The 71,134-nt window shown below is 44.1% G+C and overlaps 1 protein-coding gene across 12 annotated transcripts; it reads left to right on the forward strand.

Annotated features, from left to right (window-relative positions):
- Nucleotides 1–1,210: 1,210 nt before the first annotated feature.
- On the forward strand, nucleotides 1,211–43,868 carry ZNF644 (zinc finger protein 644). 12 transcript variants are annotated; one of them, XM_032446080.1, is made up of 12 exons: nucleotides 1,211–1,293; nucleotides 2,439–2,578; nucleotides 6,836–6,908; nucleotides 7,853–7,948; nucleotides 19,232–19,287; nucleotides 26,729–26,834; nucleotides 27,916–29,962; nucleotides 30,383–30,938; nucleotides 31,138–31,743; nucleotides 34,319–34,441; nucleotides 41,416–41,518; nucleotides 41,999–42,191. In XM_032446080.1, the coding sequence occupies exons 7-12, from the start codon at nucleotides 27,947–27,949 to the stop codon at nucleotides 42,189–42,191; spliced, it is 3,597 nt and encodes a 1,198-aa protein (XP_032301971.1). In that variant the 5' UTR covers nucleotides 1,211–1,293; nucleotides 2,439–2,578; nucleotides 6,836–6,908; nucleotides 7,853–7,948; nucleotides 19,232–19,287; nucleotides 26,729–26,834; nucleotides 27,916–27,946. The 12 variants fall into 12 exon arrangements, with proteins under 12 accessions (XP_032301971.1, XP_015725783.1, XP_032301976.1 ...); XM_032446081.1 differs by lacking the exon at nucleotides 1,211–1,293 and adding an exon at nucleotides 1,431–1,562; XM_032446082.1 differs by lacking the exon at nucleotides 1,211–1,293 and adding an exon at nucleotides 1,943–2,177.
- Nucleotides 43,869–71,134: the final 27,266 nt, after the last annotated feature.

The raw sequence follows: 71,134 nt of genomic DNA on the forward strand, positions 1-71,134 counted from the left end.
TTTTCCTTCTGTTCACATTTCTTTCACGTGCTCAGTTATTGAGTTCTGAGTCAGTGTCAAAAGCTTTACTAAAGTCAAGCCACAACAGACCTGCCGCTATTCCCACCTGAGGTCCATTATACTGTCATCAAACGGAATTAGTTTGGTTTTGCGTGATTTTCTTGACAAATCCACATTGGCTGTAACTTATCACTTCATTAGCTGCCAGGTACTTAAAGATGTGTGATTATCTGATGTGTGATTAGCTGCTTCAGTGCTTTTCAGGGAAGGGATGCTGAAGTGCTTGATGGTTCCTGGCTCTTCCTACACCCCCCTTGGAATTGCACATGCTATGTGTTCCCTTTTCCCCACTTCTGAAGCCCCAGTTGTCCTCATGAGCTCTGTGACAACTGCTCACGCCTCCCAAGTCGCCTTATCACCTTCTCACTCTAGCGTGAAATCCTTAGGGCCTAACAAACCTGAAGGAAATCCTATATATCAAAGCAGCCCCAATTTGTCTCACTTGAATCCTTGCCCTTTTGCACTGGCGCTTGCCATCACAGCCATCAATCTTTACGGCTGGCAGTGCACGCTGGTTTCTTAGTGCCCCATCAGAGGTGTTGCACAAGGCAGAGCTGCCACCTCCGTTCTCTGCTCTCCCGTTGCTGCTGTGCTGTTTGTGCAGTGTTTGTGCTGTTTGTGCTGTGTTTGTGCTGTTTGTGCTGTGTTTCTGCTGTTTGTGCAGTGTTTGTGCTGTTTGTGTGCTGTTTGTGCTGTTTCCTGCCCCGTCACACCGTTTCCCAGCCGCTGTTAGTGTCAGCCCTGCCTCTTTATTGCGGCTCGTTCAGCTGACCTAGTTTTCCCGTTTCCGTGGCAGACCCCGCTGAGCAGCAGCGCTCCGCCGTCCCGCTGCCCCTCACACCGGGACCCGCCTCAGGTGAGGGGAGGCCGCGCTGGGGCGGGAGGCGGCCGCGATCGGCGTTTGGCCTTTTGAGGAGCCGTGAGAAGCGTCTCAGCCCACACGAGGCATTTCCCACTTGGCTCACGGCGCTGCCGGGGTCGACACGGCCCATAACGGCCATAACGGCCCGGCTATAGAGGCGGCGAGGCGGCGACTCCGCAGCGCAATACGGGACGGGACGGGGCGGGGCGGGAGAGGAGGAGGAGGAATGAGGACTGGGCCGCGCATGCGCGCTGCGCTGCACGGGCCGCGGGGCTCCGTGTGCACTATGGGGGTGGGGGGGAATTACGCGCTGACGTCATGACGCGGCGCGCAGGACGTAACCCCGCCGTGACGCACAGCCCGGCCAGCCCGTGAGTTCCCGTTATGCTTTATTTTTTCACACCCCCCATCGCTCCGCTCCGCTCCGCGGGGCTCGGCCGGGAACAACGGGCGGGGGGGGTCGGGGCCGGGGCTGGGCAGCGGGTCGGGGCCGGGGCTGAGGCGGGCGCTGCGGGCCGGGCCGGCCGCCCTATTGGCGGTTGGCGGTTGGCCGTCGCCTCCATCCTGCCGCATCGCGAACATGGCGGCCGCCTCCGACCTGCTGCGGCTCCGCGGTTCGGCCGCTGCTGCCCTCGCGGCGGTAAGTGCCGGGCACGGGGCGGCGGCGGAGCGGCCGGGAGACAGAGGGCGGCCGCGGAACTCCCACTCGTACCCCCCCCACCAACGCCTCGCCTCCTCCTCCCGGCCTCGCCGGCGGCACCCGGCCCGTTCCCGGTCCGGAGAGCGGCCTCCCGGTGCCCCGGTCGGGCCGGACACAAAGGGCCGAGCGAGGAGGGCAACGCGCGGTCACATGAAGCGGCACAGCCAGTGAGCGCGGGGCGGGGGCAGCGGGCCGCCGCCATTGCCGGGCGCGGAGCGGCGGGGCCGGGGAGCGGGTAACGCCGGGCGGGGGGAGGCCGCGGCTCGCGGGTGGCCAGGGTCGGCCCGGGTTCTCCTGCGGGCCGTGGAGCGGCATGCAACGTCCGCGTTAAACGCTCGCTGCCCCGCCGCGCTCCGTCCGGCCCGGTGACGCGCTGCGCCCGCTCCCTTCGTTCCCGGCTCGGTCACCGTAGGATGCGGGGTTGTGCCGGTCCCGGCCCGTTGGCGGCTGACATCGGCGCGGTGCCACATCGCTGCGAGGCCGAAGTTAGCGAGCACCCAGCCGCGGGGTGGGGGCGGCTTGTGAGCAAAGTTTGTGTTCCATCAGGCTGTAGCGGTGAGCATCACACAGCTTAGCATCGTGTATCGTACAAAATCGGCAAAGTTTTCTGTCGTCGTGTTTCTGTGTACAACCTTTAGTCTACGTGAAGTACTTGCGTTGGGGTAATATGGTCGTTATAAACTGACAAGTCATGGTGGTAATGAAAAACAAACTGTCCATCCAAGCAGGCTGCCATCAGTGCTGTAGAACTCTGGCCCTTTAAGTGAGATCTCACCTACAGTCACGTTCTGATTTTTTGCCTTCCCTCCCTCCTAGCACGTAATTTCATTATGAAGGTTGTGTCATGGAACTTCGCTTTGAGACTCGTGGGGAATGAACACGCACCAGATTTTAGGAAGAAGCCATTTCGTGCTGTGTGGCTTAATGAATTTACACACGGACAAATGCTTGGAGAGGTTTGTGTTCCAGAGATAAGGATCTCTGCACTTCCATCAAGGAATGGTACCTTTTACTGAGAAGCTTATGAAATGCATTTTTTAAATAAAAGTTGCAAATTATTTTTTTCATTCAAATTAAGAAACAAGGCTTGAACTGAAGCGTTTTAACGTTTAGGAGGTACATCTGAGTTTTGACAACTTAATGTGGTTCTTCTGTATAAAATCCTTCACTGCCTGACTTGTGATTTGAGCAGGTGATTTGAGGGCAGAGCAAATGAACTGATTAGGCAATGCAGAATAGATCCTGAGGAGCTTTTAATGCGTCACTTACACGGAGAGAAAACAGCAATTTCCTTATTGGAGAGGGGTTTAAGTCGGGTGTGTGGAGGAGCAGTGCAGTGTGACAATCCCATTACACTGACTGACCATCAAAGCTGGTGATGCAGACCTGTCTAATATGACTGCAGAGGGATGCAGTGCAGGGTTATGCACGAATAACTAAAATAGGAAGAGTCTTCAAGACATTGTCTTTAAAATATTTTTCCCAACACCTAACACTAGCTCAGATAGAGGTTTCTCCTTATTACTTTGTAAATTAGATGGGAAGCATTTGGAGGGTAAGAGGGTGTTAATTTCACCAGTAAACACCTTTCTTGTTGACAGAAATCGTTTCTTTTGTTGTCTTTTGTTATGCTGCAGATAGTCCTTGGCAATGTCATTTAGCAAAATCGGGGCAGAATTGTATTACTTCGGTTTTTCTTTGCTGAAATCTTGTGGAATCCAGCATCTCTCCTGCAATAACACTCAGAAGTAGTGCCAAAACCAAGGGAAATGCCTATGAAAGATTGTGAGGGAGCCTTAAAAGTGATCAGTATGGCCTTGAAATCTCAGCAGGTGACCAGAGCCGTAGGAAGAAGAAGCCCTGTTGACATGAAGCATCCTTGTGAAGCTAATTATCGGAGCAGCCATTGATTGGAGCAGGAGCATCAGCAACTGAATTAACAGGATGTTGAACAACAGTGGCAGTGCCTTCCACTTTAAAATAACAGTGCTGAGTTTCAGTATGGACACTTGGGTTTCCAGGGGAGTTTTGGATGGGATGGTTTGTGCTTACACTTGTATGTGTTTGCACAACCTACTTGTGCACAACCTTTCTATTTGTAGAGACTTCTGCAGAAAACAAGTAGAAAGAGAATAAGAATCTTCTTGATAATAAAGCATATGAATGCTTACATATCTCTGTTCACCTTGAACAATTCCAGCTTTATTACCAGCTTGCACAAGATCTCAGCAGTGAAAACTGGACCAAATGGGGTGTAGTTGTGCCACTTGCTTTGCAGTTCCCCCGAGGCTGGTTTGGCTGAAGGTTCTCTGAGATGTTGCAGACCGGCCCGATTGGTTTGGCTGGTCAGGAGCTCGCTGTCAGCATGTCTTTATATTTTATAACAGCTTTTTGAGTTCTGCAACCTTCAAATGATGCTGCTTTTAGTTGCTACCTGTTGAGGTTATTGCTTTTAATTCCCTCTGTTATTTCAATACCAAATGCCTCACTCTAATGCTCTGGCTATTTAAAGCCAAACAACTGATTCCTTATGTGCTGTGCATTTTTGTATTCTGTACTGTGTATTGAGAGATGGGTGAAAACATTTAGTAAAATGAGGTTATATCTGCAGAAAGCTGCACTCACATTGACTTGTAAACTGATTTAGGCTGGCAGAGCCTCCAAAGCACGATTCCTTCAGCTGGAATTTGTGTGCAAACAACTTGAGAGCGTGAAGAAATTCCTGTTAAAACAAAGCAAAACAAGTCTTCCTTCTCTCAAAATATGTTCATTTCTCCTCCTGAGTGCTCTGAAAAGAAGCAGATTTTTGATAGTGAGCCTTTTTCCTTGCTGCTTTTTTTGGGATGTAGATGCAAACTCCATGCAGCTGCTGGCAAAAGAGCTTGCGGTACCCAAGGAAACTGTGAATGTCAGTCATTTTGGTTGATACGCTACATGTAGATACTACTGGGCTAACTAGGTTAAAGATTCCCACATAGCTTGTGGTCAGGAAAACACCCTTTTAATGCTTAATTAAAGAAAAAGTCTTTTATGCCTGTATGCAGTGTGTCCCTTAAATCAAAACTTGTGTCAACTAATAGCAAAGAATTCACACAAGCAGGGGTGGTAACTGTCATGCCCGCATTGTTCACTGCATTGTAGAAAAGGCCTCTCTGCTGTATGAGGATGTGAAATAGGCACTGGGATTTCCCTCACAGCTGAAATCATCCGAAATGCACCCCAATATGGTGCATGTCTACAGCACAGTAATAACAGTTTCTGCACAGTTTCTGTAAGTCGCAGCTGGCTGTTTAGAAGGGGCATGTAATGAGTGTGCGCAGACTTGGAATGTGCATTTAAAGAAATGGAGAGAGCGCGATGGTCACAGGATCAGTCATGTTACCTTGTGTGCGATGCAGCGCGCCTTTAATCCTGGGGTAAAGTCTACCCGTAATTCTGCTGTATTCACTCAGAAATCTCCTGAAGGGGAACAAGCTTGCAAAAATTCCAAAGTAAGGGGGAAAAAAAAAGCAAGTAAAAGTATCTGGTTGTGCTGATTCTGTCAGTGTCCAGCCGCCCCGAGCAACTGTTAGCTTGAGAAGTTGTTGCTGCAACGCCCTGAAGTTGCCAGTGAGGTTGAAGGGGAGAAGGTGGTGAATTAGCAGTGAGTGTGATACGGCTTTTGTTACGCTAAACATTAACTGGCTGTTTCTTATCAAGCTTGGGCCTACAGAGTGCGCTTCCTCCGGCAGGGCTGATTGCTGTTGGTAGGGAATTGCTGTTGTTAGAGGTGGCTAAGTCCAGCTACTGCAAAAGGTAGATCTCTCGCTGGTGTTATCACTGATTGACACTGAGTGCTTAGTCTTACATGGAATTGATTAGTTGAAGAAGGATGGCTTGTTTAGGAATTTAGTATTTCTTGAAGCTTAATCCAGAGGGTACAGAGTCTGCCTAAATCAGAACAAAGGTCAGATTGCTGGGCTTGGGAGCATTGCAGGCCTCTTGTCAGTGTGTAGTAATGGTTTTGTATGACTAACATTGCAAGTCAGATACATTCCGTACTTGCACAAACTTTGGAGTTGAAGATGCATTGCATTTTGAGGGAATTCCAGGTGCTTTAGTGTAAGAATGCATTTGCCAACAGAGTGATAGAACACAAGCAAAGCAAGATGCAAAGTATAGGTCTTGTATTGCCTTAAATACTTTATTTACAACCTTTTACCTGATCTTTCCTTTGTTAACTTCTGAAGAGCCAGGAATTCTTTACTATGTGATCATTGTAACGTTTCAGAGTAGCAACTGAATGCTTCCTGCCTGTCTGCTGAATAGTGAGCTGTGCTTCGTCCCATCTACCTTTCCAGTTCTGTTTCTTCAGGCTGACAGCTGTGGGCATTGCACTCGAGGTTTCTTCCCAATGCAGACATCCAGCAGGAGGTCACAGGGCTGCTTTGGGAAAACTGTTGCTGATGTGTGCTTGTAAAGCATGGCAGTGCTGTAGTGGCTCTGTGCTGCTGGTAGGAAGTGGCAGGCATCTGTTTCTTGTCTGGCTACAGGCAGCAGGCCTGTGGGGGGTGGCTTGGTTTTGTTTGGTTACCTTTTGGTTTTGCCTATTCTGCTTGGTAGGTTGCTGTCTTTCTCCTTTTTTTCTCTTTTTTTTCCCCATCTTTGGCTTTATGCTTCTGGTGTCAGTCCTCTGAGTATTTCTGCTGTTTGCCTCTGTTTTACACAGCTTTTCTAGCAGCACTGTTATCCAGTTTGAAGTAATTCTTGACTTTCTCTTTTGACAAAAGCCCTTAATGTTTGTAGTGTTTGCTGCTCATATCTTTCTTCTTCTTCATACCCAGGCATAAGCAGCAGCTTCAAGGCTGCAGAGGTTCAAACACTATCTCTACTATTATCTTTGTATTAAAAATAAATAGTTTTTCAGTCAAAAGCAGCAGGAAAGTTATAAAATGTTAATCCTTTAGCTAGGTTTCCATGCACCAAAACAGTGCTTGTAGTTTATAGAAGAGTTTACAGTATTTATGATTATTTCATTTGCATAGTAACTGTAACTGCTCTTCAGGAGTCTCCAGTGAAGACTTTGGTTTCCGTGCCCCTCTAATAACTATCATGGAGGAAAGAGGGAGTATTTGCTCTAAGTTGAGTTGTTATTAGATGTATATTTTCATATATATTTTTATACGTTTTTGCTCGAAAAGTTCTGGTGTAAATAACTTTGTCTCTTCCCACAGGAGGGCTGGGGTTTGTGCAGTAGTTGTTGTGAACGTATCTTCTGTGGGAAAGCCCGGAGTGTTTGTGCTGTGGGTGAGTGGGAAGCGCCAGCTCTGCAGCGGGTACTCAGCCTTCCTGCTGACTTCCTTTTTGTTTGTGTTTTTTCTAGATCTTCCTAGATTTTCATGTACGTGTAGGCACCAGTGAAGTCAGTCTTGTCTTGAGCAATGCTGTAAAAACCAAAAACCTGTTGCATGTAGTGAAAGCAACTGCAGTGCATAAAACTTCTACCAAAGGTTAGCGCTCTGAAAGTGCTGCAAAAGCAGTTCTTTGTTTTCTGTTATCTTGCAAACAAAACACCAGTTATTGCCTCCTTCTCGGGTACTTACTAACAGATAGAGAGAGGTGCTGGGAGATGAGCTGTGAGCAGCAGCCTCAGACGCCTTGGAGCAATTACAGAGTGGGTAAGAGTGCTCTTTGCCTCATATGCAAACTGCTGCACAGGTGAATCTGAGGTGGAGTGATTGCTTGTGTGGTACATAAACCAAAGAAGACACTAAAGGTCGCATATTGGAAATTCCTACATCTTTGTTCTGGAGAAGCCTCAGAAGGCTATTTTGTCTGGCTTGTTAAGGACTTTGGGCTAGCGTTTGTGTCCGTGTCCTTATAAAGCCTTGAATGTGCTGGATGATAGTGACACTCATAGTGATGGGAAATGTTTACATGAGCTGCTTCAGCAATGATTTTCATGGACCTTTCCTGTGTGTTCCTGTAAGATACCATCCTCTGTTCCCAGACTTTTTGGGTGGTGAGACTTAGCACCGTGATTCTGACTGCTGTGTGTGTGACAGAAACTGTGGATTAGAGGGTCCCTTTCCTTTCCCGGTGTGTATAAGGTTTGGAGAGGAGGGCAATTTGCCCATAAAAATCTTCTTTCCCAGTTTTACCACTCTGCTGTGATTGAGAGAGTGCTTTTGCCGCTTGCTATTGTACCAGTAGAAGTGTGTGTTAACAGGCATTATTTATTTCTTCTGCAGAAGGAGGGGAGCCAAAAATAGAAGAGCTCCTTGGGAGAAACCATTTGAGTTACTGTATAACAGAAGTGTCCTACTGTTTCCAAAAATACCACACAGGTACAGCGATAACTCATTTTTAGAAGTGTCTAAAAGAGGAAAAGCTCTCCCATCTTGATCCTCAAGAGAAAAAATGGTTGCAGCCTTCTTGAAAGAGATCTTTCAACACAGATGGTTCTTTAAATGTTGAAATGGGTCGTGGGAATTGAGAAGTGTAGCACCGCTCTTGTTTTCTGCATCTCTGCTCTTGATTCATAATTCTGTAAGGTTTGTTTGTCTTGAGATGGCTTGATTTCATTGTTCAGTTATATAAAATTTCATTAATTTTGTATTTCTGAGCCGACTGGAGGCCTAAAGTGGGTGAACAGAGGAGGAGGTGTGCAGGCCGTACTATAGCAAGGTGTTGTTTAAAAACAAAAATAAAATTAAGGTGTTGTTTTTTATGATCATTTCAGGAGCTGTGTGTCTGTGTGCCTCTTATCTATCCACGTAGATCTTTATAAACATTCATATAGAGACAAGCAATTTAAATGCTGTTATTTTCCAACATAAGAGCAAGATGCAAAGTTAGTATCGTGTCTAGGATTATTTATTGGCATTTAGAAAAACTGGGAGGATGTGCAAGTTCTGTGCTCTCAGAAATCCAGCAAAAGGCTTTAGAGTTTTAGAAGGATGGGTTTGTACTGCAGTGTTCCAGCTGAATGTTTCCTAATAGTATTTGGAGTGTTAATGGGGAATTGTTTGGTTTTGGCTTGTTAGACTGTTTAGAGAAAAGTGGTTTTGTTCAATTTCTGTGCCATGATCTTTCTGATATTTAGGATGTTGGGCACTGCTTTAGTTGAAATAGTATTTTATGTATTTCAACTAAACTTAGCTTTAGGTTCACCTAATAAGCTGATTGCAAGCCATGCTGTTGCCTACCATTTTCAGGAGATGTAAAAATACCAAAGAGGAAGAATTGGAAGTGGTCCTTTGTATTGCGGTTTCTACAATCTTAAAACAAAATTTGCCAGCTTAGTAATATTTATTTTAGGGACCAGGGTAATTTTATTCAAAATTATCTCCCTACAACTTCGCTTTTATTCCTCCAAATAGTTTTCTTTCTTATTTTTCTCTCTCTTTTTTTTTTTTCTACAGTAAGTCATCTGGAATGCCATTTCCAGCAGGAAGAGGCTTAATGTTGTCCTTTTTCTTCATGACTTCTGTCACTATTAATTCATTAGCATTTCTTCTTCATCTTGAAGGAGATTTTTGTTATTCAGATGTGAAAATCAAAGGTGTATGATCTTAATCAACAACTTAGAAAGAATGCATAAATATTAAAGTACCTCTATGAAGCATAACCTTTTGTTACCACTGCTTTAATGCAGAATTCACACTTTGTTTTTAATAGGGCAGCGCTTCCAGTTGAGTAAAAAAACCAAAGAATGCCAAAGTCAAACCCCCCTCTCCTTCAGTCTTGTCCTCAGTATGAATCTGAGTGGTTTATGACAACATATATGTCATTAAAAAAAAAAAAAGACACAAATATCATATTGTTTTCCTCTGAAAACAACTTTGTGAGTCCCTGGCAACTTTGTGATAGGCAAATGTAGTCAAGGAATAGGTTTGGGTAGGGTATTCCCAAGTCTAGTTTTTGGAGGGATTTCACTCTTCTTTGCTGTAATTTCCTTGATTTTCTGCTTTAGTTGTCCTTTGAATTTGCTTTTGCAAATCTAGGAGAAAGATGCAATTTCTCAAATGGAGTCTTAGTAATACCTTGTGTATTTCTGCACTTCTGACAAAATTCTGGAGTGTATTTAATTCTTGGCTCTTATTTTCTTTGTTGCTTAAAGTTGAGTGAATAGGAAGCGATCCAGTTCTAAGCATTTTTGTTAGAATTGCTCTGGTGAAGTCTGCTCCTCTGTGCTGTATGTAATATTAAGGCAGAGTTCCTCTCTGATGCGTTTAAACCAGAATAATTCACATTTCATAGAATGGTTTGGGTTGGAAGGGACCTTTAAGACTGGCTGTTTCCAACCCCCTGCTACAAGCAGGGATTTGTAGATATTCTCTAAGCATTTAGCCTTGCTTGTAGTTTCTGCAGTGTTCTAGATGAAAACAAATATGAAACAGTGGAGCTGAGCTTGCAAATCTAAATGTGTATGTTTATAAAACTTCCAGTGATTCAGGGATGTGTTAGTTAATATGTATGAATTGTTTGCAAGAAGTATTATCAGATCTCTTTTAATTGTGGGTGTGCAAAACCACTGGCAAAGTTTCCATGGTTATCCATGTAACTTGTGCCAAATGTATTGATGTTTCGTAACGATGACTGTATGCAGCCTTAGCCACTACTAATTCAGTTCTGTGGTCTCCTGTAACCCAATGTAAAGCCTATAAAATAGGCTTACAGTGTGGTCTCGTGTCTCATTTGTTCCTTGAGCTACTGTAGGAAATTTGGTTGGAAAATCTATTTTCATTAGGAAAAGTGAAGTTAAATGTCTGTATACCAGAACAATAACAAGGAAGTGTATTTTATTATTAAGTCCCAAGCAGACCAAGTGCCTCACTGCAGCCAGCAGGCTGGCTGTGCACAGCTGAGCATAACTGATGTGGTTTGCTTTTGCCTTAGTCTTTTCTGAAAGTTTTACCACTTGAGCGTACCAGAAGGATGGATTTCTGTAGGAAAATGGAGAAATTCGTTGCTGTAATCTGTCATATGATGGAGCACTTATATCATGAGGTCAGTATTTCATATGAGTAGCGATGTTTGTCTTGTGACTGTAAAGGAATATTTAAGGAGGTGAAGAATAAGTGGCCAAACACTCAGGCTATAATGGTTTTTCTTCTCTGTGTCATGCCAGGTATGTTGTAACCTTTTGACTGTAGGCGCTGGCTCCGTACACTCAGGCTATAATGGTTTTTCTTCTCTGTGTCATGCCAGGTATGTTGTGACCTTTTGACTGTAGGCGCTGGCTCCGTTTATTGGCTGTGCACCTGTATAGTTTGGTAGTGGAAAGCAGGCCAAATGCATGCCAAAACAGCTCAGAGAATCCCAGTATTCTTAGTATATGCAAATGAAGGGAGGCAGGGCTCCACAGACATCTAAAGGGTGAGAGTTAGAAGAGAGTGACGTTTGTGTAAGTGATGGGCAGTATTGGATGCTTGAAGTGCTGCCAGACCAAGAGAAAGCATTGAGTAGCTCAATGAGGAATGGGGTTCTACTTACTTGGAAAAGCATTTGCAGCACCTGCTGTAAAATGACAGAATGGTTTGAATTGAAAGGCAGATTAGTTCACCCTCCCTGCCACAAGCAGGACACCTTCCTGCTCAAGATCTCAAGACACCCTGGTCTTGAGACGTCTCAAGATCCCAGTCACCCTGGTCTTGAACACTTGCAAGGCACAACTTGACCCTAGCACCAAGAGCAATCCTCTGTCTTCATAAAGCAGGCTCCTGTGAAATGGAAGCTTTACACTGCTCAGGTGTGACTCCTCAGAGCGGTATTTCAGGTTTAGTCATTTTTAAGACTGCAAAAGTGTTGAGAAGGATTCGGAAGTGGGTGCACACACTGCTTTTGTCTCAGGTTTTCTAAACAGAAAATTCAGGGAGATGCGAATCTGCTAAGAAACTGCTTTTGGTTGCAGTGCCTGCTTTGATTTTGTAATCTCTTCTGAGAGGGGATTTTTGGTGGTTGCTCCTGTAAGGACAGAAAGCACACTGCTACCCGAGTAACCTCATACCAGACCGTGTCCTTACAGCCCATGGGTTAAAATAATTAATTACACTGCTGGTCTTGTTTGCAGCATCATGCGAACTGTTAAGTCTCTCAAATGGAGTTGTTTGAAAAGTACACTGTTATGCTCTCTTGATTAATGTAAATCAATTTGCACAGAGTACAGTATTAGAGAACACTGTCAGATAGGTACATGTGACTAAAGAAAATAGTCTGCAGTGAGATATCGTCAAGTGTGTAGCCAGAGAGAAAACTTGAGCAATTTGCTGCCTTGGGGTTTAAACAGAGTTTGTAATAAGAGGTGTTGGTGTCAGAAAAGCACTAAAGCTGAGAAGAAAATGGCTACCCGAAATCATTGTTGCTACAGTAACAACATGGCTTGACTATTAATGTGCTGCTTTCGTGGTGTTAGGTGTGTTGTGTGAGATGCTGCTCCTAGGTAGAAAGGACTTTAGTGGGAGTAGATTTAAATCCAGTTGGAAGCCTGACAATAACCATTAATGTCTTGTTTTAGAATATGTATCTATTTATTGGAAAGACTAATTTGTAGTGAATGTTTTTTCTGGAACTTTAGACTGACACCCCGTTGCTTCATGTGCACTTCCATGTCAGACTCCATTCTGTCAGGGTGCCCCTCTGCTGCCATCTGTACGGCAGCAACACATAATGGGATATTGGTGGGGCAGTTCGGCCTCTACTGCTGTGCCTCCAATATACGCCTCTGACATCATGTGCTGACATAGTAAAATATGAGGCTCTGCTTTTGGAGAGCCCCTCATAATACTCTCATGAATTTAGTGTGCATTAATAATGTTGGAAACCTGTTTGTTTTCTCTTGTTATTTCAAGCACTTTACTATTTTGAGTTAAAATTAGGAAATTACAAAACTGACATCCTGGTTGAAGATTTAAAAATAGGGAAAGCTCTTATTTAAGTGTGATCTGTGCATCTCTGCATTATATTTTATTTCATAGGGCTCTCGACATAGGTGTTCTGTAGTGAAATTTGCACATTCTTCTCTAATTGAGAAGAGCTCTGTTACATTGGAGAATTTCAAAGATGTGTAAGGAAGAGGTCAGTCAGGAAAGAGATGTGTGAAGTGCAGTGAATGTGTGAAAACAGGTTGATGCATTGGGTCTCACAGGTGGTGGGCTGGGAGTGGGTATACATTGGTAACTGTCTGCTCTCCATCCAAGTCCAGTGTGTGTGGAATGCATTGTACAGTGTGTCAGATCCCACACGTGTGTACTTGGGTAGTGTTTGTATTGGGACAGTCTTATTCCATCCATACAAAGCAGCCTTCTGACTCGTTTCAGTGGAGTCCTGCCCCATTTACTGCATCTCAGACCTATGCTGGATATATGAATTGCAATTTTCAAGGCTGTAGAAAAATGCTTGGTATGTAGGAACAGTCATTGGGGTACTGCTTGTTGCTTTTTATTACACAGAAAAGGATGCGCCAATTTGGTATACACAAGGCTTGAACACTTTGTGGCTCTTACATACAGCTTTGCCTCTATGTTTTATTGGAATTCAGGGGGCTTGGCAGAAAAGAGAACAGTTGTTACTTTAGAAATGAACTTGGAAGTGGAACAGGGTATTTTCTTGAGTGAATGGAACATGCTGCCTCTGATATTTAAAAAATAAAAAGGCAGTGCATGCGTTCGAGTTAAGGCCCTTGTTAACTTAGAAAAGAACTTCAGCCAGTGCTTTATGCTTTGGATTTATCATTGCTTATTTCCAACTGAGAAACTAAGTGTGCAAACTTGAACTAAAATTTCACGACTGATTTCTGTACAGTAGACATGGTTTCATGTGTCTGTGTTCTGGAGTGCGTTCATGCAGTAGGAAGGCACGTCCCTGTATTTGGGTGTATATAAAGCTTGTGTGATTACATAGCAAAGGAATATGCAGTAATTCAGACTGGAGGAGCTCCACAGCTGAAGGGCTGAGGTGGTTACTGTACAGGTAATGTATTGCAGAGATTTTGCTGACAGTGTAATGATGAGAGAAGTGTTCAATGTCAAGGATGATGCCAAGGTTATGTGCAGTGTCAGTAATGTGGAGTGAATCAGAGAGATGATGTCACACTGCTTTAGGCTTTTCCTGCTTGAGAGAAGCTGTTATGTTCAAGGTATATAATGGCAGGAAATCAAAAGCTGGTTCATGTGGTCGAGGTAAATGGGCTGAAGGGTGACAGAAAACTTACAGATGTCTGCTATGCTGAGAGTATATTGATTTGTAGTTTAAACTGGCAGAGTTTTACAGAAAGAAGGGAAATTGTTGCTCTGCAGTTTATTGTATATGTTATGGTAACTATCGTTGTGAGGGGCGCCACTTGATTTAGCTGAATGTTGGCGGACTGAGTATCAACAGTATGTAGGATATTGCAGCTAACCTTAGCTGGTGGGGAAGCTGCAGTGAGAAGTAACCTTTAGCAATGATGTATTAATATTCTTTCTTAAGATCCAGAAGATCTTTAAACTGATGCTTCAGTTTGCTTCTGTGATGCTTTGTGTGTTATAATATACTTGCTTACTGGATAATGTATGTTCAAAGCAGACAGCTCTTAAATGTGTCTGCTTTTTGTTCTTTTCCTTTGCTTCTCTGCAGATACCTTTCTGTCGTGACTGTGTGCCTGTTGTATGCATCTTTAAACACCTACTTCTGTCTGTATAGAGATGAAAAGTAGCCTTTTTAACTGATAGTTGTTCCATTAGTCCAAACCCCAGTCTACCTAGAATATTTTTCCCTCTGAGAGCTTTTCCTCTTTTTTTCTTTTCCTTATTTAAGTAATAGAGATTTTTGAAATAGTAATTAAATTTGTCATTTGACTTGACTGATGATAAAACACAAGTTCTTTTTTTCTTTACTCAGGTTATTCTCTCTGACAACTTTTTTCCCACTGTGATAGTCCAATTGATGTTACATTCATCTGCTTGTAATCTGCTTGTTTGGACTGAAACAGCTTCCCTCTGAAGTATCATCAGTTGTGTTCATCTCCTGCGCTGTCATACTTCTCCTTGAAGTGCTTCACCGTCCCATATGGGGGTGTTGTCAAAAAGCAAAACTTCTTCTCAGTAGAAAAATGAGATCAACAGTTCCACGTGAACACCCCACCACAGCTTTGGGAACCGCGCGGGTGTTTTTTGCTGTGCTGGATACGACAAAGGAAGAACTGTAAGGGCTGGGGTTATTTTGAACTGTTTTTGCATATATAACTCAAAGTCTAACAGGAGATGGAAAATGCTGGAGACAGTCTTCTCTCTTTCAGTGCCTTGCTTGCTATTTCTTTCAGTCACTGAAGACTCTTTGAAGGCAGAAGCATCTCCAGTAAAAAGACTTAATTCTTTGTAGGTTGTTTAGCATTTGATTTTGACTTAATTTTACTGATGGATGATTTTTCAGATAATGGTGTCTGTACAGTTCCTGTATGCAAATATTGCTTTGCAACAACTATGGCAAGAACAGCGATTGGTAAAATTGATTGTGGCATATGTAATTCAGTTGATTAAAGCTGGAATAGCACAGGTTGAGATAACCTCTACAGATTATCAAAGGGAATGAATTTCATGGTTTTAGAGAAGAATGTGTTGAAGTTCAAGCAATTGTTTTACATACACTGTGTGGCTGTTAACATAAACTGAATGGTAGTTCTGTATGTTTGTGGGTACAGAATGTTACAACTTATATCAAAAAGCATCAAAATCTCTTCTACCAGAGAGCAGGCAACTATATTTTGTACAGACAAGGCTATTCCTAACAAAAAGGCAGTCTAAGTTCGTATTCAGTGTGTATTCAGCTGTAAAGACTGATTCAGATGAGGCTACTATCAGTGAAGGTCTTCCCTGTAACAGGCTTCTTTTAAAATTGTTTTCTTCTTGGTAGTTGTGTGTGACCATGCTAGTAGGAGTTGCTGCTGGGTTCCTTAAGCTTTTTGTTAATCACTACATCAGATCTATTAGATTTCCATGGATTTGTGGAGGACTTCTAGAGCTGCATGGAATGGTAGAAGGAAACTTCTGCCCTTTCACTGCGCCTTCTCTCTGCCTTGTGTCAATGTAACAGGTCTTAATGCGGGGACAAGGGTGTCCTGATGGATGTATCTGTCAGTCTCAACCAAATAAATACATTTCCTGAATCTCAGGAAGTGATTGAGGTAAGGACCACAGGTCCTCTTTTTTCAATTACATTCCTGACTGCAACTATTCCAGGAGAAGGTGCTGGCTGGATAGAGTTAAGGGTGTTCTCCCAGATGGATGTGGAAGTACGATTCTTGAGGATCTGTTAGAGTTTTTCTGTCAAAAATAAGGACTAAGTGGTAGGTAAGTGCATCAAAAGTCTTATCAGGATTAGTGTAAAGCTTCCTTGTACACCTCTGCAATCTGATGATCCTCGGCCTTTGCAATGTAGTGTTTCTCAAAGGTTTTCCCCAGAAAGGGGCCTGTTGTAGGAGGTACTTCATTACTGAAAACAGGACACTACTGACTTAAAGAGAAAGTGGACAGAAGTGTATTTAGTCTGAAAATAAGGTGTAATTGTAATGACCAGAGGAGACATTGGGCAAATTTTGTAAAGTAAATCAGATTTGAACTCAGGTGAATGATCTTAATATAAACTATGTACTGTGAATGACTGTGAGCTCAATGCAGAAGTCATAGGTAAAATATTTTCTGCTCTACTTGTAGATTGAAAGCTGTTACCTTAATTGTTCTTTATGAACCTGAATTTTGAAGTAGCAGCTGTAGCTGTCTGCTTCCAGAAGCAATACTAAGGAAGCTTTTGTAGCTGATCTCCAGCTAGTCATAAAGATTAGAGTTTGTTAGTGGCTGTGGTGTGGTCATCTCTAACAATTTTGTAGCTTGTCTATTTTCAGCTTATTCCTCAGGTACTTTTTGAGAACCGCCTGTCTCTCTGTAATTCACACATGCTTGAGTGATTGTGCTTGCCTGGGCAGTATCCATGTACATGTCTTGGTCGTTGTGTATGGACTGGAGAGTTTTCTGTGCCTGCTTTGCTGATTGATATAGTGTATAATGACTGATATGATTGTTATGGTGTTTGAAAAGCAGCAGCAGTGATGTGCTGTTTTTGTTGATGTTTTTTCCACTGGTTTAGGTGACCAGCCCCGACAGTGCCTCAGCCTTAGCTCATATTCACTGATCAGTGAGATCTGCTTGTGCTTTTGGACACTGAAGTCTGCCTGTTTTACTTTGGTGTTATTAGGGTGCCTGTGAGGTATTGTCTATCTCTGCCTGTGCTGGGTGCTTCTTGCTGCCCGTTCTCAGCCCTTACAGAACAGGCTGGCAGCATATCAGTGGTCAGAGGCACAGCATTCTTGCAGTGGCCCTTTCACTGCTGTGGCCCACTTCCCTCCTTGGTGAGGCCTCAAGGTGAGTACTCTATTCTCACTGGCTTCTGAGTCCCTTTGGGCCCTATCTTTGTTACCTGGTGGTGGACAGACAATTTCCTTACAGCTGCTTTCTTGATACTGAGAATTAAGACTTGAAAAATGAGAGGTAAAACATTTGTGATTTTGCCTTTCCCTCAGGAACCCTGGGGTGCTACTTCTCTTGGATCTGCTGGGAAAGAATTCCAGGTGCGCAGTTATTTCAATTGTCAACACCCTAGTAGCAGTAGAAGCAGCTGTTAAGATTGAGCTGTTTGTGCTGTAGTGAGAGGAATCCTCCTTGACAGCAGAAGGACCTTTGATGGGGAAGTGTTGTCTGGGCTGTGCAGGCAGGCAGTGAGTCTCAGTGCTGTCAGTCATCCTGGCTACAGCTGGTGAGTCCCACCACTGCAGGCTGCTTACCTGCATCAAAACATGCACATGCCGCTGCAGTGCTGCCAGCTGCGTGGCAGGGCTGGGGGTGCAGTGGTTACTGAATCCTTAACAGGATCCCGCTTTTTTCCCTGTGTACTCTAAGAGCACCCTGTGAGCCAAAAGAAGTACTTACATTCGAGAATACTTGTATTGGAGCTTTTACAGAGGGGTAGATCATCTCCAGGTAGGCAGTATAGGGGAAGGTCTGCCATACTATGTAGCAGTCCGAAGCACTTGGTCTAATGTGTTGCCATGCCAAAGCTGCAGCAGCACAGCATGGCCTGTGCCTGCTGGATTACTATGTCCAGTTGTCTGGGCTTAGTCTTGTGGTGCAGGGATGCTGTGCAGTTGAATTAGAAATGAAAACTGTGTGGAGAACAGTTTTTGCTGGTGTTAGGCCAGTTGCAGTTTTTGGAAGATTGTTGCAATGGTGAGGTGAGTTTGCAGGGTGGCTGGGTCATTATATTGAAAAATTGCTTGCTGTGGAAGATATGTTAGGCTGGGACTGGCTTTTGCCAACTGAATTGCACAGGCTTACTGAGATGTCTGTTTTAGTGCTAGTCCTGGTGCTTGGTAGTGGTAAGCTGCACAGACCTTCCCCTTTTCTGAAAGGTGTTTTGGCTCATTGCACATGGAAGGTGTGTTTTGTGAGTTTTTAAACTGTTCTTGATACTGAGCTTTCTGTTACATCTAGCAGGGCTTCACTGCTGTTTGAAAAAAATTCCTTTGCTTCTACAGGCACAGGAACTGTATCCTTACAAACTTGATTTTTTTATTATTATTATTGGGGGGAGGGAAGTATGATGTAATTGAGAAAGGAATGTAGCTTTTCAGTGACATGGCAGAAAGGTTGCAGTTTTGTGTGGTGATCAGGAAATGATCCTGTGGCTTGCGGAAGGAGCCTGGAGACTTGTCTTCTGCTGGTTTATATTGCCTACAAAGACTTGGCAGAGGTATCTTTCCTTACTCTCTGCCTTTGTATTTCAGGCAGATGGCTTTGCGATGGAGGCTGACTGGGGAACTAAGATTCGGAAAAGCTGCTGCATATGAACCAAGTTAGGAGAGGAGTCCTAGGCAGTATGTGAGGACATGTATCTCTTTCCAGATTAATTCTGGTGATGGGTTCCTGAGTTTTGTTTTGACATGAGCGTCTTGTGCTATAAAGCTGTATTCTTGTCTTCACTGGTAGTAAACCGTGTTTGCAGAGATGCTGCATTTGGTCCATTCTTGTTTTGTACAACTTCAGTAACTTTCAGTCTCTTCCAAATGCCCTGCAGTCTGATATCTCCAACCGGGAAGTGAAAAGTTTCCTTATGAAGTACTTTTGAAGATTTGTGAGCAAAACTGAAAATAGATTAGTAAATCTGGTGTTAATCAACCTACGTCCAAGCAAAGTAGGTCACGATTTTAAAATTATAGGTAACTTTTTTGAAGGAAAAATGAGGAACTGGTGAGAGCCTGTGTTTAAAACCTTCCAGCACTTAATTTCAGGTGCTTTGATGGATTTTATGGGAAAGGGCAGAAAAGTTTGATTTCTAATCATTTATTCTCTGTGGGAACATAAAGTAGCTGAGTTTGAAAGCTCTAGCTGAAAATGCAGAACTTCTCTCTTGCTATGTAACTTTTTCCCCCTATTCTTAGTTTAGTAGCATCTTAAGTGGCTTCTTGATAGGTTAGTACCAATATCTCTAATTTGAAAATCGTGTGTGTTTGAGAGAAAATGATTCAAATTTTGTTATTTCCAAGCTAGAGTACATGTAGATTTCTTACCGGTGTGTTAAATTCATGTTTTATTTTGCAGGTTTGTTTTAATGTGGAAGTGGATCTCAGAGCTTAATGCAGAAAAAACAAACAAAGGTATGTGGAATTTTTTTTCCCCGGGTTGCTTGAATCCATTAGCACTACTGAGCAATCAGGAAAGCAGTCAATGAAAAAAATGAATTGCGTTGCAACTTGAATCTTGATTGCTGAAATTTAAGTGTGCAGTGCTATGATGCTAAAAGAGGAACACCCTTCCTCCTCCCCCAGTAGTTCAACTTATGATAACAGTTGTGGTTGGGTGGTTTTTTTCCTGCAAACTGTTGTTGTCAAAAAACTATTGTGGCATTCTGTTAGCTGTTGAGAACCACAGTTATGAGTACTTAAGATGGGTTTCATTCTCTATGTATTATTTGCCTGGTATCTATTAAAAATGTACTTTGTGTTGTCAAAAGAGTATGTTAAACTTACACTCATTTTATTAATAAATAATCCTGTGGGAAATCTGGCCAGCTAGCAGAACAGTATTTCAGTTTCTTAATTATGAAATTCCTTTTCTTTCCCTGTCCTGTCCTTAGGAAGGAGCTCTTTGTGGAGCTCTTTGTAAGAGAAAATATATGAAAATGTACCGTAGAATCTGGTGTCCATTTGCAATTGCAGACTGTCAGTTTAGGAACTTCAGCATTTCTTGGCATGCCCTTCCCACCCCCTCTAATTTTGGGGGACAAAAAATGAATTTAAACACAGATTTTGTTTCTCTTCACGTTGCTTTGTGTTCTACAACAGGAATACTTTGATTAATTTATTCTCTATTAAGTTACATTAAGCACGCTTAAGAGCAGTTTGCTTTCATCTATTTTAGCTTGGTTTCTTCATGAGTGTCTGTAGGTAAGATCCCAGATTCAGTAAAGGTGCGATCTTAGAATTCGTGATGCCACTAAAATATGTGCAGCAAATGATTATCAGCCAAAACAAGTAAAATACCTCTCAGAACATGCTGGAAAGAGAAAAAGAAATATTACTTTTTTTCACTGTAATGGGAAATGAGGTCAGAATTTTTCCCAAGGTTGGAAAGTGTGTTGTATTCTAGGATGTATTTCAGTAAAATGGAGTTAAACTGCTTTAATGTCTTCTATTAAAAAAGAAAAGAAACAGGTTGCACTGTAAATCTGTATCGTTGTGCAAGTTCTTACTGCTGATCTTTAGGAGTGATACCACAGGAGTAGCTGGCACTATAGCTCACTAACAGCGTACAGTGGATGAATTTGAGAAATGTTTCCATCAAAAATAGCTGACCCTGATTTCTAGAAGCCTTCCTAGTCTGGTTGTGGTCTCTACATGCTGAGTTTTGAAAGTAAGTGATAGTAAGACCTCTGTGACTGCTCAGGTATAATCACAGGAGATATGCAGTAAGTTATGGAAAATGTTATTAGCCAGTTTGCTGGTTCCTCCTGTATTTGTACTGGAAGAAAGAGTTCTTTAGTTGCTCTTCACAAAAGGTGTCTGAACAAAAACACCTAATAGTAGGAAAAAAATTTGTTTTAATCTGAAAGTCAGTTTTGGATTGGAGTACTAAAAATACGTAGTTCTGCTTTGATTAGTTTGAAGTCCTTTTCTTAATACATCTTCAGTCTGTAGATGGCTGGTCTATGGGTGGAGTAACTATGCTTGTATACAGAATCTCACCACCACTTGGTGGCACTACTTGGCTTCAAAAGGACATTTTCTGAACAGATACATGCTTGTTCCTGTAGAGCTGCAATGTAAAAGGGAGCAGCCTTGTTTTAAATTTTCTAGAAGTTGCTGGTGAAACTTTAGATGTGAAGATATTTCTTGTTTAACCTACTGAAAGGATTTGCTTTTGTATGTCTCCATGGAAAATCTAGCTATCATATGTATGTATTTTAAGATAATTTCTCATGATAATAATATTCTCAGAAGATGTATTATTTAATGTTCCCCAGCTGAATTATCATAGCATTTAGTTCTGGTGTTTTACTTAGATTGAGTAGTATACTTCAAATGATTTTAGTATGTATGGATGACATCTGACCCCAAGTCTTCTCTATGCTAAACAGTCCCAGTGCTGTCAGCCTTTCCTCGTATAAGATGCTCCAGTCACTTACTTGTCCCAGGGGCATTTCAGGAAACTCTGTGGTAGCTCCAGGTCTCTCTTGTGCTGCAGATCCCAGAACTCCAGATGTCACCTTGCCAGGGCTGAGTTAGAGGAGAAGGATCACTGCCCTCAGCCTGCTGGCAGCGTTCCTCCAAGTGCAGCCCAGGATACCTGTGGACTTATTTGCCACAAGGGTACACTGCTTGCTCGTGTTCAACTTGCTGTCCACTGGAACCCTCAAATACTTCTCTGCAAAGCGTCTTTCCAGTATGTACTGGTGTGTGATGTTACTCATGGTACGGAACTTCATGCGTAGTTTTGTTGAATATCATAGGGTTTTTGTTAATCCCTATCTCCAGCTTGTCAAGTGGCAGTGTGACTCTAATGTATCAGCCACCTGTCCTGGTTTTGTATCAACATGAGATCTTCTTGAGATTTCTTTCCACCCCTTGACTTACAAAGGTGTCAAGTAGGGTTAGACCCAGCATTGCCCCCAAAGCACAGCACTAGTTAATGGCCACCAACTAGACTTCACACCACTCATCACAACCCTAAAATTTTAGGCAGCTTTAGGGGAGGCAGGGGAAGGGAGCAGGGAAACCCACACTACCATCTGACCACAGTAATTTGTCTGTGCACACAGAACTATAGATGGCAACAGTTCTCTGGTGATGTAGTGGGAATTACCACACCACATTAAGCCTGTATTTTTAGAAGGTCTGTGTGCACTCCTGGTATGCTGTTAGTTATTAACTCATCTGTGTCCATCTTGGAAAAATCAGTAGTTTGACTGTAGCTTTTTATCTCTAGCAGAAACGATGGGCAGCGTCACTTCCAAGTTTGTACTTCTGAAAATACAAACTAGACAAAGATGCAGGAGTGTGAGGACTTCGGTACTTGACTGTCCTGTATGGATAGGGCTGTCAGGTGCCGGGGGGAGTCTCGGAATTCTGTAGGGTTTCTGTTTGAGGTTTCCATTCAAGATTCAAAGGCTTGGTTTTGTGCAGTCCAGGCATCTTTTAGTAGTATCTATTTCACTTCGAAAAGTTTCTGCCAATGAGATCGTCTTAAATGGCTGCCTTAGCACTTAAAACTAGAAGAATATTTTTGTAAGTCATACATCTGATTCTTTTGACACTTGAATTGTATTCTCATTTATTTTATTGATTTCAGTATTGGATTTTAGTGTGATATGCTCCATTGTGACAAATTGGTATATTTTCCCAAGCAAATCAATATTGGAGTAATAAGATTAAGGGTGGTTGGTAGCAGTAACAGTGTTCTCTTTTATGATTTCTGGTTGTAAGAAAGACTTGCTTTGGCTGTGAACTGTTGTCTTGCAGATGTGGGATGTTTCAGTATCACTCGTACACGTTCTAGACCAAAAATCACGTTTATAAAATTCTGACATCTTTTTCTAACTGTCTGACACATGGCTTTCAAAGAGGCTGTTTTGTTAACTACACATTTTCTGTTTTAGATGCATTGTGTTGTCTAGGTACCCTCTAAATAAGATGGTGTGATGAGGTTACGCTTACACACCTGGCTATTTGGGAAACAAGCTTCTTGGCTTTCTCATCCCCTCCTGTTGATTTGAGTAGCATTTATACAACTTCCTCCTGTTCTGTATGAGTCTTTGTTTTCCAGATGTTAAAAACTCAGTACTTGTCAGTGGGCCATGATTAAGTTAGTAAAGGAGGAATAGACAGGGATCCTTTGCCTTAGCCTGGTGCCACGGTGTGCTTAAAGGGCATTAGTCAGCTGTCGCTCAGAAATCTGCAGCTTTGGTTCCATCAGCTGTCATTCCTGAAAGCTTTATTTCAGCAATGCTTCTGGATAAAAGTGGAGACATGTTAGTTTGTTAAGTTATAATAACAAAGTCTTGAAGGAATAACACATGTAAACATGTAAACAAGCCTGAAACACCTTTGCTATCTCTTGGATATTTGGATAATCTCAAGTACTGTGGTTATTCACATATGTGGCTTAAAGAACTTGACTTACAACTAGTTATATGGCACAGGACAAGTTCAGTTCTGCCTTTGTTGTAGCGCTGTGTAAATAGTGCGTCTCTCCAGTTAGTTTAGTGAGTAAATTCAACCCATTTAGGAGATGGTTCTGAAGTCGCTGTGATACTAAATAGTTTGTGCTTTTAGCTCACTGGTTTATATTTATGAATTCGGTGAGAAACATTGTATCAAAACACATAGAAGCGCTTCATGCTTTTCTCAATCTCAGCCATTTTTCCAACTTAGTTTTTCACCTGCAGTGTCCTTTCCAGTCCATTGTAAATGCTTGTAAAGCAGTGTTATTGTAATGGAAATGGACAAACCTCTAGCTGTACCTGCTAGTAGACAGCAGCGGAATGCACTTAGCATTGCATTGTAAGCTTTAATGAACCAGTGTTGTGGGAAGGCACTACAGTTTGGTGTGTGACACTGCGACATAGTAAAGGTTGTCATTATGAAATAGCAGCTTGGAAATGTCGTAAACCTACTTGTAATAAATACAATTAATAATGTACATAGAACAATGGAATTAAGTAGATTCCTATCAAAAAGAATTCTTAATGAACAGAAAGTGGACAGCATAGATTTGATGACAGGAAGGTTGCATCTAATCTGAATTACTGAGTGACCTGGGAAGCTTGCTGAGAGGGATTACCGAATAATTATGTTAATATGCAATTATCACCTCATTTCTTCTGTAGTAACCTCAAGATGTAGTGTAGTGAGGGTGTTATAGCAAGTGCTGATAGTTTGCAAAAATACTGATGTTCAAGATTTTTGTGACTCTAAGATTAGCTTCAGGCATTTAAATGATGATCTGTCAGCTTGAAGACAGATCTGACCTTACACTTTTTTGATGCTTAGAATATCTGGCCACGGGCATTCATATCTGCAGAACTAATTATGATTTGAAACTGATATTTTATGAATAAAAATAATATTTAGAAAGCAAAAGTGTAAATTTAAAAGTACTTAATTAAATCAGTTGGAATTGGGTTTAGTTGGCTGAATAATTGGTCGTTTTCTTCTTTTGAAAATGAAATAATGCCACTATAATAAACAGTGTATCGCCTAATTCAGGAACAACACTGTTAACCATGCTTCATTCCTTCTAGGTTTACCTACAATAATAGAAATAAATAAAAATAAATTTTATTTTAAAATAAAAAATTAGTATTTTGAAGTGTTTCCAAGGTACAAGCCTAGAATTGTTGGGCTTATGTAGGCTTTCTTTGCTCTACTGTTTCGTGTTCATCTTCTATGTATATGTTCTTAAATAAAAAATAAGCTGCATTGCCGTGGTAGAGGATCTGGCAGGCTCTGTTTGCAATATTAAATTTGAAGTTTAATCTCAGTGTTTATGTTTCAAGTACTCTAAGGATTAATTACCATATATTTTGACAGAACTAGTACAATGTGTATTTCTAATATGGTATAGAAAGCGTTACTTATAAAACTGTGCTGCCAACATGCAAAGATTATTGTATACTCCTCGTTAAGTCTTTGTTGTTTCAATGATTGATTTTCTTTTTTTTTCCAAGTTGTTTGGCATTACGTAGCATTTCAGTCTGGATATCGTGCTTCCTGAATGGCACGAGTGAAGTAATAATAATGTTCTTCTCAAAAGTAATGGCACTGTGTGGAATCATTGTTATTGAGCAAGTTCCTATGTGTGCAGTGCTGCATTTAGGCTCCCTATTATCAGAATACTCACAAAACTAAGAATGTGTTTTGTGTTTTTTTTTAAATACCCTGTTAAAAATGCTTACACTCTTGTTGTCCTGCACACCTCATAGTGGATTGTACAACCCCAATAGCTGGAAAAATGTGTTAATTAGCAGAAAATTATTAAAATGTAACAGCAATATTATCGATATGGTAAGCAGCTAAGTGTTAATTCAAAGCCTGAAATCTGTAGGGACTGTCATATTACCATAGATGTCTTCTGATCAGATCCATATGGAATAGTTCACAGTCTCCATAAATACACAGTACAGAAGGGAGTCTCTTTTGAGGTTGCATGATGTAATGTTTTGGTTGTTGTTCATGATAGCTCTGAAGTTTGAGGTGGTTTTATGGTGTGCTCTCCACCTTGTTTTAACTCAGGTTTTAACAATAATGCATGTAGTTTTTGTATATGGAGCAGCATGATTTTGTCTTCACCCTGGAAACCTGTGAGAAGTTTTCAGGAGCCATTTGATAATGAGGGCTGCAATCTCCGTGTTCTCAGTCAGCCTCCCTGCTGTTTGGGGGCTACCAGTGGGGTTGCTTTAAATGGGAAGCGTCTGTTCTTCCTCTGAACCCCTAACACCACAACAGATGGGTGGAACTTGGAACATGGAAGATTTTACCTCCGAGGTGGTAGCAGTGAAGCCACTCATTAACACTGAATTTACCACTTTGTTAGCAACATTGCTTCCTGTTGAGAAGAGCTAATGTAGGCTCTGAAATCGACTGAGAATGCACTTGTCTACATCTGCAGTAACAAAATGAAGAAAATGCACAACTTTCAGGAAAAGAATCACAGAATTGTAGGGGTTGGAAGGGACCTCCAGAAATCATCGAGTCCAGCCCCCGCTGACTTACTGTCACAAAAGCTGACTTACTGTCTTTCTTCTAAACTTTCTGGGAACATCTTATAATCTGCTGCCTAATATTAGATGGAGTTTATGCTGTTCAGCAATAAAATCATTTGAGCAGTTCTGTGTCTTTGGAGCTTTCCCCTCTTTTATTTGATTTTTGCACTACTGATTTATAGTGCATGTTTGTAGTACCCTTTTCTGACTCATGTTTATGTTGTAAAGACTCCTGCTGGGTGGTGCATTATCACCATTTAAGGATGATACTGTGAATAGGATGTTATTGGAAGTTTATGTTGTGTAGAAACTGGCTCATCTGAAAAGAGCAAAGACACTCAGAAATCTACTAAATGAAGACAGATATCAGGACCATCTACTTGAGCGTATGCATTAGGACATATAAGTAGTGTAATAAATACAGTTGTTTCTTATGCATTAGGCATTTGTTATGCAGCTGAGGTGAGTATAGCTGCATTGCTAAATGGAGTAGATCAGTAACTGGGTATCAAAGAAAACACTTCTTGAACTTCTCACTGTAAAAAGTTTTTTATTCCACTTTATTTGTACTACATATACAGTGCATTTTTCTTCAAAATGGTTAAGAAAAAAAAAACAGTATTCTGAGGTTTGTTATTGAGAAACTTTAAGGAGATTAGATTATTTTGTCATTTTGCTGATCTGAGGAGTGCAGAATTTCATGAAGCTCTGGCTAGCTTTGAATTACATAGACAGTTATCATGTTGAATTGGAAAAACTAATAGCTCTGAATTCATTTTGGTGTGCAGTACATAAAGATGGAATTGGTGCCCTTTAAACAGCTTATTTTCTGTCCTTAGGAAAAAAGGATGTCAAGCGTGGTCTTCCTAGATTTTGAAGAAGGACCACTGCAAGGAGCCATGGACATTTGTTGTGAGTTATAACACCGTAATTCAAAGAGCCTAGGTAATGACTTCACTTAGCAGGATTCTTTATTCAAAATGTTGATTAATATCTGAAACTAAGTATGTGATGGCAGACATAAATCCCCTGAAATATAAAAGTACTATTCAAGGGCAAAATAACGTGTTTTCTGTAAAACAGATAAATGTTTCCATCTCCCAGGTGGATGTTCTAATGCCTTAATGCTTACTGTGCTCTCAAGACCCATATGCAGGAAGCTTCTTTGAGCTCAGTAAGCATTGGGTAGATTACCTGGTGCGTAAAACAAAAGTTGCTTATAGAAAGGCATACTTAACACACATGAAGAATTAATACGTAATATTCTCTGTACTAATGGATACTGTCATTGTCATACACTGAATTCAACATGGTGATTTCATTAGGTAGATAAATCCTAAGTAAGTATTTTTCTAACTGCTTTTTTCCACCTTTAAGAAAATGCTGTTTTATTTGCTTACCATCCTGAATGGGCTCAGAACATCAGCAGGATCTGATTTATGTATTTGTCTAAAAGCAAGGAGAGCTGTTTTTTAAGAACATAATGGGAAAACATTTAGTTGGTGAATTTGATCTTTTGCTATGTTTGCATCGTTAATTACATGTCCAAAATTGGCCTAGTTAGTTGAAAGTATTTTCTGTTAATACCCAAGTAAAGGGTTTACATGTTTATGTGTATCATTATGTCAGCTGTATACAGGTGCTTTGAAAGAATCGTAGAATCACAGGGTTGGAAAGGACCTACAAGATCATCTAGTCCAACCGTCCTTCTATTACCATTGCTACCACAAGCCACTAAACCATATCTCATTTTGGACTCAGATAATGCTAGACAGTGCTGTATGGTTATTAATATAGCCTAGCAAAAAAAAAAAAAAATATACAGTTTTCGGTTCCTTTATTGTTTAATGTAAAACATCTTGGACTTGTTAGAATTTTTTTTTTTATTTAAAACATTCTGATTACAGTGTGAAGGAGCACAGTCCTAGAGAAAATAGTAAATTAAAATTGCCATTCTTATATTTCTGTGATTCTGATTCCTTTCTTGCTTGTTTGTTGTGTGTTTTTGTTTGTTTGTTTGTTTTAGTATAAATGTATTTAATGGACAGACCAGCAACATGGATGATTTAGTGATAAATACTGAAGTTACTGGTGCTAAAGAAGAAGAAGAGGAAATCCTATGTGATTTTGTATCTGAGGAGGAAGGTGGCATTCCTGAATCACAAGAGAGTGACGCGTTGTTTCAGAAAAACAATACATTGACTCTGCCTGAGGAGCTATCCAGGGACAGATCTGAAAAAGCCTTAAGTGGAGGCCAGACTTCTCTATTTATACACACTGGTGCTCCTACTGTTTCTAGTGAAAACTTTATCTTGTCTAGAGGAACTGCTGTTAATGGACCAGTTTCACACTCCACCTCAACAAAAACTTCCATTATGAATAAAGGCAGTGTTTCACTAACCACTGGACAGCCTGTAGGTCATCATACAGATTCCTGCTCAACTTTGACGGTGGTTCATGATCTTCAGCTGCCTGCAAAGAGTACAACAGAAAATTCAAATCAGCACCAAGTTTTATTTTTGTTACCTGATGTAGCACATGCTAAGAACATGACTCATTCCATTAAAAATGTACCTACCTCTGCTTCAGTTGGTTGTGATTCACAGAAATCAGTAGGAAATAGTGTAGACAGCACTTTAGTAGGCCAAGTAGAAGTTTGTGAGGATGATAAAAATTTACTGGTAAAAGACGATTGTGTTGATGCATTAACAGGCATTTCCTCAGGTACAGGTGGTTTCAGATCGGGATGTGAACCCAGCTGGGATCCACAAAAAGAGTTTATACAGTTTCTTATGACAAATGAAGAAACAATAGAGAAGTCTCCCATTCACTGTAAAGTAGGTTTAGAAAAAAAGAGAAAAAGAAAAATGGATGTTAGTAAAATAACACGCTATACTGAAGACTGTTTTGGTGATACTACTTATATCCCTAGTAAGTCAAAACTGCTAACTGTTGACTTCTTAGAACAGAATGAGGAGCTACAAATAGTAGAACCTCAGAAGTACTCATTAAGTAAAGTAAAGCCTGAATCCACCGATGAAGAGCTGGAAGCTGTTGATGCTATCCAGCAGCTCATTTACAGTCCCACTGGTAGCTGTGCAGAGGATGCTTCTCCTGTTCACACTAGCACTTTTCTTTCCAATACTTTAAAAAATAAATGTGAACAGAATGATTCTGAATCACCATCTACCTTCAGTACTGATGAACCATCATTTTATCCCTGTACAAAGTGCAATGTGAATTTTAGGGAGAAGAAACATCTGCATAGGCATATGATGTACCATTTAGATGGGAACAGCCATTTCCGACATCTCAATGTCCCCAGGCCATATGCTTGTAGGGAATGTGGAAGGACATTTAGAGATCGTAATTCACTTCTTAAACACATGATAATTCACCAAGAAAGAAGACAGAAACTGATGGAAGAAATCCGCGAGCTGAAAGAGCTTCAGGATGAGGGTAGGAGTGCACGATTACAGTGCCCACAGTGCGTATTTGGTACCAATTGTCCCAAAACGTTTGTACAGCATGCAAAGACCCATGAAAAAGATAAAAGATACTATTGCTGTGAGGAATGCAATTTCATGGCTGTGACAGAAAATGAACTTGAATGCCATCGAGGGATTGCTCATGGAGCAGTAGTCAAGTGTTCTGTTATTGGTAGTGACATGTCCCAGAGGAAGTCACAGAAGAAGGCATCCATGAAAGATCCATATTTAGGATCCTCAAAGAAGTCATCGACGTACATGTGTAAGATGTGTCCATTTACAACTTCAGCTAGAAGCATTTTAAAAAAACACATGGAATATTTGCATCCAGCATCTTGCATCGATCCCTTTGGTAGCCATCTTAGACTAGAAAAAAGGAAAGGCAGCATAATAGAAGAATCTTTAGATTTTGGTAGCAGGACAAAACAGTTGATCAAGCAATCTTCTACGTTTCCAAAGAACTCAGTTTTAAAACAAGATGTAAAACGATCATTTGGCTCTACTTCACAGTCCGGTAACTTCGGAAAACTCCACAAGAGACCCTACAGGATACAGAAGGCTCGGAAAAGCGTTTCACAGTCATCTGTAAGTGTGTGCAATCTAAATTCTCCAGACGAGACCCTTTTGATTAGAAATAGCAGTGGCCAGAAACTTAAAAAGTTTTCATCAAGCAGCAAAGCAGAGAGCTAGTGTCAAAGCAAGCGATAATTATTTACATAGACCTAAATATGAAAACTACAGTGGTTAAGAAATATACTAATTCTTATCCTTTACATTTAAGAGTCCATCTCTGTGAGGTTTTTTTACGTTTATTTTCTTAAAGTAGCATCTGTAATAATTTTTTGTCGTGGAGTCAAATAATCTTAATTGCAAAGGAGCGGAAGGCTATAAAGATAATAAGCAGGTAGCCGCAATGAGTGGTTAAGGAGGGATGGCACTGTTACAGGAGATGGTTTGGATTGCTGTTCAGATTTTCTGCATAAAATGGCTGTTGTTGTTTTACAGAGACTTAACTCTGCTGAAAAAAAAGACAGCTATGAAACGGAGGATGAAAGTTCATGGGATAATGCTGAACTGTGTGATTACACTACGCGGTCTGTGGAGGATGAATCTTACAGTGATATTAATCAGGAGCATGTAAGCCTATTCCCCATTTTCAAAGGTAAAATGGAAGATCATGAAGCTGGTGATAAATCTTCACTTAGTTATGAGCAGAATGATGGCTTTTATTTTGAGTATTACGAAGATGCTGAGAGTAGTAACTTCCTGCATGATTTGCATGATGCGCAGAATTTAGAAAATGTAGGATCTGCATTGCCAAAGCATAATTCAGTTTTCCATTGGACTGATTTGTCACTTGAAAAGAAGTCCTGCCCATACTGCCCAGCAACCTTTGAAACAGGTGTTGGATTGTCCAACCACGTCAGAGGACACCTTCACAGAGCTGGATTAAGTTATGAAGCCCGTCATGTTGTTTCACCAGAACAGATAGCAACAAGTGACAAAATGCAGCATTTTAAAAGAACTGGAACAGGAACTCCTGTTAAACGTGTTAGAAAAGGTATGTGCTTTTTTAATATGTTTTTTGTTGTTGTTGTTTTTTTAAGTTTTGGTGTAGAGGGGACAAAGTGCACTAAATTGAGCACTAAACGAGACTTGCTTTATTTTGTTGTAAAGCCTCTCTTCGTCCTTGTGATTTGCTATTTTAATATTTAACAGTACATAATTGTCAAAATACATGAAAATTATTTTCTTTGTAGCAATTGAGAAATCTGAAACTTCCTCTGAGCACACGTGTCAGCTTTGCGGAGGCTGGTTTGATACTAAAATTGGATTGTCAAATCATGTGAGAGGACACCTGAAGAGGCTTGGCAAAACCAAGTGGGATGCACACAAGTCTCCGATCTGTGTTTTGAATGAGATGATGCAAAATGAAGAGAAGTATGAAAAAATACTAAAGGCTTTGAATAGTCGCCGTGTTATTCCCAGACCCTTTGTTGCTCAGAAATTTGCATCAAATGATGACTTTTTATCTCAGAATGTTTTACCTCTCGAAGCATACCATAATGGCCTAAAGACTGAAGATATATCTGTGTCTGCATCAGAGGAAGAAGGGCTGAGTTTCCTAAATGAATGTGATGAAACAAAAGCAGTACTACATAATGAAAAAAAAAATCAGTCACTTACACTGATAGAACTTCTGAAAAATAAAAGGTTAGGAGAAGAAAGGAGTCCTGGTATTTCTTCTCAAAAGATTCATAATCAAACTGCGAGAAAGAGGTTTGTTCAGAAATGTGTTCTTCCATTAAATGAAGACAGTCCATTGATGTATCAGCCACAAAAAATGGACTTGACTATGCAGTCAGGTAAGAAGGTGTTTCTCGCTGTCTTGACAGCATTTCCAAACAAATGTTTTAATTCACAGAAACTGTACAAGTGCAGAGGATTTAAATTGGGAATTTGTTTATTTAATTCTTGTTTCGTTTCCAGAGGATCTTGACTGCGAGAGGTAGCACAAGAAATTTTTCTTGTGTATTTTTTCTTAAGTGAATGTTCAGTACTGAGGGCCTTTGACACAGAATGTAGTACCTGTTCTTCATATGGTTGGGCTTACAGATTCAAAGCGGGCACAAAACGAGCCTCAAAGTGGAAGAAGACAGATCCTGCAGTAACCATATGTTGAAGTGTCCGGGCATATTTGGTAGACTTAACAGTTCTGAAATGTTTGGGCTTGTGGCCCTGTTTCTGGGCTTTAAAACTACTGGTTTGAGAATCACATCATTTAAATCTTGGAGGTTTGTGCAAAGCAGCATTTGCTCGAACTGACAGAACTGTGGATGCCATTATTAGCATGTAGTATTATAAAATGGTTAATTTCTCTTGACTAATTGTAATGTTTTTAGGCAAACGTGCTCTTACACCGTAGATTGATTATTATTTGTTTTGAAATTGTGGCTGCTCTGAGAAACTGATCCTTTATTTAATAAGGTCTGTCTGTCCTGAGCGAAGATGTGTGTTAGTTGGAATACAGCTGTAGCTGGTAGGGTTCTGATACGCAGCATCTGACTGATGGGGACAAAGATGTTCCCTGCACTGAGACTTGTGCTGATGAAGCAATTCTGTAATCAACTTTCTAGTTACTCTGTACTTACAAAGCAGTTTTTTTAGAGTGATGTTTTTAACCTACTTGTCACTAAGACTTATTTCTAGTCTTGGGAAATTCTAGGAGGATTCTTTTCAGTGTGTATGTAGAACTTACATTTACCTGTTTCTTGTTGGAGCACCACCTTACGGTGCTGCAAGACTCTTCAGGCTGAGAAGGATCTTAGTTTTATACTCCTGACATTTTTGGTTCTGTTATTTTAATGGTATTCTCATTAGTACCCAGTGCAGGTTACTAAAATTGGCAGTGCTTTGTACTTTTTTTCACCTCTATTCTTGTCTGCCCTTAAAGAAATAAGAAGTCCAGTGTACTCGGAAGTTATTTTAAGGGACTATGGAAGTGTGGCGATCAGTTTCTTGAGGTGGCTTTCTAAAATGGCAGATGTGGAACAGAATGATGTTCAACGTCATGTGGATATATGTGGTTGTTGTTGAAGTAAGGAGGTTACTTTTTACAGGAAGGTGTGTCTTTGACAGGCTTAATTATTTGAGAAACCAAGCTAGAGGAGGAGCTTGCTAAAACAGGCACTGTTATTGCTGTCTGTTTAATATTTACAGCTGAGTGCTGGGTAGCAGCACCTGTTTGGTTGCAATGAACAATCAGGTTAAAATGAACACGTGCTTACATAATACTAACAGTTATGTATGGTGCCCTGTAATTATCTGCGGCTGAGGTAACAGTTTGACAACTAACGATCGCACTGTGCCAGTTGAGTTGGTGAGAAAACATTTAGCATCGAGTTGAAATTCTTCAGTTCTTCCTAAGAAGGCAAGTGTTTCTAATCTCATTTCTAGTTTTCAAAAAGTTTTGTGGTTTTTTTCTTTCTTTCTCTTGTTGTTATTTGTTTTTTAAACCAACCAGGCCTTCTTCTTTAATTTGACTGAAAAAAACTGCCCGTCTTCTGTGTGCTGCTGGAGAATAAGATTCTTTCCTACCTGCAAGCAGAGGCATTCTTTCTGAGTAGACTGGGCTTTTTTATCTGTTCTTCTAATAATTTATTAGTGGAGAACTGGAAACAGTATATCCTTAGTAAAACCAGGGGAGAACATTATGGCAAAGTTGAGCAGGGGAGAAGTAATAATGCTTTCTTTGTCTGGTAAGTGAGGGGTTCAGTATTGTTTCACTTTCTCTGTTTTCCTGTGATAAAAGCATGCTGCTTTGTTGGTTATTTAGCACAGAGATTTTAGCAAAAAACTTTGAATTGTTAACTTTCATTATTGGTGACGCATCTAAAGTAATGAACAGAAAAGGCACTCAACAAAATGTTTTGTCTAACAGCTGTTCAGTTATGTGCTTTACCACCTTTCTCTCTAAGCCTTCAACAGTAGCCTAATTTAGTATTGAGGCTTTCTATCTTATGGGTAAAACGCTTTTAATTACCGCTTTGTCAACCAGACTTTTAAAATTCTCTTTATTGGAAATGTTACAAGCTCTGAAATTTCTCAACAGTACTGTGCTATTCAAATTGCAGGATTGTGTTTTGGGAATAGAGCTTCGTGATACGGAGATCTGTAGGAATTTGTTAGTAGCCTGATGCAGAGTAGCCTAATGGGTTCAAGTTGCCTTCCTTCTGTTCTTTTCAAATAACAAGGTTTGGCTTAAAGCACTACGTGGAAAGCTAATGACGGTTAACTTCGATCCTCCTAATATACTAAACAGTTGCATCAATGCAATGAATATATTTAAAACCATCTTTATTACAGAAAACCTTTTACAACGCTTTGAGAATTTCATTTTTTGAAGAGAGAACTGGATTATAGTTTTCTTTTGAATGATAGGTATGCCTGTGAAGCTTAGAACGTGTGTGCATTGCAATACGACGTTTACAAGTGCTGTTAGCCTGTCCAACCACTTACGCGCTTATGCACGAAAGAAGAGTGCTGGACTTTTGACTGGGACAGGTATGTTTTGTTACAGATGTAAAAGCAAAGTCTGTCTATGATACATTTTCCTCATCAGACTGGACAAAAGCATATGTTAATTCAAAATAATTTTGAAGCTTCCGTTGATAAACAGTTTATTTGCCATACAACTTCAGCAACTTGTAAACAAAGATATGTTGCTGTTGTCCACTCTCATGTCTGATTTTCATTCTTACTCATTTATTTTGGATCCAACACTTAAGGTATGTGTAAGCAAAACTAAGAGATGTTCACTCAAAATTCATTCTCCCACGATATCACAATTTCCAAACCAACTAGTTGTCCATCTAACAAAGTCTTTATAAGCACCTCAAAAATTAAAAACATTAAGAAATAATTATATTACATATAGCTACTAAGAATACTGTAGCTAAAAACGGAAGAACCAAGTAATTTTCCAACTCGTATATTTCAATCAACATAGTACATATAGCTGTTTTCATTTTTTGTTTGGTTCACAAACCAGTCATGGAGTGATTGACAATAGAGTGAGTGTGGTACAGCGCTTGGCACTGCTATTAATGCATTTTTAATTAAAACACACGTATATTGAAGATCTTCTAGTATTCCATATTTTGACTCATTTCCAAAGACATGCAGTTTTCTTGGCTGTAGGCAGATTCCTGAGTTTACTTGGAGTATTGCTTAGATTAGTGGGATTTTGTATGGTCAGCAGCAAGCTGGGGAGCAAACATGGAATTTAGTGAGGGAAACGAATTTTAAACTGTGAAGTAATTCGGAAGGGCAGCAGTCAGTTTCCTGCATTGACAAGCACAGGCATTTACATAATGCTGGAAAAATATAAAATTTCATTTTTTATGTGTAGATGCGATTTGTTATGCTATGTTATTATATAACAAATAGTTTCAGGCCTTCTCTGTGACAGGCTGGAAAACATTTAAATGTATTTTACACACTGAGCCTGTGGATGCCAGGTCTTGTTATACATAATGATATAATAAGGTAGATTCAGAATGAAAACAGTTGCACCAATATCCACTGTGTAAGAGAATATGATTTTAGTGATTCTGAAAGTTTTCATGTTTACACAATGGAAACGTGGCGATAGTGGACTTCTTTTACCACTGCTGCTGTTTGATGGTGCTAGCCCTGGGCTGAGTTTTTTACTTCTGTACCTACTGGTAAATATAACTATATTTAAATTGCATGTTAAAATCTACCAGTTATTAAATGAAGGAGACACTAAGGCAAAGAAACTAGTACACAGAGCCTGGATCCTAGAGAAGCTCCTTTCACATCAGCTAAATAGGAAATGTGGATGAAGCTTTGGAAGTTTTTTGTTTTGTGGTGTTGTGTTGTGGTTGTTGGTTTTTTTGTTGGTGGTTTTTAAGGAACAGTTTGCAAGCTAATAATAGAATGCTCATCTGAGCAGTTGAAACCTTCTTTTTACGAACTTAAACCTCCTGGGCCTTGTATCCTTGGAACTAGAAGTTAGATTAAAATGAAGCTAGAAAGAAAGCTTAACAAAAAAACCAAAAACTTGCTTGTGATCTCAGAAGGTTGAGTTGATCGAGATTAATGGCCTGTGCCATACAGGTAAAGGCATTTCACTGAAAATGGTGACTTAAGGGAGACTTAAGTTATGGCTGTAATGTTATGCCCATGTGCTTATTTAGTAGTTGCCATTAAAAGCTTTGCACATTTACAGAAGTTATAAATTTGACTGTTTGCTCATTGACTCTTCATTTGAGCAAGCTCAGTGTAAATCTAATAGACCAGATAATACACTTTTAAACTGTTGGGTTTTTTTTTTCCTGCTACTCCTCTGTATATCGGAAGTTTTGCTAGGAGGATGACAGCTTTACAAGGTTTCATTGGCACACACAGATATAAAACTTTGCTGAGTGTTGTGCTTGGGCACATTGCAGTCTGTCTTTTTAAAAAATAGTTGTGGTTGTGAGCCACTTACAGACATCTTCTGCTTGGCTTCAGCTTGGAACTCTTAGGGAAACAATGACAATACATTTGTACAGGTTTCTTTTTCAGTTTTCCTGAGGTGATTTCTTACATCTTCTGAAACATAACAAACGGCCATAAAGAAATCTTACTTGTTGCATATCACAGAATGGCCTGAATTGAAAAGATCCTCAGAGATCATCTGGTTTCAGCTCCCCTGCCATGGGCAGGATTGCCGTATTTGTCTTAGTTTCTTGGTGTCATTAAATAAATGTATGCAAACATGAAAGCTCTAGTTCTTCTATGATTTTGCAGTTGTTCTGGGAGCTATGTAGGTGTTACTGTTTAGCAAAAGAAGTACAGTAAGCTGTACAAGTCACCTAAGTGAGAGCTGTCCCAAGGCTACATTAGTATGTGCGCTAGTCTGCTCAATTTTTCAGTTTGACTTGTATGTTTTCAGTAGATGGGTTATCATCTTGCTTTTCTAGCAGATGCCCTTTTTCTTCAGAATCAGCAGCTTGATTTCGTTTAGTCAATGTTACCAGTTGCATTCTTTTAATGCAACTTGACATTTTTAGTTATAACTCAGTTATAAAAGTTACATAATGGTAAATTTTGAGAATGTGCTCAGGAGAAAAACACTCAGAAGTGGAACTCTCCAGCTGTTGGCTGTTCAGAATTAGTGTTTGTTACTAAGCTTAATTTGTGCTTAGCATAGCGAATGCTTCACTGAGTTCGTTTGTATAATTACTGGCTTTTGCATTAGTGATTGCATTGATGGTCTTCTCACGTTTCTCAGAGTGTGTGTCAAACTGACTCTTATAATTATCAAACAGACCTGTGCAGAATCTTCTAAATGCATCCTGCCCTTCTTGGTGCAGTTGTATATCCAGCTTCCTTTCTTTTCTTTTTACCAGGCTTCTCTTCTTACTTGAAATCTGCTTGTTCTGTCTTACACCTTGGCTTTTCACATCTTCTCTTTTTCTTCCTCTGTCCTCCTACTCAGTCTTTTCTTAACAGCTGTCATTTTCTGGGAGTCAGTCACTCTCTTCTTCTTTGGTCTCTGCTTCTGTAGATGGTGAGTACTCTCCCAGAAGTTTGGGAGAGAACAATAATATACAGTAAGGACTTTGACTTGGAGCCAGCAGTGTGGCTGAGGTAGTGATTTCTGTGGCCACCACCTTTCCAAATAGTTTCTAATACTGCGATTGTAGCTTCAAGAAGTTTGCTGTGGAAGCGTGTGTGACCACATCAGGGATCGGAGATCTGCTGGATTTGCACATCTTTATTTGATGCTGATCAGCCAGCACAGTGGGCTAAATGTAGCACTGCATAAAATCCTTCAGAGAACCAAGTAACTGGAGAATTTCGTATATATATGTGTGTATGTGTGTAAAAAATCTGGCTTTCTTCGGCATTGTACTTGGCAATAATGAGACAAGGTAAAAAATTATTGAATTTGACAAATCAGTGAATAAATACTCAAGGGATATTTTTCTAGCTTGGCACTGTTTTTAAATGGTTAATGAGAGTCACTTATGTATGCAATTGTGTCATATTTTATGACAAGTCAGGTAATCTTCATAAAGACTGAGCTTCAGTATACTGAAAGGAAAGGTGAAAGGTGTTTCACTTTGGAGGTTATTAAGTGGAGCTGCAGGTTAGCATAGGTGTGTCTTAATTTTGAGACTCAGACCAAAGATCATGGAATTAAGAATTTCCAGTTGTGATGTTCATACTTCATATTGTCCTAGATGTACTGCTTGTAACCTCTTATCTCCATCTGCTTGTCAGTCTTTCTTGATAAACTATCACAGATGGAGTAGGTTTTTATACACAGCCTTTTGATATCACGTGTTTTTCTAAACATTATCAAATTGTACTTGAGTGCCTCAAGAAGTTTACTCCAGAGTTTGGTTATCTTCCTCTGTTTTACATGAGTTTTCTCTCTGTATCAGAGTGTTGATGAAGTGGTACAACTTGTTCACAAAAGGCTTTTGGAAGCAGCAGCTGGGAAGCAGCAGGTGGCCAAACTTGAAGGAAGGATGCTTCCTTTCGAAGAGAACTGGTCCTTTATGAAGAAAGGCCCATAATAACAAAGGTTAATAGTTTCAAGAGCTGTCTTAGCACAAAGTAGACATAATTATAGGTAGCTCCTACATCTCTTTGGCAGTTTGCTGCAAGTACGGTCTGAATTTCTGTTGCAAGGACTGCATTATCTTTGGTCTCTTCCTGAAAGTGCTAAAAACACTTTCTGCTGAAGTCATCCTTTGTTTTACAGCAAAGGTATTGGAAGAGTTTTGATCAGAACATGCTTTGTTACAGACGAAACAATAGCTTGCCTTATTTGATGCTCGCAATGCTTGTGGGCATCATACCAGCAGTGTGTAAGCAGGTGTGGCGTGTAACTTCATTTAAAGCTGTTACTCTCTTGATAGACAAAAGTGGAATTAATATGACAGTTACTGGTTTGTGTCCTTGATAACTTAGTATTTTTTGTGCTTTTAATAGCAGCTTCTTTCTGGGCATGTGTTCTATGTCCAGTCCTTGCTAAATTATTGTAAGAATGCATTGAGTGATCTGATTATTGCTTTTCTTGAAGTCTCATTATATTTTCTGCTCTTCTTTTTGTATTTTCTCTGTCTAGCATGTCTGTTGTAAATGATGCAAAGATATCCATATGTCTGTTTTGCTTTGGTTTGCTTTTTTTATTTTTGGTTGGTTGTTTTTTTTTAATTGGTCTTGGGAAAATACACCTTACAAGGAGGTAGTAGCTACTACTTCTAGTGTATTATGATTGCTTGTTTATCTGTGTTGCTGTCCATTTGATTTCATAGTAGTTCAGAGGGTTTTTTTCCTAGAAGAATATACAAATGCTTAAAACTATTTGGGAGCTCTGTTACAGAAAACCAAATAAGAAGGTGAAGACTCTGAAATACTTGGGATGTGTGTGAGTAGAATCAAATTTCTTGATGAGAATGAATGTCTTAAGTTTGCCAACATGAAGGAATCAAGCCAGTTCTTGTTTCAAATGCCTTTGGGCTTTTCTAGGTGGAGCCTGTTGTCTACTGTTTTTTCTGCTCATTTGTATCAACTGACATCATCAGCTAACTAACATCAGGTGCAGCTCCTGGATGCCTTTGCATTCAAAGCAAATAATGACTTGTAATTGTTTCCTTCCTTCACGTGGCATTTTGCAAAATCAGCAGTGGCAGAACTTGTGCTGTAACAACTGCTTGCTTGAGATAAGTCTTCCCTCATACAAATAATTCTCTTCAGAGAATCAGCCTCGAGGTTTTGGTATTTTGTCTGCTTACATTTCTGGTGATGATGTTACTGGTGTTGCAGTATGTGACATATTTATACTACTCAGTAGTTCCTAAAGCTTTAAAGATAGTGATTTTCCTTCCTAATTATGTAAAGGGTATCTTTTTGATGAGAACATAAAACAGTAAGGACCCCTTGCCTGTTCACTTTTTCAGAAGTTGTCTTGGCCATTTCTTTCTCACTGGCCTTATATTGAGACTGCTTTGCTTCCCTTGGTACTGTCAGGAAAAAAACAACACTATTGAGGCTCATCTTCATAATGATGGCTTCACCCAGAGTCTGAAAGAAGTTTCTTTAGGTTGGTGTCTCCTCCTTTTCTACTTGTCCACAGTCTGATTCGTTCTCTGGTTCCTTCAAACCTCCAAAAATCATTCATTTTTTTTTCGAGGTACTCTGAGAATCTTCAGTCTGGGGATGGAAATGGGAAGTGCTCACTGTGTCTACAAGTTTAAGGTTTAGCTACAGGGTAAAAACGATGTTTGAGAGGTGATTTTTTGGAAGACATAAGAGGAATTATGGATGCAATTGAGCCTGTTTGTATGTTCTTTAAATCAGCATGTTTTGCCTCCACAGATGACGTCTTATGCTTCAGGATACTAAGCTTTTCTGTTTTCTGTTACACAAGTCAGAACTTAGGCAAGTTTAACAGCTTTTGAATTCCATTGTTAAGATGTCTCAGTAGCATAGCATGTGCCTTTTTAGTATCAATATCACTCATTACTGACCTTCAGATTTCTGTGTAGTTTTAGTGTGAGTATCTTGTGTTTTTGGAATACAGTGTAGCTAGATAACACTTATCAGTCCCAAACTTCTTGTCTTTTTTGAGCCTTATCAGCTGTTTTCATCGTACCAGTATTAACTCAGTTTAACGCCCTCATCCTCCAACTTTGGCTACATTCTAGAATCTCCAGGTTTTGTTGTAGATTCCCGTTGCACCTGTTTATGGAAGGTGTAAACTTTTGAATGCTAATTGAACCTGCTTGCTATGTGTTTTCAGATAACACACATTTACTTTCATAAATGCTTTCAAACAGATGGAAGTAAAAAAGATGGCCTTGCCATCCATGTTGGTTGTTCTAATACCATCTACTGTAGAGGATCAATACATATTTTTTGCAAGATGCAGTACGGTTCAGACAGGAGTGAGGAGGAAGTTCCATTCGAAGTTCATCTATACTATATGAAAAGAAAAAGGTTTTGCATCATTGAAAGCGAATGACAAGTGTTGCATTCAAACTAGAAATTCTTTATTGCATTAGCTGAAAGATACAACTTTGTGAAGATGCAACCTGCTTGAACATGAATGGTCTTACAACGTTATATGAATTACAGAACAGTTTCCACATTTTGACAGTGTTTTTTGAAGGAAAGGATATTTCCAATGGTGCTTTGCTTTTGTATAATTCCAGAAGTTAGCAGGTGCCTGCTGGTACTGAAACAACAGTTTAATGCTGAATGTCGATTATTTAGTCTTTCAAACTGCTGTGCTTAAAGAAAGAGGTGGAGGTGGGGAGGAAGGCATCAGATGTTTCACCAGCACACTCTTAGAGCATGTTATGATTGTTTTGGAATGTAGTTATAACTAAACATACAATAACAAGGAGCTAGATATCTTTTCACCACTTCTATAGGGAATGCTCAGTGAATATCTCTGGTTTAACACTGTCTGAAATATCACTTTTTACATATGGAAATTTCTCTCTTCTTAGCTTTGGACTGTAAACAAAAGAAGTCAAGGTCAAGATCTGGAAGCAAGAAAAAAATGATGCCATTACCTCATAGTGCTGATGAAGTTTACATACTCAGATGCAGGTACATAGGGTTATTTTAATTGAAAGACTGTGTTCTTAAGAGCTTGCTTATTTTGGCTATAGGAATATTTAAGATTATATTCTGTAATGTTTGTGATGACACTGGATATGACTAGGGGGAAAGCAGTTGATTACTTTCATTAATTCAGACAACATAATTTGAATCAATCATACTTAGTTATTAAATTGCCAGCTCCCATTTCTATAGCTAAAATCTTATTGGCCATGTTTGAGTAATACTCTGTTCTTCAAAAGAGACCTTAAGAGGATCAGATTGTTATTCCTGGTATTACAAACATAGGAGCATAACTTGTATGAACTGCAGAGAATTGTGTTTATGGCTACTACAGATGAACTCAGTTTCTAAGCTTTTCAGCTAAACGTATGTAGAGGCAGACTTCAGTAAAATAAGGGCTTTGTTTGAATAATTTTTGAGCAGTGCTAGATATATCTTGATGGAACAATTTTAATATTTGCATAGGTTTTGTGGTCTGGTCTTTCGAGGACCTTTGTCTGTGCAAGAAGACTGGATAAAGCACTTGCAGCGACACATTGTCAACGCAAATCTTCCACGGACTGGAGCTGGCATGGTTGAAGTCACATCACTACTTAAAAAACCTGCTTCGATTACTGAAACTTCATTTTCTTTACTGATGGCAGAAGCAGCATCATAGAACAAGAAAACATTTTCAATTTGAATTGGATGTAAATTTGAAATACTTTGTCATTTTTTTAAATAAATTGTTACACTGAATTATGTTTATAAATCCTAAAAGCAAAAATAGAGGAAGTGGATTACGATAACATCAAAATAAATTGAATACTTAACAGTTACAGTAAGTAGTCTTTATATTTTATATAGGGTGGAAGATGTGTTTTTAAGGTTTATTATGTTTTTGTCAGTTACTGTGTTCACTATCAGTACAAGACCATTACATGTATGGCAGCCATTTTTAAATCATTGCACATGGGTACTTAAAAGACAGATTTTAATAAAATAAAGAAACCATGTTCTCTGCAGTGTTACCCAAATCGAGGCTCTGTTTATTCCAAAAAAAATAAAAAAAAAAATTAAAAATTAAAAAAAAAATAATTACATAGTAAAATAAGATATTATATTTTGTTTGTATGTATGTAGTGTTTTGTATGATATCAAGAACTGCTAATACAATTTACTCAGCTTTAGGGCATTAAATACCATGTTACTTCATAGTTCAAGAGACTGTTTCATTCAAATAGGGCAATTAGTACTCTTCTATCTAGGTGTGTAAGTGTTTTTTTTAAATCACATGAGGCTTTTTGTACTAAAAAGTGGAGGGAAACTTGTCTAAACAAATTTCTAAGATACGTATGTACATAATACTGGAAATTTGTGGTAAGGAAATATTCTTTACTTCAGTTGCATTTCTCACTGACAATAAAGTGGTGCATCCATGCTACCTCCTACTTGTCAACAAAGATGGTATTTACCCTTATGTTTTTGTATCATAGTAGATTCGATCCAACTTTCTTTATTACAAAGCATCTTTTTGTTAACAAGTTTGTTCTTTATGATGATTTACTTAAAGTCTGACTTGCTTACAGGAGTTTGCCTCTCTACTATTTTATTTAACACTGTAGAAATGTACTAATAAGCATTGCTCACTACACGGTTAGAGTAGCCTTTTCATTTATAATTCTGTTTAAAAGGTTGATCATTTTAGAAGATTTGAACACAGGTTGAAATGTTTCTACATATGAAGAGAATGTTTACAACTTAAATTTTAGAGCTTGTTTTGGATGTGATTATATGTATGAAAACTGTAACACTATGCTCATGCTAAGGACCTACTTACAGAATTACTGAAATAAATGTGCTGTGAGGATGGAAATATGGTGCAGGTGTCTTGGTCATGCTGAATTGTGTTTGTTCATTCAAACTGTCTTTGAAACATGATTTTTGTTTAAATCATAAGTCAGATTCCTCCACAAATCAATTTTGTATGCAAATAACATTTCATTTTACTCACATAGGGTAACAAATACTGTAGTTAAGCCAAGGATATGCATTGATATTTTCCTTATATGTAAATAAAGTTAAAAGCAGTTAAAGCAAGAGGAGTATTTTGGTAGAGTATATACATACCTCACTGCCAGTGAAATTGCTTTCCTATGGTATATCTCCTTACCAGAAAAATCTCTAAATAAAAAAGGTTTAAAGAAAATCTAAATGTCTATAATGTGAAGCATTTATTTACATTGTGTGAATTAAGTTTGTGAAATGGATTTGTCTTGCTTGAAATTGAAATATTCTCATTATCTTAAGTAAAAATAAGTTTACTTGCAATAAAATGACTTGTTCAGACACGTTACATCTGGTTGGTTGAAAATATGAACGATGTCGATCTGCCTCGTACGTGTGCAGTTAACACACCAGGTTTGTTAACCCTCAGATCAAACAGATGAACTAAAACCAAGCAGTTGTGGAGGATGGAGTCCTGAGACAAGGCCATCCTATGTCTGGCAAGGTTATAATTCAGTTAATGCTGTCAGGTGTTTTACTGTACAAGTTCCAACCGTTGACATAAACTTCATTGTCCAAATTGTATTCCTACTGCTTTGTTCTGGTTTTTAACCTGGAAAACTCCCCTCAGTCCATCAAAAGGCCAGAAATACAAATTAATTCAGAGATTTCAGGAAAGATAAGCAGAGCGTTTAAGTGTGTTGCAGACATATTGTGTGTGTACAGACTGACTAAAACATTCTGAACTTGTATATAATTAATTGTGGGATTTTTTTATATGATGTGAAAATGAAATATTTACAGCAACATGTTGAAACAGAGGGAAGCGATCGGATCATCTTGAATGTTTGTAATGCTTTAATTGAGTGGTTGTTTACTCGTGTCACCAAAAAGGGGGTGCCTTTGAGCACCAGATTCTGTTGCTGTTTAACATGAAAAATCCAATGAAGTGCAAATTATATTTATCTAGAATGTTTATAAGGGAAAGCCATACCGTGCAGAATTTAGCATCTGCAAAAACAAAAGAAAATCACTTGTCTAGATTTTTAATAGTTAATCTAGTTACGTTTATTTTGTCCCTTCAGCCGCAGTAGTGAACACCAAAAATATAAGGCTGTGTCTGAGGAGCAGGAAGCTCAATTCCTGGCTGGGTTCCGAAATGATGTTCTCTGGTTAGAAATAGCTGTTTTCATTGGCAGGCTTTGGGTGTGTGTTGGCGCTGCCCGGGTGCTTAGCTGTGTGTTTTTTGTCGATGTTCCTGCCCTGCTTACATCAGATCCTTGCTATAATATAGTTTTGAAATATAGAAAGAAGTCCTGGAAGTCCTCTGATAAGTAAATTTGTTGCATATAAAGCTGATGTGGACTGAATGATCAAACAAAAAGTGTGCAAGCTTTCTTTAGCTTATAGGTCTCAGGTGGAGCTATTTGGTTTCTGTTGCTTGGAAGTATCTTTTGTCGATGCCTACTGGGAGATAGAAGCTCACCTTTCCAGAGTTACAGAGGTTCTAATAAAATGGGTAGAATTCATTAGATCAGTCACTTTATTATTCAGATCTCATGTTTTGAGATCCATGTGGCTCGCTTAGACCTTGGCATCAGTGAGTGAATCTCACTGTGTTGGGTGTCCTGCTAGGCTAGAGGAGCTCTGTGGCACTCTGCTGAAGAGCAGGATGTCTGGAATTGCACATAGAAGCACAAGTGTTACTTGGCTCGCCCTGGCTGTATTGCTTCGGGATAAAGACTGCAGTTGTTTTGTCATATTTAGTAATGGTGGTCAGTTGGTTTTGGTTCCTCATCACAGTCTTCCATGGATCAGGAGTTGCGCTCCTCTTCCTGCACCTACCCCACCTTCTGGTAAAGCTCCTTTGAGTTGCAGCTTTTAAGTGTCAGAATACTCAAGTCAGGAAACCACAGGTTTAGCTCCACGCTTTCGACTGGCTGTGTATTCAGTCCCAGTGCTATTTCCAAGTCGTCCTTAATAATAGAATAGCTGTATTTGTAATCCTTGAAAGAGGTTTCTGCAAGACTTTGGGAATGTGCTTTTGAAATGGGTGTGGTAACCGCTGCCAGGTGGTGCTGTGGTCAGGCTGTATGTACTATGACAACTGAGTAGCAAAACATCCCTGGGCACTTAACTCCTTTTGGCCATATGCTGCTTCAAAATGGATTGTGTGGCTTGTGCTATGAGGTGGTTGGCACCTGGGAGCCAAGGCAGTCCAGCCCTGCATGCTGCTGGAACTTCTGGCTTGGGGCTCAGCTTGCCCTGGCAGTCAGGGCTGGGCTGAGGCCTCTTCTTGATGGGAGGGAAGGTGTATATGAGATAGTAGCTACCTGGGAAGGGAGGAGGGAGCAGGAAAGGTACCAAAGAGAGGGATTTTAACAGTTGGCACCTTTGTCCTGAGCCAGAGATTTCATGTTTGAAGTCCCACATTCTTAGCCGTGCTCAGGAAAATCAAGGTCTGAGGTAAGTGCTTCACAGGAAGAACATGAGTTGTGAATTGGGGCTCAGAGCTGTGCATGCACGTGGGGCTTGGGAAGGCCGGCTTTACAGGGCTGTTACTACAGAGCTGTTGTGAAACAAATGCTTTTTTCTTGGCTCATCCTACGTTATCCTACAAGTCAGTAATACTTTAAAGGAGCTTTTCATTAATTTAATCTTTGACCGGATTTGGAAAATCAAAAGGGAAAAAATGGCTGCAATGTGGAAAAAAATTAACAGTAAATAACAAGTACTTATTTGTAATGAATTGTAAGGGCTGTGAAAGGAGCCTCCTCACTTAAGCACTACAGTTGACTGACTTTTCCATTTTTTACCGCAGTAGTTATGGATACATAACCTGTAGTTTCCTAGTCCAATACCCAGTTCACGTAATCTTGTATCTGTTAAAAGAAAAAGAAAGGCATCTATTTAGAACAGTGCTTATTAAAAAGGTCGACTGCATCGTGAGTTCAGGTATTCCAATCTGCGTGCTTTGTAGGTGCTGTTGCCTGATACGTGGGTAGCAATTTCAATGTAATGGAAACGTTTTGGCCAGAGCGCCAGGTCTGTAACCTCTTGCAATAAAATGTTCCTTTCTAACACTGCAGGCTTCTTGGTGTTCTTCCCCTTGCCCTGAGGTGAGCATGCACAGCGTACTTCTGCTAAGCCAGCCTAACCTGGGTCTGTTTTCCTGAGCAGCTGAGTAGTGAGGCAAGGAGGGCATCACTGGCTGTAGCCTGAAATGCCAACAGGTGGGGCAGGAGCTGGTGTCTGTGTGTTGGTCTTGGAGACCCGTACCATGAAACAAGTGATTTTTCCTCCATATCAATGGTCTGCCACTTAAAGTCTGTTGGGAGCTCCCAACCTCTGCGTGCTTAAACATCTGATGAAGTACACCTAGCTCAGAGCAGCTGTGAATCACGCCTGTGGTTCCCTGGGGAGGCCACCCACCAGACCCTTCGTGTTACCTTCATTCCTAACTTGTCTAATAAGATTTTTGTTTATGTCCATGTTTTCCCTTTATTTGTTTCTTGCTCTATAGGATTTTACCACAGGCCACTGATGCTGAAGCTTTTTGAGGCAAGCCCTGCAGGCTCTCATTGGTGTGAACACACACAGTGCTGCTCAGTGTTCTCAGGTGTGTCTTTTCGATGCACTGCTCAGGGAGGTGCTAGATGGAGCCAAGGGGAGATTGGACATCTTAAAGTGGCTTTGGAAGAGATGCTATGCAGAGCAGAAACCCAAACCTGTGCAGTTCAAACCTGAAGGCCCTGGAGGTTTCTAGTGTTTGGTATTGAACACTTGGCACCATGTTTCTGTTTTGCCTGCATACAGGTGAGCTGTTGCCTTTTTGGTTTTTAACTGCTGGCAGCCTTTCCAAAGACAATATTGGGAATATGGAGCATCTGCTTGAATGATTTTTGCGAACAAGCAGCTTGTTGGCTTCTGTGAGCAAAGGGAAAAGGATACGTGCCAAAGACTGGCAAAGACATTGGAGGTCTTTGTTTTACTGATAAATGATGAGTATGGCAGATAAGAAATTCTTAGGAAATTAAACTGTGATTTCAGTTGTATGTGTGCAGGCATCTCAGCAGTGCCTGAACAGCAGCACCCCATGTGCACACAGTGTGAGCTGCAGGCAAGCATCAATCTGTGAGCTCTTGTAACATGCATGATGGCATAGCTCATAGCTTGTGCATAATATAATGCTGGGTGGGGAGAAGAGGGGAAAGCCCTGGTTTTCCATTGCCCCTGCAGTGTTTGTGTTGAGTAATTAGTAGCAGTTACTATAGTATTTGCTTATCTAGTCTCCCTGATGTCAGACACCATCAGTACCCAAGCAGGCTGAGTTTCCCCGTCTCAGCATGAGGTGTACATCTGCTGCCCTAGTTCTGGAATGCTCAGAAAGATGGTGGGTGCACTGTCCCTGGAGACACTCAAGGTCAGGCTGGATGGGGTCCCCACAGCCTCTGAGCTGGTCGGTGCTGGGGAGTGACTGGGCAAGAGGAGACCGTGCCTGCTGTACAAACACTGCTCAGAAATGGCTGCCACAGGGGTAGTGATGTGCCCTTTCCTTGGGCTGAGCTGCTGGGGAAGTACTGCTGGAGAATAAGAAACGTGAAGTGCAGTGCTGACACCTGGCATCTTCCAGAAAGATGTGTTGGTACTTCAGGACTGTATGTTGTGTAAACAAATAGTACCAGTGATTAACTGTGCCTGGGGAAGGCTGAGCAGTGCATCTGCAGCTCCTGTAAATGGGGGGACCTTAGTAAGTTGTTGTCTCAACAACAACAAAGGCAATGTATGTTATAGACTGGGAAATGAAAGCCAAGAAGGTGGTGCAGTCAGTCAGTCATGTACTGCATCTTCCTCCAGATAGAGCCATGTCAGACAGGGCAGTGCAGACCAGAATGATGTCATTAGAGCACCTGGTGCTCTGAGGAAGGCTGAATTAAGAGTGTGGGGCTAGAATTAGGGGAGTTTTAATATATAAAAGGGATTTTCACTGATCCATGGAAGCACTAGAACCTTATGCTTCCCTTCAGCTGCATTTTCAACTCTTAACTCTGGTGACTGAAGTTTTTCAGCAGCTTTGGATACTGGGCCGCTCATTTGAAGACCCTTCCTGGTACTGCAAATAAATAAAAATAACCAGAGTGGGACTCAGCACTGAGAAGCATGGCAGACTGGTTGGCAGTTGCTGGAGAGACATGGTAGCTGTCATGGGGTTGCTGTCAGCTGGTCCTGCTTCTGATTTACCTCCTGTGAGAGGACAGGATCAGAAGATTTACTGCATTTACTGCTTTTGAGACTGTTAGCTGCCAGGAGGTAGATGCCCTAAGTGACACAGTGTGCAGAGCATGGGAGCATGGTAGGCGAACGATGTTACTGGCATATGAGAATAAAAGGCCCGAAGCCCTGCTTTGTTATTCTGTAAATCCGCTGTGCCAGAGGGCCCTGCAGAGCAATGGAAGCACGGGGGTTTAATGCTCCTCACAGAGCAGCGCTCCTTGAGCTCAGGCAGGCGAGGCCCCTTCACAGCAATGGCTTTGCCCAGGGAATCCCCTGAGGGTCTGCAAGAAAGGGTGATCAGATGCTGAGAAATGATAGAGCTCTGCTCAGCCATCAGAGTCTGCCCACAAGCAACGCCATGCAGTGTATTTACCTTCTAGGGAAAAAAAATACAATAATTGCATAAAGTAGGACGTTCTTTTTTATATAGAAGTGCATGGCAGGAAATAATTTCAAATATTAGTGATTAAAGCGATGTAGGTAACTTAGAAATCACTGCTGAAATGTCACATTTTCCAAATACAAACAAACAAACAAATAAATAAATAAGGATCTCAGTTGCTTTCATTGCTGAGATGAAAGCAGTGTGTGAGATGCTGTGTGGGGACCTTCCTGCAGAGCTCTGGTTGGGCGCTCGGCTCTGCACTCACAGCTCGGTGCTGGGCTGGAGCCCGCTGCTCATGAGCTGCTTGCCCTTAGGAGGGACCGAGAAGGTAACAAGAAAGGAGCAACTGCACATTAAGGAGCTCCTCTTAGCATCCATGTCTCTTAACATCACAAAAAATATATGATAGGCAAAAGTGGATTGAGGGAATAACTGAGATAGTAGCAAAGTGTGGTTAGGAAGGTGGGAAGAGATATAGGTTTAGAGAAATACAGTATTTGTCTGAACCAAAGGACTGGTTTACCTCCATTGCTCATTTACTGGGGAAAAACCCATGCACTGTGATGTGTGCCCACAAAGGAGGGCTTCATTTCTGCCTTAGGGGATCAGTGGCCACGTACAGCACCAACTGGGCCATGTGTGGAGGAGGATGCACCGTGAGCACCGCCATGTGCCGAGGCACCAGGCGCCTGGCAAGGAGCGGAGCCACTGGGAGACCGAGGGGAGCTACCCCGGCTGTGTGCCAGCAGCTGCAGGGCTGCGTGCCTCCAGGCAGCGAGGGGCTGAGCACGGATCTCCTGTGTCCCGGGTCAGTGCCCTAATTGCTGGGTTAGCGGACAAAAGGGGAATGACAGCAGCTGTGGTGAATCCAGCCTCTTCTTCCCTTGGTGTGTTTTTTGTTTATTTCTTTTGATACATACATATATATATATATATATATATATATATATATATATATATATATAAAATAATATATATATATTTCCTGTTGCAAGTGCCCCAGGTTGCAGTATTTGAGCTGAAACAAAGCACCTTCTTCAATGCAAAATGTACACAGGTTTTGTGCTAGCAAAGAATACCGGGAAGTGTAATTTCAAGAGGATCTGAATGTGTTTCTGCATTTTTTATTTATTTTTTTTTTTTTATTTATTTGTTTCGTTCAGTTTCTCAGTGGACAATCAATTATTTGCACAAACGTAATTGTAAATGTTAAGAACCGCCATTTGGGCTTTGTCAGAGGACAGCCTGGGTTGCTGGGCAGTGCCCTCCCAGGGCCAAACCCTGCATGGGCAGGGCTGCCAGATGGGCTGGTCGCTGGGAATAGGTGTGAGGTTCTGGGTGTGCATGGACACACAGTTGCAATACTGACCACTGCAGAATATGCGTTTATACACTTACACTGACTCAGGAACAGCTTGGTTTAAACAAAACAAAACAAAAAGTGGAAATCGATGTTCCTTTTATGCCCTTTACTGAACCCTAGGCCAGCTGATCCCATTGCAAATACCTTTGGAATTGTGGTAAATAACCACCCAGGAAGCACTGAGCTTTGGTGCAAGCCTTCCAGTGGCCCATATTGGCAAGTGCTTGCAGGGAAGCTGTGTTGATGGGCTTCCTTTGTGGCTGGGTGAGGCAGCAGCCTGGCACAGTGCATGAGGAAGGCAAGCTGGGGCCGGGCTGGGTGCTGTGCAGCAAAGCTGGGAAGGGGCTTGGGGCAGTGCCTGGCTCTGCCATGTGCAGGGCTGTGATTTATGGGTATGGCTCACTGCTGACTGGGAACGGCTCGCTGCAGCCAGCACAGCTGGCGGGAGCAAATGTACACAGTTATTCTAATACTCCCTTCTTTGTGCCACTGTGGATTCCAATATGTCTGTTAATTTCATCTTATAGATGGCATAAATGTGCTTGGAACATTACAGCAGGGAAAATATGACAACAGTAACGCTATAGAGCATAATCCCTGCCTCAGGAGCTGTCCAAGGGTCTGAGCGCGTTCTTTGTGCCGAGGAAGGGCGCAGTGTGTAGGTGTTATCTCCGCTCTGCTTGGCACGGGATTTGGAGGCCAGTGAGTGGGCAGGAGGGGGCTGAAAGCCCCTGAGGCTCCGCAGATGAGCAGCTTGGTTCTGAGCATCCCCCCGAGCTCGTGATGCTGGGAGCCCAGGCCGTGCAGTGCCAAGCGTGTAGGAAAGGAACGTATGTGGGAACCAAACGTGTGCGGCTGCAGTCATGTTTGGGCAATGCATGCCAGCACTTCCCTTGCTGCGTTCATGCAGCACACTGTAGAGACGTGGGCCACATGTGTGCCTGAGATGGGCAGAGCCATGGCACGAGGGTGTGGGAGAAGCACGGAGCAGGCAGTCACAAGTGCTGAAAATTCACTGAAGATGGAGCTGGTGTTTGTGCAATAAAACTGACCCGTTGTTCACCATTAGAATAAATACTTCCCCAAGGTCACTTGAGTTTTTTGCCAGGATCACAGAGCTGTTCCAGTCTCCACCAGGGCTGGAGCTTGAGTTAAATGCATGCTGTCATCTGACAGGGCTGTCTCAGTTCCCTCCTCCCTCCCGGAGAGCAGGCCTCACTGAGCTCGGAAGGCTCTGAGCCCCAAGAAGAGCTGTGGGGCTTGATACAACGTCCCCAGTATGTGCTGGTGTCACCACACTGTCCATCCCTGCCTGCAGGTCCAGAGGCCTTGTGCCAGGTTGTCCCAATGGCTTCCCACTGTGTGGGAATCCAGCAGTGGGTGGAGCTCATTGACCCCAGGTGGGATGGGCCGTGTGGGAAGGGTGGCATTGCTTCCCTCTATGAGCCTGGGGACCAAGCAATGCAGAACATTGGGCGTCTATGATGGAACGGGCAGACAGGGCCCCCAGAACTCCTGGGCTGTGGCTTCTTGGCAATGACACAGGCACTAACTGCTCATTAGGGGGTCCCTTATTAGGCACCAGTTGCTGCTTATTATGGGGAATCTGGGAAAGGCCACCTTGATGTTTGCTTGGATTTGATTTTTTTGCAAGCCTGTAGCCAGGACAGGCAGCATGCCTTGGGTGCTTCGTCTCAATTGGAGTCTAAGACAGTTGATGACATTATACTGGGCACTTACTGTAGATCCGCCGAGCCCAGAGAAATCAATAGTTTTCCATTATCGGGTCCGGCTGGGTCACCGGTCTGTCAATGAGCTGTTATGGGTGCTGTGCAGGGATGAACCTGACCAGTCAATTGCTGCTGACAGGAGGAAGGCGCGCTGACAGCCACGAGAACGAGCCTCAGTGCAGCTCTGTGCCTCGGCCCACCAGCCGGGGGGCTCGGAGGGGCACCGCCAGGGTGGGGACACATGCATGGGGAGGGGTTCATCCACCGTGTTCCAGTCCCAAAGGGATGCACCGCTGCCATGCCGGACAGGCCTTGATTCCTCATTGGGCTGCGGTTTAATGCTGACTTCTGAGCCAGCGTAAAGCACCGAGCAAAAATAAATATTTAGAAATTATCCCAATATTATGATTTTTAATTTTCAACTTTATGAGCTCCTTTCAAGTGTTAAATCCTGACCGCTTTATTTACGCCTCCAGTCCTCCGTTTGATTCTCTGGAAGTCAATATTCGCTGTGTTCCATCATCAAACACAAAGCTGGTAATCAGCTCTATCACTGGGAGCCAACTGCTGCCTTTTAGCAAACACACCGCCCCACAGAAAGCCCGTTTCGGTAAGAGAGGGGCGAGGGAAGCGTTTGTACGGGGGCTGAGCGAACCTTCCCGCTGTAATTAGGAGCACCAGCCCGACATGACTCGCAGCGCTCCGTGGCTCGGAACGCGTCAGATCTCTTACAGCATTAATTAAAAAGAATTTATGTTTTTTTAATAAAATGCTTCATGTTTTAGCTCCTTTCTTCCTCCCACCGAACGTGATTATGGGGCTGAAGGGAATTCAGGTTAATGTGTTGACACACTTAACAATGCGGGGTCATGTTGCACAACACGCCTGGCTGCCTCGGCTCGGCGCAGCCCCTGACAGGTCCTCATCAACCCTTGCCCTAAAGGCAGAGCCAAGGAGAGGATTTTAATTACCGCTCTGCGCGCGGGTTTGCCAGCATTAAATTGAGACGTAATTAGGCCGCCGCATTTTAATAATTGTCCTAGCTAATTGGGCAGACAAGTTACGCTCCGCGGCGTGGCGTGATTAGATAATCACTATTTCCAATCGGGCTCCGGATGATGATGATGATGATGATTCCGCGGGCGGGACGAAGCGGCTCCGTCCGGCACAGCCGAGACCCCGATATGGCGGAGGCGGCGCAGCGCCCTCCTCGGCCGCCAGGGGGCGCCGCAACCGCGCGGAGGCGGCAGGGCCGGATCCCAGCGCTCCGCTGCCCCGAGGTGCCGAGCTGCTCCGTGCCCTGCCGGCACCGCACCGTGATGCCGTCCCGAGAGCCGATAACGGTGTTTGTCATTACTATTACATTATTTTTAATGCTTGTTTATTCGTTTTTATTTTCTCGCTCCGCGCCGCGGGACACGAAAAGCGACGGGGGGGGAAAGGCAGCCGTCGCCTCGCCGTCTTCTAGAGAGAAATAAAGCAGCGAGAGGAGCTCCCGAGCCCGGCCCTGCTGTGCCGACCCCAGGTAACCAGGGAATCCCGGGGCGTTGGGGCACCGCGGGGCTCGGGGTGGGGTGGGGGAGCGAGAGCGTCAATCGCTGCCGGCACAAAGTTGAATCGGGGGCGTTTCGCTGGGAAACGCTTCAAAGGGATGCTGCCAAAACGCTTCTTTTTATTCAGTACCGTTGTTTTTAATCTACTGAAGGTAAACAGCCTTATGGTTTGAACGTGCGGTGTGATTCCACCGCCGTCGAAATACAGGTGCTCTAAGCTGAAATCCGCATCGATGCTTCTCTCTGCAGCCCCGGGCTGTCTGTGCTGTAAGGCTCCGGCCGTTCGTTCCTGCGCACCGAGACGTTCACTCCGGACCGCGTCACGAAGCGGCTCCAGCCGCACCGCCGAGCGCGTAGGTACGGACTGGCGGAGGTGCTGGAACGGCAGCGCCGGGCACGGGGCGGCTCCGGGCGGGCTGCAGCCAAAGGGGAGCGCGGAGGCCTCGGGACCCATCCGTGTGCCGGGAGAACTGCGTGAATTACACGGTCGCAGATGCGTAGGACTGATCTGCCACATTGCGTTGAAAGAGCAGTTCGCGCTGTTTTGAAGGTGGGAGGGGGTGGAGGTTGGCTGCAGGCGCCGGGCGAAGCCCCCCTCTTCGTTTCTTATCATCTCTGGCCCCTGTGGGCTGCCGCCTGCCGGGCGACTCCTTCGGGACTCCGGGCTGCTGTCCGCCGGTACCTTCCCCTTCCCGCGACCCCCCTCCCGCTCCCCTGGGAGGCTGCCCGCGGCTCTGGGCGGGCTACGGTGCGATGCCGCAGGAGGCACCAGCTCCGGGCTGCGGTCAGGCGGGTCCTCTCTGGGAGTCGGTGCCCTCCCTGGTGGTGTCCGGCTGTGCTCTGCCCAGTCCCTTCGCAGCGTGATCTCTGGAGGCCGGAATGGGGGAGCCACGCAGAACGGGCCGGGCGAGGGCTCTGAGGGCGCTGGGCAGCGGGGCGGCCATCTAAGGACACTTGCTATTAATTAGCCAAATACAGCCCGCACGCGGCAGTGCTTAGCGGACCTTGCAGGGACGTTTTCCTGCGTGGGGAGAAGGCCGTGGGTCTGCTTCGGGGACGCCTGGAGGTGGCCGTCCTGCTGCCGGTGCGGAGCTGTGGGGACGCTGACCCCGGGGGGGTGGATGCAAGAAGACAGCTGGGATTGAGGCTCTGGGGTGCCCCGCCGCTACTCCTGCTCTGTCCTCGCTCCTTTCGGGTTCCGGGGGCAGAGGGGGGAGAGGTCGCCCCCCTTGGGGCCAGGCGAGGTTAGAGATTCTCTTTTAATGTCCGTGTCGGTGTGATCGTACTGATGGGTTAAAGCACTGAAACTGCTGTTCCCTTCCCGGCTCTCACCCTCCCACCTCCTGCTCAGGCCCAGGCCGCGTTTGTCACAGTTGCATTGAACTGAACCTTCCTGCTTTTGCAGCAGCGCTCACCCCCCGCCCTCCCCCCCCCTTCGGGACAGCACTGATGGGCCCGCTGGGACGGACAAGTGTAGTCGAAGAAATTAATGTACTTCGTAAGTAATACGATTTTTTTTCCTTCTGGTTGCCAATTTGATGGTGTCTTTTCCTCCTTATTCCTAATGAATTTAATGATGATGGGGGGGAGGGAGGGGAGGAGAAAGCAAAAACAAACAAGCAAGCAAACGAAAAAAACAAAGCAAAAAGTAAATGGTTGGACCTATAGAATACAGTGTATTTATTCACAAGCGCTGTAGCTGCCCCCCGGGCGCGGTGTCGGTGAGGTGGGCACGGAGCTGCGGGGCAGCGCCCGCATCCCGCGGGGTTCGTTCCCGCTCCGTCCCGCAGCTCCGCCCGCTCCGTGCGCTGCCGCGGAGCCGCCCTTGATCCTCTTTGCCCCTTCACAGACGCGTTGGAGAATGAAGGGGAAGAACGCAAGCTGCGCACTCCAAGTCCATCGGACGGGTGACGCGGCGGCCCTTCCAGCTCGGGACGCGGGGTGAGATGTCGCTCGCAGCGCCTGGATCTGTGTAGCTAATTGCGGCCCGGCTGCGCCTTCCCGCTGAGGGATAACAAGCGGGGCTGGAAGAGCTGCTGACAGATACGGGAGAGGGAGAAGTGACAGCCGGGCCGCGGCAACTGCCGGACGGCGGAGCGGTCACAGCATCTTCCGCCGGGAGCGGAGCGGGGCTCGTTACGATGCGGCGCTCCGCAGCTCCACGTCCCGTCGGTGCGGGGGGAGCAGCGCACAGCACCGCCCCGAGCCGCTCCGGGTTGGTGCCGCTCCGCGCTCGCACGGGGCCCCGCGGCTGCGGCGCGTTTAACTTCTCGCCGGGCCCTTTCATTGAGACGTCGCATTTGCACCTCTCTATTAGGAGAAGTAATAACACTCGCAGTCAGGGGCAAATCCTGTTAATGAACAAATTAAAGTTCAAACCGTTATTCAAGTTCACAGCCCAGCGCGCTGCTCCTTTAATAAGAGTGATACACGTTACTTTCTCCCGGGTTCCCCCTCCCCTCCTCTCCCCCCCTTTATTACTTTTTAAGCTTTTCATAAGTGCTGACGGGGTATAGGGGCAGCTCCCGGCCCCTAAAGGGCTCACGGAGCAGGGGGGGCCCTAATCCTCCCTTCCTTTGGCGGTTGGTGTAGGACGCATCAAGGCGCGGTGCCGCCGATGGTTCCGCTGGGGGGGCCCTTCCCGCACCCACGGCTGCAGCCATCGCCCCGTACGCGGCAGCGGGGGAGCAAAGCGCTGTGAGTGCACGAGAAGGGGAGATCACACTCCCCATTACCCACCTCGTGGCGAGTGTTTGATTTGTTACATCAAAAGGTCATCAAGGCGAGCTCCAAAAAATAAAACAAACAAAAAAAACCCACCTCTACACGGAGCGTTCGGGTTTGGGTGACCGTGGGGGGGAACGGTGCAGAGAGGAGAGAGTGGAGGGCTTGGGACCGTGCTACGGGGTGGAGGGGGTGCTCCGTAACTCCCCGGGCAGCGCTGCAGGGCCGGGACCCGGCTGCGGGCTGCGGGAAGGCCCCAGTTGCTCGCAGCCATCAGCACCGAAGTGGCTTGATATAATCACCATGACAACTGCCATCTATGGGCATACAAATAACGGAGATGGAGTAGAGCGAAGATTAGCATGCCATGAAAAGTACAATAAGTTTCTTATTTAGCATTTAGATAACTGTCTTTCCTTCGGAGCGGGCTTCAAAGTTGAACCCAGTTTAGACCAAGAGGATTAATTCTCTCTCCCGCATGCTTCATTGAATCTCTCATTACCAAACTTTGTCTGTATTGATGTAAGATGTGATTGAAGATTAGAGCATTTAGCAGATCTCGCCTTTCTGCGGTGCTCGGGGCCCTTTCAGGCGCGGCCCAGTGGTCAATCCCCCCCCTTTTATCCGGTGTCTGCTTCATTTAAACTTAATCAACTCCCTCAATGAACTGGAACGGGGAAGCGTCCCCGCGGCAGGAATGCTGCGCTTTCCTTAGATCGCCCTTCTCTCTCCTTCCCGATCCGCTGCCGTTAAACCCCAAATCGCTCTCTGATGAACTTAATCAATATGATAATGACAATCGGGGCCGAGCGGCTTTGCTGAGGCTCGGGGTGGAAAAGGCGGCGGCGCCCGTTGCCCCAAACCGACCTCAGCTCGGCTCCTTCTGTGCGCGCTGCTCCCACCTCCCTCCCTTCCTCCTTCCCTCCCTCCCTCCGCCCCCGCCGGGTCACGCAGCGCCGTGCGGGGCTGTTACCGGCTCGGGGGTCCCCGGCCCCGGCGCTGCCCCCACCGCCCCGTCCCGCCGTGCGCAGCGCATCCATCAGCGCAGGCGGACGCGTGCGGAGCGCTCCTGCGTAAATCTGCAGCCCCTGTCCCGGCTCCGTCGGCGCTGGCGTCTGTATATCATTTTTATACTGCTACCAGTAGAGCAATTTCAAAAGTATTTGCAAGGAAAATGGATGTCCCCATCTGTTCCCGGACTCATAAATGTGCCACTTTCGGAGGGTTTTCACCGGTAATCATATCTTTAATGATGAACAAACTTGTGATATATACCTTTCCATAAAATGGGGTTTTCTTCGCCTCCCCGTGATTGGCCGCGATAAATGGCTTTTCCATATGGTGGGGAGATAAAACATGAGATTACCGGGCTCGCCGGCTCGGTCGTAAACAAAAGAAACAATTCACTCCGGACGCCCCTTAAAGAGAACCAACGGCAGAACTAAGTTCTGTTAATGGGGGAGAACGGCCGCCCCTTTCCGAAGCCGAGCCCCTCGTATCGTGCTGCGCGGGCGCACATATTAACGCCCAACTCCGCTCTAATTGTTGCCATCGTTTTGTCTTTGTCTCTGTTCTCCAGCCCGGCCCTGGATCCCGGTGCCCGTACCCGAGCGCGTTGCAGCGGGCCGCCCGGCGCTGGGTTTGGGAACAGCCCGAAGAGGAGACGCCCTTAGGATGGATCGTACGTGTCCATCCAGGCGGCTCGGCCGGGAGCGGCACGGGGTGAAGGCCGAGAGCCCCGGGCGCTCCGACGGGGCGGGCGGCCCTCGGCGTCACCGCGGCCCCTCAAGGCCTGAGCCCGTGGCCCTGGGTGGGCAGCGAGCGAACGAATGAACGTGTCCTCGGGCCAGAGGGGACGTGACAACCATCCACTTGTTCTCCTGCCTCTCACGGCCCCGCATCTTCCCAGCTCCCAGTGCATCGAGTCCAATCGTTTTGATACCTGGCAATAAATTCAGGGCCTTCAGCAATTAACTCAAACTCTTCAGCAAACTGACACTCTGTATAGGGAAGGTTGTTATTCCTGGGTAAGCAGGACACCTAGAACCTAAAAAAGCAGCTTGAGAACAACGCGTCCTGTAGGCAGGGCCCTCATCTCGGGGATGTCAGGAGTGGCAGTTTGGCCCCTGCCTGAGTACTTCGCTCTGGCAGCCAACCCCAGCTCCATGACACGCTGTGTTACCCCGGAACTGCCCGGAGTACATATGTGAGCCCCCGAGCCGTGTTGCCCCGCCCAGGTGCCAGCCGGGGTCTCCGTTCTGTCCGACCCCCAGGACTGAGAACGGTTCCCAGCCGAGACGCCGTCCGCGGGCAGCGGGACGGTGCTCATCCATTGGGTGCTGATCCCAGGGCCTGGCGCAGCCGGGGGGCGGTGGTCGGGGTTCTGTTGGCTCTGCGATGCCAACAGCACGGAATGCCGCAACAGGACGGAAATTTCCCTTCCTCGGAGACAGCCCCGGCCTCTGTGTCAGCCCTGGGTGAGGGGTTCCGCGGGCACTGCGGGGCCGGAGACGGACCTGTACCACCCGCGGGACCCGACCTGTGCGCGGCCAGGACCCCTCCGGTTCGACTCCGCCGCCTTCAGCCGGACACCGGGCCTCGGATCACCCCGAGCGAGTGGCTCCGGTCCTCCCCGACCCCCCCGGGCGCTGCGGGCGGGTTTGTCGCTGTCCCCACGTCACGCCCCGCCCGGGCTCTCGCGTGTCATTACCCAAATCCCAGCGAAGCGCCCGGCAGGAGCCGTCAGGCGCAGGCAGCCAGACAGTTTTCTTGTACTTTATTAAAGTGTAATCAAACATCGGTTAAGTGGAAAATAAATATCCAGATCTAATAAGCTGCTCAGTCAGATCGTGTAAATGCAAATTACAAGCTGGTTCCCATCTCCCCGCCAGGGGACCGAACAAGCCACAGCAATTGCTTCATCCACCGCGATTGTAAATCAACTAAAATAATGGCTGGATAATGACCGGTTTGCGGTTTCAAGCAGATTGAATGATAACAAACCGCGTGTGCCGCACCGGCTTTGCATTTAGCACTCATCACGGCGCAGCCCGCACAGCCCGGCCGCCTCATTAGGCTGTTGTCTGCGCTCCGGCGGCAGCCGGCACAGTGCTGCCAGAGCTCCTGCGAGGGAAGGGCGAGACAATTCAATCGGCCCTCCCCGCGAGGGGGGGACACGCGGCTCCGTCGCAGTGAATTGATAGCGGGGTGATGCTGCCCTAACGGGGAGACAGGAAAACACGCGTGGGGATGGGGGCAGAGAGAGAGAGACGCACGTAGACCCCAGCCCCGCGGTGGGATCCCTTTTGCTTTTTGGTGTATTTTTTTTTTTCAGTTCTTTCTTTTTTATTATTATTATTTTTTATTTATTTATTTTTTTTCCCCTGCTGTTGATTTAGCTGCTAATTGGTGACAGAAATTGTCAGCTAAGTGGCAGATAGCGGCTCCGGTAGCTTCCCCCCAGAAGGTGCGAAAATCCTTTCAAAGCCGAACCGCTGCCTTAAAAAGGGAGAGGGAGAGCTGTTGGGGGGGGGGAGGGCTGCGGGGGGGCTCGAGAAATCTCTCCCAGATATTTATTGCGCGCATTAAAAAGATAAATCGGGAGAGGAGAGAGCGAGGCACGAAGCAGGTAGTACGGAGCCGTCCCGCTTTATTTAGAACATGGATCATCGTGTTTGTTTGTGGAATATGTTTGCTTCCAGGATGTAATTTAACATACTAACACTCAACCTATTTAAACAGAGAGACAGATAAAGGCTTATGGAGATCTCAGGGGGAGCCTCCGGAACCCTGCTTTGACTTCTCCTTTCCTCAGGAGCATAAAATGAACAGTAATTAGGCTTTGATACTCTGGCAAATGAACAGTAATTAGAATCTGCTACCTCCAGTCCTTAACTCCGCTCCTCATAGAATATTCACACCATTATTGAACATTTAGATGAGGCCGCTCCGCTCGCATCGCCCCGCCGCGGCCCGCAGATGGCCCAGGGAAAGCGGAGCGCCGATTCGCCGGAGCCTTTGGGCCCACAGAGGGGATTTTCTGGTTATTAGAACCCTCCTAGATCAGGGCCAATTATAAAGAAAACTGTCAGTCAAGGGAAAATTGCTACATGATTAGTGAAAAGGACAAAATCAGGTGAAAAGTGTGAATCATTCAGGCGGCTTTGATTTGCTAATCAGGGGAAGGAAAAGAACAGGAAAGTCCCCAGCTGTAGCCCCGGTTTACTCTTTTCATTTTATCGTGACCTTCTTAGCAGTTACTGATATAATCTCCGCAAAAAGAAAAAGAAAAGGAGGGGGGGTGGGACGGTGCGGCTGTGATTGCGGGGAGGGTCTGGGGGGGGAGGCGAGGCGGAGAGACCCCGGCACAGAGCCCGGCCTTCCGTACCGCGAGGGCAGGAGATTCCTAATTACGTTAATAGTTTATAACAGACTAATTCCCACCGAAAAGCCTTTTACGAAGACGCCGCCTCCTCCGCAGAGAGCGACGGTGCGGCAGCGGGCCGTGCGGGGCGGGCAGGTACGGCTGCAACCGCTGACGGGCGACGGAGATGCTGACAGTTGTGGCAGCTGACGCGGGGGCTCCGCTGCTCCCTTCTCGAGGCGGTGATGGAGCCCAAAACCCTGACGGTCCCATTAGGCCCCGTCTGAGGCGGCTGTGGCGGCTGAGCCCTCGGGGGCCTGGGGGTGGTGGTGAGAGTGGGTCTCTCCGTGAGCTCCCCCCATCCTCAGGACCGGTCCGGGGGGGTCACCGGGCGCTGCTCCCCGGCGCGGGGCCGTGACAAATCGGGCGGCGCGGGGGGGAAGCCGGCCCTGACAGTCACGGGGGGCAATTATCACTGCGTGATGAAGGAGCCTCCGCCAGGATGGATTGCGCCGTTAATTACTGTCCTTTTCCTACAGGCTTCTAATGTGAGGAAAAACACGCGGTGACAAGTGTGGAAAAGAGCAAGCACTAAATTACTGTCAGAAAAATAAACGGCGGAGCGCGGAGCTGCGCGGTGATTTACGGGGGCAATTAGCCACCGCCCCGCCGGGCCGGCCCCGCCCGCCGCCCGGCCACAAAACGGGGAGGGCCGCCCCCGTACATGGGCACCGTGCGGTGGGTAATGGAGCGTTGGGTGAACCCCGGTGCTGCCGTGATACCCGAATGGGTCTTAGAGAGGGGTTGTAATTGGAGCCACGGAGTGGAGGGAGGTTTGGTACAGCCCAGGCCGTGACAGTGAGCCCCCAGCTACTGACCCGTGTGATCTCTAGAAGGACCACCGGGGACCATCGGTGCGGATGTGGACATGTCTCTTCCTGGTGGCCAGAGCAGAACGTGGGCTGAAGGCTGCCAGGTTCCTAATCACTCTGTAGGGACACTGCTCTGCTCCATCTCGTCCTGCTGGATGCACTGTGAGCACAGTAGCTTTGACCCTGACCTGCCTGTTCTAATCTCCTTGGTGCCCATACATCGATTTTCACTTTCTGAGGCTGTCCTATGCATCTGGGGCTGAATATTGTAGTCTGGGCTCTGGGGCAGGAATGGTATCTGACCCTGGGTGCTGGCCCTGCCTATCTGACCAGCACTGTCTGTCCCAGCCAGGGTGTGTGGTGCCAGGGTCTGCTCATCAGGCAGGGAATGTGTGGGGACAAAGGGAGAAACAGCAGGGCCAGTCCCTCCAGATGTAGTGCTGAGTGGGAATGGCAGCCATGTGTTTTTCAGAGGAAAATGAAGAGCAGTCATGGTTTGTGCATAGGAAATGGGCATGTAGGAGAAGCAGCAGTGTGTGCTGGGTTCTGCCCTTGGCCTCCTCCTCCCTTTCTGGAAATGCTCTGTGCAGAGCCATTGGTGTGTGCCTGTGAGGGGCTCCCTGTGTGTGTAGAGCCCATGTCTGCTCTGGGTTGCTGGACTGCCTCCCACCACCAGCGTGTGATCAGTGTAACAAGCATCTCTCTTGTGTTGTTCTGCTAGTAAAACTGTGGGTGTCCTTTAAATAAATACATAATGCCTCTTGCTTTTTTCCCTCTGTGCTGCCTGTTTTTGTTACTGATGACAAAGTCAGAGTTCTTTGTGTACAAGTGGCGACGGACAGAGCGAGCCCTCAGCTCCTGGAATATCTGTGTTTCAGGTTTGTGCTTCCTGCACTGATGTGTCTGCAGTGGGTGTGATAACTGGGTGAGAGGGTGAGGACAGCATCCGCAGCTCTGATGAACTGGGTGTCAGTGGGGAGTGCAGAAGGATCCTACTTCAAAATGCAGCACTGGCATTGGGAAGGGCCTGGGCCTTGTCCCACAGTCCCAGCTGTTGGTGGCCATGGCACCAGGAGCACTGCGAGAGGCCTGGGGCTGCCTACACATCTCTGTCACTGCTTGGTGCAAGGTAATGAAGGCCCCAGTGCTGGTGCTCATCCATCCTGTGTGCTTCTGCTCTCAGCAGACTGGGCCAGAAGCTGCAGGGCTGCCCTGGCAACTTGGCACTGGGATCCTGTACCATGACCCTGCAGCAGGATCCCAGTTTTGTCCTTGTAGAACCCTCTATGACCTATGTTTGTTGGGGTGGTACGTTGGAAGAGCAGCAGTCCCATCTGGCCTGTGGCAGGTGGGTGTCACGGCCAATTCCTATAGCTAGGTGCTGGTCAAGTGAACTTCATTTGGAGCATGCCTCCAAGACATCATTAATATCAGGCGATTGATGCAGGGTGGTGTCTTTTAGATGTGTGCCATGAAAAACATAGAGATGCACCACAATGTCATATGCCAAGTCTGTCTGCTGGACCAGGGCTGCAGTGCAGCAATCTGGTCCCACAGCAGTGTTTGGCCAGACCCAGACCCAGGGGGCTGTGAGGAAGATGCAGGTCAGAGTGGTGCAGCCTTCCCAGCCTGGGAGACTTCCATGAGGGAAGGTGGCTCCAGCACACAGGCTGCTGTGCGGCTTTGTCTGGGTTCTGCCATGCAGGCAGCTCTCCTGGCTGGCAAAAGCTCCAAGCCCTCAGGTTTACCTCTTCAGAGGTAACCAACAACTCAGCTGTTACGGGAAATATCAAAATGAAATATTTCTGATGGATTTCATAAAGGATGACTTATAGCCGAAGAAATTATTTTGGATGTAAATATATTGTATTTCATTCTTCAATAGTACCGTGTTTTTATTCATCTGAAGAGATTTAAGAGGGACCAAACTGTTTGGCTGGTGTGTTGAAAGCATCCCGGTTTGACAGAAGCTTGAATTGATTACTTTTGCTGAGGGAGGGGAGGGAAAAAAAAACCAGAGTTTTATTTAAATCAACTTCAAAGCCTTATTGTAAAGGGCGGCTATCGGGAGCTGAGCAGTGCTGCTGCCCCTCGCTGCAGCTGGGCGGCGGGAGCCGGGCGGTGCTTATTTATTTCCCGCACAGAGGGGAGGAAAATACAGGTCCATGAATCAATCTAGATAATGGGGCAGGCTGAATGTAATAAATAATACAGTAACAACCCTAAACTAATGAGCTGTTGCTAAGGTACATTTCACAGGCTCATCCTCTATATAAAAAGTCACTAATAATCCCTTGGTGTAATCAGATGATAAAGCTTTGCCATAAGGCAACACCTGTGCAATTAAAGCTGCGGATTCTTTTGCACGTTTCATTAATTTCAGGATTTTGTAAAGGCACAGTGACTACACTAATAATCTAGTCTACTTGACTCCATGTCTACTGGAAACAGGGTGTCTAATTAGGTAAAGGTAATTAATTAGAGATAAATGGAGCTAATCAGACTCGGTTAACACTAATTCTCTGAATTAAGACATTTTGGGACACCTACTATTCTGCTGGCTTTGATGTTTCCCAACAAACACAGGCTTGGAAAGGGCTCAGCAGCATTCTGTCTGCTCGGTGCCACCCACCAGCCCCAGCCTGCAGCCCGCAGGGTCCCTAGCAGTGCCTTGCTGTGTCCCTGCCTCCCACGTCCAGGGCTGGGCTGGCACTCACAGTGGCAGTGGTGATGTTTCAGGCTGCTGCCAGCCTTCTGCTGGCTGCTGTGTTCTCCATACAGCTTTCTTCCCTGATGTGGGCACACTATCAAATGCTGCGATGTGCTGGTGTTCAGAATGCCCATCAAGACCTTCGCTGGTGTAGTACTCAGAGTGTATACTTTATAGTATATACTATATTATATAGTATGGTACTACATAGTGTGGTACTTTTCTTTGCAGAAGGGAAGAGGCTCAATGTTAAATGTTGTCTGATTCAAAACCCGGATTATTTAGTGAAAGGACCAGGATGTCACAGGTGCAGTTGTAATGCTGTGGAGGTCATGGTCCTGTCCTGTGGATGGCTCAGGTGCCGCTCGTCTTGTGCAGCCAGTGAGTTACACTGAGTTCAGGTGTCAGCTTCATCAAAGGCAGCAGGGTCAGGGGTGGGGAGACAGAAAGTGGGTGGGAAAAGAAGTGGGCAAGGAACAAAACTGCTCAGATACCACTGAGTTTCCATGCACCTCTAGAATCTGTAAGGTTGGAAAAGATCACTATGGTCACCAAGTCCAAGTGTCAACCCATCCCCACTAACTCATGTCCCTCAGTGATTCATTTACATGTTTCTTGAACACCTCCGGGTATTGTGACTTCACCACCATCTCTGTTAGTTCTGTGTTAAAGGAGTCCTTTGTTACTTCTTTTTCAATATAACCCCTTATTTCTGGTATGAACTCATGCCCGAACTGATGGTAGGTGTGGTAGAAAGATACTGCAGGTGATCTGTACCAAAATAGCAGTATCACCACCAGTTCTGTGAGCTCTCATTAGCAGTTGGGTGCATGGAGCAAACATTTTAAAAGGTGTCCCTACGTGAAGCAAAGCTACAAAGGAGGATGGCTTCCCATCACCTGTGGCCAATCTGCTAACTCCAGCACAGCTGATGGAGTGCTCATTGTCAATCACTTGAACACTGGAAGCCTGGGAAGTGCTGCTTTCTCCTGCATCTAAGGAAGGCTGGGTATTTTTTCAGCTTACATTTCTAAAGCACCTAGGTGGGTGTTGCGCAGTGTGGTACGTAAATAACAAGAGTGAGGCAGGAACGAGTCCTCTCAGGGTGAGCTATAGCCTGAGGTAAGTCTTTGCCAGCTGAGCTACACTGCCCTCACCAGAGGAGATGAAATAGAAATGCCTGACTACTTTTATTGCCAGATATTTTCTGGATTGACCTTTCAATAACTTGTTAAACTACAGAAAATATTTCTGTTTTCTGGATGTGAAAGACCTGCTGGGTCGAACCGTCCATAAATGCACCTCTGGACGTTTTTAATCACAGCTTGATGGCTCTGGGCTGTCAGGAGCAGGCAGCTGTCCTAAATGAGATGGTTTCTGCCCACCCCTGCAGGGCTGTGTGAAATGATTTTCATTTCCAAAGACATGGCAAATCCTTGATAGCTGTTGTAGAGTTGTCCTTTATGCCACTGTCACTCTTGCCAGCCAGGCACGTGTGGTCCTGGAGCTGGGGCAGATGTGGTGCTCTGCAGAAACGTGAGATCTATGGGGGTCTTTATGGCGAGCACCTTGCTGGGCAGCAGTTAATGCTAAGAAATGGCTGTGTTATCTACCAGGTACTGAAGGTCTGTATGGGATGGGATCTGCTTGGAATTCCTGATTTAGTGTCAAGTCTTTCCTCAAGTCCCCATAAAGCAATGCAGAGCACATCCCAGCATGCAATTTAACTGCACCACAGTAACAAAATGCTTAACGCTTTAAAGAGGGAGTTCTAAAATTTAATAGTTTATTTTATTATTTCTCTTTTGGATATAATTAACTGGGGATGTGCTTCAAACTGTGCTCTCTTTGCCACTGAGATGTGTTTTTATGTTTTACTCTGGGGGAAAGAGAAGGCTGTCAGACTTCGGCCTCTCCCCTGGTGCACATTGTTAGAGTCTTTTCAGAGCCAAGCAGGAAATTCTGCTGTCGTTGGTCTTGTTTGGATTGAGGTGTTTTCCTGGGCAGTCCCTTGGGTTAGGGTGTCACAGGCAGACCAGCAGCCAGCATGGCTCCTGTCCTTCCTGCAGTGCCACCTTTGGGTCCATTGATGAGTAACATGCTGGCTGTGCTAACAACAGGTAGATGCTTGATTTCTTCATCTCAGAAGTTCATTTATCCTTGGAGAAATTCATAAACTTTTTTCGAGCTCTTGATTCACTGATGAAGAGTGGTGCAGCCTCTTAGTGAGGCTTTGCTGTGAGTTTCCAGATGGACTGGGCATTTTTTGTCAGCTTCTAGTGGGTAAGGAAGCCAAAAAGAATGTATATGAGGAAAGGCTCTCTCACTATTCCTTACTCTGTGAGTAAAGCTTTCAGAGTGGCATGTGCAGGTGTTCACCGTGCTGTTCAGAACAACAACTGAGAGTTTCTTGTTACCTGGAAGTCATCCTAGAATAAGTCAAATGTATTTCTTCAGACTTCATAGATCTGCATAGGCATATATCAGTGATATAATAGTGAGATATCAAACTCCTTGTCCCTTCGTTAAGGACAAATTCATCCCAAGAGTGCAGTGTGATCTCGGCAAATAGCGTTATAATAGCAAAACTGGAGAGCAGGAGTTGATGATTAAATTTAAGTGTGTACTGCCCACATAAAGCATGCTGTGTGCTTTTTTCCATGAATGTGAATGTTCATCGCTGGTGCTGAAGAAAGACAATATGTGCTTGCTAGTAATCGTGTTTTTAACTGATAATATACTGTAAATTTTGTACAATACAACTGTGACCTTACAAAGAATAGAAGGGATGACAGTGAGCCGGTAATTATAGTATAGTGAAGAAATGCTGTTATTACCTACTATTTTTAGGACCTGTGTGCACAGCCTCTTAATTTACATAAGCTTTAGACATTCACACATCTTCCTTCTTTACTTGTTGATGATAAGTTTAGTTTAAATGAAATATGAAGGCATCATGTTAGGTGAGAGGTGAGGCAGCTGGGAGCTCCATTACTGCAAGCAACATCTTCCGTGCCAGGTGAAAAAAGGGTGTTTGTTTGAGAAAGAGTTGTTTAACACAAGATCATTTAGAAAAAAAATATATATTTATATCCACCAACATAGCGTTCAAATTGAGCCTTGATCATGTGTGATTTGTATTCAGAGCACTCCTGTGGTTGGCCTGGTGTGCTGTAGCTGTGCGCTGTCGGGTTGAGCTACACGAGGCCTCGTGCTCTGCCCAGGGCTGTGCCTGCCCCGGCTGGGCAGCCCCATGGAGCAGGATGGGAGCAGCTCTGGCTGCAGTCCGGCCCTTTGCCTGGTATGAGCCCTGTGGTTATCAAGGAGCATTGGTCTGGAGGTGGCATGCTGCCAGGCCTGGTTCTTCCTGCAGCCATCAGAAGTCTGTTTCGCAAAGTGCAAAACAGAGAAACAAAGAGATCCGGAGATGGAAGAAAAGCTTGTTTGTACTCATTACACCAGAGGATGCTATGAGATCAGACCGTCCATCTGAAAGTATGACCTGCTGTAACACTGCCCAAAAAGGTCAGGGATGGCTGTGTGCCTCTGCCAAGGAACTGCCTGCTGCTGGCTCGGCTGCCTGCAAGCACCTTACTGCTAAGTCTTGGGGTTTTTTTCTTTCAGCTTGGGTTTGCCAAGCTGAAAGAAAAGAGTGAGTTTGTTCTTCAGGGCTTGACCCCTTGTTTTTCTGCTTTGTTTGACCCATTTTTGTTTTGTTTCCTTATACTGATGATATAAGGAGTGCTCTCAGCCACATTTCAGATTTCCATGGAGGAAGTTGTATGAGGAGAGCCATTCATTTGAACAGCTGTTCACATCTCCCACATTCTACGGCCTCTTGTTGCAGAAGGGTGTGGGTGTAACAGCAGGGACTGGTCAGCTTCTACAGGGGAACCACTGTCTGTGCCCAATGGATGCTCCTGGGGTCCATTTTAGGCCGGACACCATGGGGAAAATAGCAGTATAGTTGATTAAAATCTTTCATTATTAAGGGCCCAAATGCTTGTAATAACAACAGATGTGAAGGGAAGAACTCTCTGGCCACTCCACATGGCTACTGGAGGAGCTACATGCTAACAGGCTGCAAGGCTTACTCTGTCATCTGTACACAGGCAATGTGGTGGATGTTTTAATGCACGTGCTGCTGGACTCAGCAGATATTAAAGACCTGGAATGTGCCCAAAGAAGGACAAGAAAGCCAATTAAGAGTTTGGAACACAAATATGATGGGGAGCAACTGAAGAAAATGGGATGGTTTGGTCTAGAGAAGAGGAAGCTCAGGGAAGACTTCATTGCTCTCTACAACCTCTGAAAGGAGGTTGTGGCAAAGGGGTGAGGGCCACTTCTCTCAGGTAACAGCTATAGGACAAGAGGCAATGGCCTTAAGTTGCACCAGGGGAGCTTCAGGTTGGATATTAGGAAGAAATTCAAAGAAGTGTGTTCAAGAAATGCGTAGATGTAGCTCAGATGGATGTGGTTAGTGGCTGTGATGGGGGTGGCTTGGTGGTTGAACTAGACCATCTTAGTGGTCTTTCCAACATCAGTGATTCTATGATTCATTAACTCAGAGAAGAACAGACACAGTGATGTCAATGGGATTTTGTGCTGTGGAGCAGGGTGTTTGCCAGCCCTCAGCCACCACCAACAGTGCCCCACTGGGATGGGATGGCTGAGGAGAGGGATGGGTGCTGGTGGCAGCTTGATTTGTGCCCCCTTACTGCAGCCCCTGGTAGTTCACTGCCGAGTGACAGTATCTGTGTGAAGCGTTCTTGCTTGGTTTGCTTTATTTGCTGTTGTATATGTAATCACTCCAATCTCCTTCCCTCCAAATTTCTTACAGCTGAGGAAAATGAGCTTGTCTGTCCATAAAGCATCTTGTGGCAAGTTAATGCGGTTGTATATCTGGATAACCCCGTCTACTTTTGCCAGTGCAATCAGTGTGGGTGTGAATTACAGGCAGGGGTGAGCACAACCGGAGCAGGGCTGGGATTGATGAGCAGTGTGCAGCTGTACGTGGAGCAGGCAGGGATGGAACACCTGCAGGAGCCTTTTGTTCTTTGTTCTGCCATCACTGGAACTGCTGAATTAAACTGTACTTCCATGATGAGTGGGGATGGCTGAGGTGGCAAAGGTGAGTGCCACATGTGCTGTGCTGGGTGCTACCTGCAGAGATGCTCTGTGCTGCTGTGAGTAGCCTCACTGAGCCCTTAGGTCTGCAGGACAACCCCCTCATTCCTCCAGCTTAGGCATGCCAAGAGTGGATGAGACCTGGGATCACCTGGAAATCCTGGGATTTCTCTCCTGGCCACCCTTTGGTGGTGGTATTTCTTTTAATCCAATTTGATTTTAAATATGGCCATGAAGAATTAGAACTGATTGCATTAAATTACACTTGGAATCTCCTGGCTGCTTGATGAAGAAATGATATGAGCGCAGCGTGGGCCTGACTTTACGTCTGTATTAACAATGTTACAGGCACAGGGCCTCAGTCTGATACATTCCTAATGAGATTTTGAAGTTCATGCTATAAAATGTTCTGTCAATTAAGTCAGAAATTCAGAGCAACATATTTACTTCAGCTAACAGTATGTCCTTTCAGCGCAGGGATCTCAATGATTACAGCAGTGTTTTCTAGTTCCAGCCTCATCAAAGTCCAATAAAATATTCTCATTGTAATATGTGTTTGTCGGTAACATGCAAGTTTTCTGACTGCAAATAACAGCTCTGCAAAAACATATTCAGTGAGGAGGAAGCAGGGTAGCAGATAGCTCTAATACAAAGGCCTGTCTTTCTGTAGTGCCCTGTAGCTGAAATGAAACCAGGCAGGAGCCCTGTTTTACTAGCAGCAGGTTTCCTTGATGCCTGCCTGTGCTTCCCAATGCCGCTGACTCCCAGTAAGAGGGCCCTCTGACATGCTGAGGAAGGGCTGATTGCAGTTGTCACCAATTAACAGAAGACGGGCATGCAGGTGAAAGCAAATCCTGCTTTGCTTTATTGGGTAACAAAAGTCACGAAAGTGCAAAGCCAGCCACAGCTCCTACATAAACTACACCCATGGAAGCAGCTTCTGCATTACTTGAGGTTGCACAGAGTGTTGCTTGATCCCAGCAACCCCCAGGTCCTTAAAGCCTATGGGAAGCAATGAACTAGCAGCAGCTGAGAGGACTCAGCCTTTTAGCATGCAGATCCCCCCCTCTTTCATGATCTGTGGGGCTGGTGAGTGGCTCAGATGTGGAAAGAGCTGGCTCTGCTCCAGACCTCTTCCCTCTCAGCCCAGTCTGGGGCTTGTCCTGGGCATGCCAACGGTGTTGGCAGTTTTCTCAGGTTCAGGACCAGTGCCTGAAGTAAGAAGAAACATATAAATCCTGACTACAGACCTTAGACTGGTTTAAAAGAATTGGGTTTGGTGGGGTTTTCATACGTTTGGGGCTCTGTGAAAAAGGACAGTTATTTGGTAATGAAGTCTTTGTGCTGAAATCATGAGAAATTGTGCTTTCTGCTTAGGCACGATCCAGGTGTAGTTGTGGTGCTGCTTTGAAGAAATCATTTGGCTTAACAATATTATCCACAAATATGTTTTTACATAATTAGTTTGGAGATCTGAAGTACTTGGCTGTTTGTGAGTACTCTTAGTGAAGATC

Source organism: Coturnix japonica, chromosome 8 (genome assembly GCF_001577835.2).
Source record: "Coturnix japonica isolate 7356 chromosome 8, Coturnix japonica 2.1, whole genome shotgun sequence".
NCBI lineage: Eukaryota > Metazoa > Chordata > Aves > Galliformes > Phasianidae > Coturnix > Coturnix japonica.

Excerpts from the sequence above, each read along its gene's own strand:
- ZNF644 (XM_032446080.1), top strand. The coding sequence starts at position 27,947 with ATGGATGATTTAGTGATAAATACTGAAGTTACTGGTGCTAAAGAAGAA. Across the intron at positions 31,744-34,318 it reads GGACTTGACTATGCAGTCAG|GTATGCCTGTGAAGCTTAGA; the intron begins GTAAGAAGGTGT and ends TTTGAATGATAG. Across the intron at positions 34,442-41,415 it reads TGGACTTTTGACTGGGACAG|CTTTGGACTGTAAACAAAAG; the intron begins GTATGTTTTGTT and ends CTCTCTTCTTAG.